The sequence below is a fragment of the Colletes gigas genome, unplaced genomic scaffold (genome assembly GCF_013123115.1).
Source record: "Colletes gigas isolate AHSC1104 unplaced genomic scaffold, ASM1312311v1 Colletes_gigas_Sc00074, whole genome shotgun sequence".
NCBI lineage: Eukaryota > Metazoa > Arthropoda > Insecta > Hymenoptera > Colletidae > Colletes > Colletes gigas.
Window position 1 is genome coordinate 8,685 of NW_025106703.1, and position 72,089 is coordinate 80,773.

At 39.5% G+C, this 72,089-nt stretch overlaps 3 protein-coding genes across 3 annotated transcripts in view; all 3 read left to right on the forward strand.

The window, feature by feature from the left end:
- The window catches only part of LOC122403782, a 1,654-nt gene extending 162 nt beyond the window's left edge, over positions 1-1,492 (forward strand). The window contains exons 1-2 of the mRNA XM_043407512.1: positions 1-36; positions 971-1,492. The exon at positions 1-36 is cut by the window's left edge and continues 162 nt beyond it. Coding sequence (XP_043263447.1) covers positions 1-36; positions 971-1,492 — 558 coding nt within the window. The remainder of the gene's footprint in view (positions 37-970) is intronic.
- A 422-nt stretch (positions 1,493-1,914) lies between these two features.
- LOC122403783 lies at positions 1,915-10,051 on the forward strand. The gene is made up of 2 exons (XM_043407513.1): positions 1,915-2,575; positions 6,651-10,051. Exons 1-2 carry the CDS (start codon positions 1,915-1,917, stop codon positions 10,049-10,051), a joined length of 4,062 nt encoding a protein of 1,353 aa, XP_043263448.1.
- Positions 10,052-12,562: 2,511 nt separating this feature from the next.
- LOC122403784 lies at positions 12,563-40,780 on the forward strand. The gene is made up of 4 exons (XM_043407514.1): positions 12,563-14,399; positions 14,512-17,746; positions 40,204-40,377; positions 40,570-40,780. The coding sequence occupies exons 1-4, from the start codon at positions 13,199-13,201 to the stop codon at positions 40,778-40,780; spliced, it is 4,821 nt and encodes a 1,606-aa protein (XP_043263449.1). The 5' UTR covers positions 12,563-13,198.
- The last annotated feature ends 31,309 nt before the right edge of the window (positions 40,781-72,089 follow it).

Consider the following 72,089-nt stretch of genomic DNA (forward strand, 5'->3'; position numbering starts at 1 on the left):
AATAAAGCAAGAAGGACAGTTGATACGGAGAATAAGGTACGTAATAAAAATACATTCTTTATATTGACATTCCATTATCATTTTATTGTTATCGCACAAATATCGAGAAATTATGACTTTTCGTACTGCCACGGTACAGCTCCTTCTGCCGATGAGAAGTATTCTTTAAACTCCTCTCTCACTTCCTGCGCTTCCGCTGAACTTTTGCGTCCTATTTGTGTGAAATTTGTCAATGTTGATCCTTGTGATTCTGCCCTCCAAGCAGCGGCAATGACATTTCCAGTCTCGGAACATTCGCTGTCAAATGTTCCTGGAGGATTATAAATATTTTTTGATCCACTTTTTCTAAGAAAATTATGTAAATAAACTGATGCTAATGTAACTTTAGTTGCTGTATTTGGTTGCAACATCATCGGCTTTCGAAAAACTCTGAATACGGATGACAGTATGCCGAAAACGTTTTCCGAAATTCTCCGTGCCCTACTCAAACGATAATTAAAAATCCGGGTTTTTGAATATTTTGCTTGAACTCCTGGACATGGTTTCATTATACTTTGGTTCAGCGGAAAAGCATCATCTCCTACGAATACAAACGGTGTTTTTCGTGTTCTTCCTGGGAGAACACAGTCGGCAGGCAGTTTCATTTTTAAAGCGGTCAGTAATGAATTAAATGATGTATTTTTTAATACTCCGCCGTCAGAAATTCGTCCCTGACATCCCACATCGCAATAAATAAAATTGTAATTGGCGTCAACCACTGCGAAAAGCACTATACTAAAGAATCCTTTGTAGTTAAAAAATTCTGTGCCGCTATTTAGTGGTGCCTGTATGGATATATGTTTTCCGTCCATTGCTCCTACACAATTAGGGAAATTCCATTTGGTGTTGAAATCTTTTGCTACAAGATTCCACTCTTGCTCATTCTGAGGCATCTAAAAAAATTAATTGCCAAACATTAACTTATTTGCAGGTTAACAGCGCATTGGAATGTTCGGAGGAAGACTCCGATGAAAATGAAATTGAAGTTGAGGAAGACTCTTCGGATTTCATTAATACAGAGAGTCAAAAATTTGTGTCGCCGAAAAATATACCATCGAGGAAGAGGAAAAATGATGGTGATGCCAAAGAAGCGTACAAAATATTAAAACATATGTATTCTAATAAGAAGATAAAAGACGAATACGACCTTTATGGCGAACAAGTTGCCATAAAAATTAGGAAACTACAGACTCCACAATCCAGAGCAATAGTTCAACATTTAATCAATACCACATTATTTGAAGCGGAAATGGGAAAATATAATAATTTTCCATCCTTTAATAACCCTAACCCTAACCCATACACACATAATTACACATCCCCTATTTCTAGTAGTACATTTCCTTTTACAACACAATCATCAAATAGCCCTCAATCCACAATAAACATACAAGTGCCGTCTCCATCACTTACTCCTACATTGTACACCTCCACTCTGTGGTGGATCGGCTAGTCACGGTCCTGGTGTGGTGGATCGGCTAGTTACGATCCTGGGTAGTCGCGGCGCCACGCGGCGGCGAGTAGGAGAGGGAGAGTGCGAAAAGAAGATCGGCACGAGAGTATCGCCACAAGGCGAACCAGTTGTAATGTTCCTAAATATCTGTATATACTGAATAAACTATTAACCTCACCATGCCTTGGTTACTCGGACACTACAGCTTTCAGAAGTGGGATAGTGAATTCGCATGGACTGGTGAATTTGGATAAAAGTTAGTGGAAAAAGATTTTTATGGTTCGAGTAGCATGGGCAGTTTTATTACGCAGTATTCGAGAAAGTTCGTTTTATGGTGTGTGTCTGGTTGAGGGCGATGGTGTTATGCGCGTGAGTTGATTGTGATTCGTATTTGGTATTTATTGGAATATTGACGCGGCACAATGCGTAGTTTACGACAAATTCCGGGAATGCACGAAAATATTTCCGCGGCGTCGACAAAGGCGATCAGAGCTTTCCATAACCTCGTCTTCGGGAGCGAAGGTGACCGGAAAAACAGGAGTCGTCTCAGAGAATTTACAGGATTTGAGTTTACGGAGAATTCGAATGAATTTCAAGATAAGGTTACGTGGGTGGAAAATATATTTACGGCCGGGGATTTGACGGCAATTTGCAGTATCTTAAGATTGGACTATAACGGTGATGTGCAAACTGTGGCACACAGAATTTGTAAACATTTAACGGATCTGGGACTATTGGAGGAAGCGGTACACGGAAATGAAACAGAGGATGAGGGGGATGAGACGGATCAAGACGAAGGCGGAGAGCCGGAACAAGTCGCGTGCCGAGCGGAAGTGCAAGTGCTGCCAAGATTTACGCTAAGTTTTCGTGATATAGAAGATACCATACGACCGTTCAGGGGTCACGATGAGTACCCAGTGGAAACATGGTTGTCGGATTTTGAGGACAATGCTACATTGTTTGGTTGGACAGAAATACAAAAGTTATTATTTGCCAAGAAATCTTTAACGGGACTAGCGAAGTTATTTATACGGGGTGAACGGGATCTCACCACGTGGAAGAAATTTAAATCGCGTTTGTTGGGTGAGTTTTCGAAGAGAATAACCAGTGCCGAGTTGCATCAGAAACTTTATAGACGGAAAATTAAACGCGACGAATCCGTACAAGAATATTTTTTAGCAATGAAAGAGCTAGCTTCTCGTGGTAGAATTGAAACAGCAGCTCTCATACAGTATGTGATTGACGGTATTACGGATGACCCAAACAGAAAGACTTTTTTGTACGAAGCACAAAACATCTCAAGCTGAATCACGTTATCACAGTTTCGAGCTTGAAGCCTTAGCCATTGTGTATTCTCTTGAAAGATTTAGAATTTATTTGCAAGGCGTCAAATTCAAGATAGTTACGGATTGTAACAGTTTAAAATTGACATTAGAACGTAAGGAAGTCAATCCTCGGATATTGAGATGGTCGTTAATATTGCGGAACTACGACTATACATTAGAACACCGGTCAAGTGAGCGTATGCACCACGCCGATGCCTTAAGTCGGAATTATTCGGTACTGATTGTTACGGAAAATAGTTTCGAAAGGAATTTATCGCTTTTACAAAACTTAGATCCGGAAATCGTTAGAATTAGAACTAAGTTACAGAAGGCTGAGGATAAGTTCTTTGAGCTTAGCAATGGATTGATTTATAGGAAAATGCAAGGCAAATTATTATTTTACGTTCCATTTTCTATGGAAAATAATGTTATTCGGGCTAGTCACGAGCACATTGGCCATCAAGGGATAAGTAAGACTTGCGAATATTTGAGTCGCGTGTATTGGTTTCCTCGTATGAAACAAAAGGTGCAAAATTTTATTGAGAATTGCATTAAATGTATAACTTACTCTACTTCTACTCGAATCGAAGGTAACTTACATTGTCCAGATAAAGGCAATCTTCCATTTGATTGTATTCATCTTGATCATTACGGTCCTTTAGAACGAACGAGACATCGTCAAAAATATATCTTCGAGGTAATTGATGCATTTACTAAGTTCGTCAAGTTTTATCCTGTAACCTCTACGTGTGCCGACGAAGTAATTAAACACTTAAAGAACTACTTTACTGTATATAGCGTGCCAAAGAAAATTGTAAGTGATAGGGGCATCGCATTTACCTCATTAAAGTTTAAAGAGTTTTTATCGCAATATGGAGTTCGACATATCTTAATAGCAACGGCTACGCCTCATGCGAATGGGCAAATCGAGTGGGTAAATGGAACGTTAACACCTATGTTAGCGAAACTGGCCCAAACTCAAAGTAATTGGAATGTCGTTTTAGCCGATACTGAATTTGCTTTGAATAACACGGTAAATCGTTCAACCGGAGATACTCCCGCGCGATTACTTTTTGGCACTAATCAAACAGGCCGTATTAATGATGAGTTAAGAGTAATTTTAGAAGAACAAAATAAGATAGATAGAGATGTTACATATCATTCATGCATGGGGCTGAAACGTTTGGTGACTTGGGCGTTGGCTCGAGCATCTAGCGAGCAACCCTTTGAACGGGGTTGACTCATGCCGTATGCGCACACCCGGCCCAATTTTCATTGCCTTTTATGGTAATGCCCCGCCTTAGTACTGGGCATTTTCAACTATATAAGGGCCGCGGTTTCTTACTCAGGGAGCTCAGTTTTACCTAAACTCTTGGCACGACGTTACTGTGACACTCAGGGCAAGATCGGGCTATAATCCCCTTCAAGCAACTATCTACGACTATCTACCTTAGCGGTTTATCAGTGAGTGTCCATTAATCGAGTAGAGCTCCCGCGAACGCGCCGCGTTAAAAGCCGATAACGAATCTTTCGCCTTCGAGGCAATTTAGCAATTGTACAACTTCTTGTAAACCCATAGCTGTACTTGAGCATCGTCAAAAATATATATTCAAGTTATTGTTCCTTACGTGTGTTATTCACTCAAGGCAACCCTGAACCATATTAACCGTAAGGCTAGGGGTATCTCACGAACCCGGTACACCTTTACCGCTCGAGGTGTACCATCACGACAGAGAGCAAGATCCTAAAACATCCTAAAACCCTACGTGGCTCCCAGGGTATAAAGCCCCTGGTTCGTCCACTCCTACTAGCGGCTCCCAGGGTATAGAGCCCCTGGTTCGTCCGTGAAACCATTCATTTTCCCTATAAATCTAACCCCGTGGCTCCCAGGGTATAGAGCCCCTGGTTCGTCCACGTAACCTCCACCTACGGCTCCCAGGGTATAGAGCCCCTGGTTCGTCCGGACCTCCTTTCTTTTCCTAACCATACCCAAAACCACCGGTCGAGTACTGCCCCTCGACCGAATCCAGGATCTCGCGCTCCCGCTCGTAACAAACTGGTGACAGCGGTGGGATACACCTTACGATCTTTCTGTTAATATATCAATTCAGGGTTTTGGTTATATACTAGCGGAAGCTGAAATATCAGCCTAGTTAACCATACTTTTTAGAGAGAGCTCCCGCGTTAGCAACAGACTAATATTAAAATCGACATAGGTATCGACTTTAGTTTTGCTACGCGTTATTAGGACTCGATCAATTTAAGCGACGTCAGTCACAAGCAACACGCTTACATCTGACGATATCGCATAGACATTTTAGTGAGAGCTTTCGCGCTAGTAAGAAACTAACTTAAAAATCGACATAAGTATCGACATTAGTTTTTCTACGCGTTATTTACCGGTTGTATACTAGTTACTTAGTCAACCGCTAAAATGGCTCAAGCAAACGCTGCAACATCAGGCATAAGCAGAACGCTTACAGCTGATGAAATCGCGAATTTAACATATTCTATGGCTGTATTAACGCAACGAAATTGCTTACAGTCAGCCGTGATTTCGATTCCCACATTCGACGGCGAAAGCGCTTCTTTATCGGCCTTTGCGCAAAAAGTCGGGGACGGTCTCGCGTTTATTCCGCCGAATACGGAAAAAGAGTATCTCGCGTTAGTGCTCACGAAGTTAATCGGTCCGGCTAGAACCTGCACTCAAGGATACGCATTCCAAAATATTAGGGAATTGCTTAAATTCCTGAAAAAGAGATTTGCACCGGGTCGGAACTTAAAATATTTCCAAGGAGAAATAAGCCGTCTGAAGATACGCTCAGACGAATCTCTAAGAAATTACGTGAATCGCGTCTGTGACTTAGTTCACAATACGCGCATAGCGATTCGTGATCGCTACGAAGAAAATAACGAGCATCACATCCGCGACATGGAAAGGGACGTTCTGGAAGGATTCATCGAGGGATTACCGGAACGAATCTTCCTGCGTGTCCATGCTCTAAATAAAAAAATAGATACACTGGACGATGCCTATGACGCCGTCTTGGAAGTAGACAGACGGTTGAAAAATAAACATAGCTTCGTACCAGACGAAAGTCATCACTGGGAAAATACACCCAGATCCCGGGCCACCTACCCTCGGTCACCGTCACCCTCTTATCACCGACGCAGGGAACGGAGCGCATCTGGATCCGAGGACGACCACGAGGACCGGCCAAGGAGGACATCTGCGTTTACACTACGCAGGAGCCCCTCTTACAACTCTGACGCATCTCAAGAGGACACCTGCACCACAGGAAGGGTGGCTAGACGCAAGGAAAACCGAAACCACCACCTGTTTTGTTGGAATTGCGGAAAAAAGGGTCACGACGGCGAAGCCTGCAAGAGGGAAGAAAGGACAACCCGCCGACTTATGGACAACCGTTCCCGCAATTCGTCAACGGATTCTTTAAACTCCAATCGCGTTCGTCACGACGGCGATGTGACGAACGGGACAGATCAAAATCGCCAAAGAGTAGTCCGATTCAGCGACGAGACTCCGAGCAACTCTACAAGGAAGCTCCTGCAGCGCGAATCAGGGCAAAGGTACCGGAACTGAAGAACGGATCAGGGGAATTCTTGATTGACGGAGGCTCCTCTGTCAATCTTATCCACGTAGACGCATTGAAATACCCAAAATCATTTACGTCCAGGGAACGCGTGGAAATCACTGGTCTAGCGCCGGCCGCCATATACACGATAGGCACAGTAACCCTACACATTAATTCTGCCCCAGCACATTTTCATGTGTTAAACAATTTTCCCATTATCTTCCGCAATTGGGCTTATAGGAAGTCCATTTTTGGCCCAAGAAGGAGCCGAAATTTCGTACTATCACAAAACCTTGGTAACACGAAATCAACCAGTCAAACCGATACCTTTTTCTAACGAAGACGAGTTCAGCACTAAATACCGTCTACCTGCTAGAACGAGGCAACAAATCACAATAAAGGTAGCCAATCGAGGCATCAAGGAAGGCTATTTACCTCGAGTAAAGACACCGAAAGAAGTTTTCGTTGGAGAAGCCGCAGTTTACACCCATGACGACATATGTTACGCGATGGCAACCAACACCAGCGAGGAAGACATCGAACTTGAACTGGAACCACAATACCTTCAACCGTACGAAATTTGGAGTTCATCTGATGAAGATCCTGTAATGTCGTACGAAACTCCACCAAGAAAGATTTTAAACCGGGAAAAGAAAATTTGGGAAAATCTAAAAACAAACCATCTCAATAGGGAGGAACAGGAACATGTGCATAACCTCATACAGGAATTTTCGGATAGATTCTACCTGCCAGGAGACAGACTGGATAAGGTACCCAATTTTCACCATTCCATTCACACCATAGACGAAATACCCATCAACACCAGACAATACCGTTACCCGCCAATTCATCAAGAGGAAATTCAACGTCAAGTAACAGCCCTTCTATCACAAGGAATTATCCAACCGTCTACTTCACCTTACAACTCACCATTATGGATTGTACCAAAGAAATCTGATGCTGACGGTAAGAAACGTTGGCGCATGGTCATCGACTTCAGGTCGCTGAACGAGAAGACTGTTAGTGACAAATACCCGCTACCACAAATAACTGAAATTCTGGATAAACTGGGAGGAGCAAAATATTTCTCAATTTTCGACCTTGCGAATGGATTCCACCAGATCGAGATGAACAAATTGGACAGACAAAAAACAGCTTTCACCACTCCACGGGGGCATTACGAATTCGGTCGAATGCCTTTTGGATTAAAAAACGCCCCACCAACATTCCAAAGGCTCATGGATCAAGTTTTGACTGGACTGCATGGAACAGAATTATTCGTCTATCTGGATGATATCGTGGTATATTCATCCTCGTTACGTGAACATGAAATCAAGATAAAAAAATTATTCAATCGACTCAGAGAACACGGTCTCACCCTGCAGACGAGTAAGTGCCAATTTTTAAGAAGAGAGGTAACTTACTTAGGACACATCGTTACAGCCAAGGGTGTAAAACCCGACCCGAGGAATCTGCAAGCAGTAAAGGAATTTCCAATACCCAAGACACAGAAGAATATACAACAGTTTTTGGGATTGACGGGATATTACCGTCGGTTCATTCAAAATTATTCGGGAAAAGCTCAACCCTTAGTACAATTACTTGGAAAAGGAGTGCGTTTCAACTGGACATCGGAACAACAAAAGAGTTTTGAACAACTACGGGACGAACTCTGTGAACAACCGATCTTGCAATATCCGGATTTTAATCAACCATTCATCATCACCACGGACGCATCGGACTTCGCAGTTGGCGCGGTTCTCAGCCAAGGGCAGATAGGACAAGACCTTCCGATCGCTTACGCATCTCGGAGCTTGGGCAAGGCCGAAAGGAATTACTCAGCGACCGAAAAGGAATGTTTGGCTATGGTTTATGCAGCGCAATATTTCCGACCATACGTTTTTGGACGAAAGTTTACTCTGGTGACAGATCACAGACCGCTTGTTTGGTTACATTCCGTGAAGGACCCTACATCTCGTTTGGCCAAATGGAAACTAAAACTTCTGGAGTATGAGTACGATGTTGTACACAAATCTGGGAAAACAAATAAGAACGCAGATGCGCTATCACGCAACCCAGCACACATCTGTTTGCCACTCGCTTCAAAAGAAGATAAAACATACAGGCCAACAGGACTCTTGAAAATACCAGGTGGAACAGGTATAGGACAGCGCGTGAAGTCCTTACGCAGAAAACAAGCACATCCGCTATACGTTGATTCGAACACTAGCTCTGACGAAGCCCCGTATCAAGAATCCATAATAAAGAAGAGAGGACCACCAAAAAGCATCAGGAAAAATATAACTGGGAATTCGCCGATCTCGTTACTACCTACCCTCACCCGCGAAAAGGACCCGGCAGATGAACCATTAGAAGTTTTCGACACTCCAATTGCACAATCTACTCCATTCAATTCACCGGAACAGAATAAGTCCATTTTATCATATTCCATTAATAATGAAGCAAGTCCAATAGCAGGAAATTTGATCTCTTTCGAAGACGACACCGACACAACGATCATTCAAACGAGTCACCAACCAGAAGATAAAAATCAAAACACAGTAATAGAAACAGCTGCAACTCATTTACCCGCCTCGCCATCACCACATGTAGCAAATCAAGGATTGTTTAGTTCGGAAAGAACAGACTCAAGTCTGAACCTGTGGGACATCGTACCGTCTACTTCCGAGCCTATCGGTGCCGCACAACCGTCAACAAACACTTCAACGGACCCCTTGCTCATCACTCCACCCGTAGAAGACCGCATACCCCTAATTTCGGAAGCTCACGACAGCCTTATCGGAGGACACAAGGGAATTGCCAAAACATACAGACGATTATTTCCAAAGTACACCTGGCCAGGATTAAGGAATGATATACAGGAATATATTAGGAAATGCAAAAGCTGTCAGGAGCAGAAGCTGGTTCGAATGAAAACTCGACAGCCGATGCTTATCACCGATACACCAACAGAACCCTTTGATAAAATTGCTTTGGACACTGTAGGACCATTACCTGAAACACCCAGCGGAAACCGATACATCTTAACAATGCAGGACAATTTAACGAAATATTGTTTGGCCGTCGCAATACCAAATATTCGAGCAACAACCATAGCAGATGCCTTTGCCCGGCATTTCATCGCCATTTACGGAACTCCGCGTGCCATACTGACTGACCGAGGAACCAGCTTCTTAGGGGAAATTATGACACACATGGCAGAAATTTTCAAAATTAAACAACTCACTACATCAGGCTATCGACCACAAACTAATGGATCTTTGGAAAGGAGTCATCACGTTCTCACCGAATACCTGAAACATTATATGAATTCATACGAAGATTGGGACTTGTTAATTCCATTCGCCATGTTTTCATATAATACTTCGGTACATGAAGCTACTGATTTTACACCATTCGAGTTAATATTTGGAAAACCTGCACGGATACCAACATCATTCCCTACCGGAGAGAAGCTACAGACCTATGGATCATACATTTCAGAATTAACCACCAAATTGACCGAAATTCGTAACATAGCTGCAAATAATTTGAATAGGGCAAAGGAGCGCTCAAAACGCTATTACGACAAACGCTCAAAACCAGTGGAATTCAAATTGGACAATATGTTTATGTCTTGAACGAACCACGTACCAGCAAATTCGACCCGCACTACATCGGACCGTTCAAAATAATAGATAAAACGAAAACGCACAATGCCGTTTTGGAAATCAACGACCGCAAAACAATAGTGAAGCATGAGGATAAACTTAAGCATGCCCACCTGTCAGAAGATAGTAGTGAATCAGACTAAAGGACCACCAGCCCACCACACACCACCCAACAGCAGCCGGAGGACTACCTGTCCTTTCCACCTTCAACATCAACAGAAACCGGAACAGTTCAGTGCTAGTGTCGCGGTGCATGGGCCATATGAGTCAGTGAACAGTGTGGACGGATGTACTCGTGTGCACGTATGTAGTATGATGTACCAAACGTTTTAGTCCCAATTATGAAAGCGCCATTATTAAATGACGTTTCATTTAAGGGGGGGGAGTGTTGTTACATATCATTCATGCATGGGGCTGAAACGTTTGGTGACTTGGGCGTTGGCTCGAGCATCTAGCGAGCAACCCTTTGAACGGGGTTGACTCATGCCGTATGCGCACACCCGGCCCAATTTTCATTGCCTTTTATGGTAATGCCCCGCCTTAGTACTGGGCATTTTCAACTATATAAGGGCCGCGGTTTCTTACTCGGGGAGCTCAGTTTTACCTAAACTCTTGGCACGACGTTACTGTGACACTCAGGGCAAGATCGGGCTATAATCCCCTTCAAGCAACTATCTACGACTATCTACCTTAGCGGTTTATCAGTGAGTGTCCATTAATCGAGTAGAGCTCCCGCGAACGCGCCGCGTTAAAAGCCGATAACGAAATCTTTCGCCTTCGAGGCAATTTAGCAATTGTACAACTTCTTGTAAACCCATAGCTGTACTTGAGCATCGTCAAAAATATATATTCAAGTTATTGTTCCTTACGTGTGTTATTCACTCAAAGGCAACCCTGAACCATATTAACCGTAAGGCTAGGGGTATCTCACGAACCCGGTACACCTTTACCGCTCGAGGTGTACCATCACGACAGAGAGCAAGATCCTAAAACATCCTAAAAACCTACGTGGCTCCCAGGGTATAAAGCCCCTGGTTCGTCCACTCCTACTAGCGGCTCCCAGGGTATAGAGCCCCTGGTTCGTCCGTGAAACCATTCATTTTCCCTATAAATCTAACCCCGTGGCTCCCAGGGTATAGAGCCCCTGGTTCGTCCACGTAACCTCCACCTACGGCTCCCAGGGTATAGAGCCCCTGGTTCGTCCGGACCTCCTTTCTTTTCCTAACCATACCCAAAACCACCGGTCGAGTACTGCCCCTCGACCGAATCCAGGATCTCGCGCTCCCGCTCGTAACAGAGATTTAAACGAAATTAGAGCAAAGGCTGTTAGGCAAACTGGAACGAGTAGTGCATATAATAAACAATATTATGATAAAAAACATAAAGTTCCTACTAAGTATAAGTTAGGTGATTATGTAGTAATTAAAAATCTAGACGTTACGCCCGGCGTAAATAAGAAGCTTTTGCCTAAATTTCGAGGACCTTATACGGTGAAGCGAGTGTTACAGAACGACAGATATGTTGTTTGTGATCCGGAAGGTGAACAATTAACGCAAATACCTTTCGAAGGAATTTGTGCACCGGAGAATATGAAACATTGGGTTCGGGGAGAATGTAATTAATTCATATTATTTACTTTAAAAGATATCGTTATTTTAAAATGTTATTACTGTTAGGTTAAGAATACTATTTTCTAATTTCCTTATGATTACTTATGTTACCTTATGTTCAATTATTCATTCCTTATGATTACTTATGTTACCTTATGTTCAATTATTCATTCCTTATGATTACTTATGTTAACTTATGTTCAATTATTCATTCCTTATGATTACTTATGTTAACTTATGTTCAATTATTCATTCCTTATGATTACTTATGTTACCTTATGTTCAAATTATTCATTTATTTGTTGTTATGTATGATATGTTATGCACAATTGTTATGATTGAGGGCAATCATCCGTCAGGATGGCCGAACTGTGGTGGATCGACTAGTCACGGTCCTGGTGTGGTGGATCGGCTAGTTACGATCCTGGGTAGTCGCGGCGCCACGCGGCGGCGAGTAGGAGAGGGAGAGTGCGAAAAGAAGATCGGCACGAGAGTATCGCCACGAGGCGAACCAGTTGTAATGTTCCTAAATATCTGTATATCTATATATATAAAAGAAAGTGTCCGAAGCGATGTAATCCCATAACTCGAGAGTGGCCGAACCGATTTTGATGATTTGTACTTTGATGGAAAGGTATTTTCTCAGTACGGGTTTAAAAAAAAAAAAAAGAAAAAAAAATCGGAAAAAAGGTCAAAAAATCATAATTTCAAAATGTCTTATTTTGACAACCAAGAGTGTTACGACAGGTTTTTTTACGTGTGTATTCTACTTATCTGTCAAACGCACGCATACGCATACGCATGCTATGGAGTTCCACTCTTATTTATACCTCTACTGTGGCATTTGATTCAGTTGCGCAGTTTCTTCATTCGTTGCTGTTTCACCGTCCATATTGCACTTTGCGAATTCGTGTTTTGTTCGATCGAATAACGTTTGCCGGCCATTGCGCATTACAGATTCGGATTTTTTCATTGCGATTTGGTGAGTTTTTGTGAATTAAAATTGATAACGAGAATATATAGAAGAATAGAAATGAATGCCTAATTTGCTAAAAGCTCTAAATAATTCTTTGATATACCTAATCTTATATATATAAAAGAAAGTGTCCGAAGCGATGTAATCCCATAACTCGAGAGTGGCCGAACCGATTTTGATGATTTGTACTTTGATGGAAAGGTATTTTCTCTATTTGAGGAAAATTTTAGGAATTAATTCCTCAATTTTTCAAATGTTTTCTTCAACACTGTAGGTTGAAAATCAACAAATCATGATTTGCTAAATCAGTCTGGTTTTTTTCAGTCTATTTCTATGACTGAAAATCATACAAAACATTCATTGAAATCGGATACAACATTGGTGATATCAGCAAATGTTTTTTTTGTGTATGTGTTGCATTGTTGGTTGACTATTGGGATTTGTCTGTAAGAAGTGGTACGTTTCTATTGTTGTTTCATTGTTTTCAAATTTTCTATTCGTGATTTCATTGTATTGCAGTTGTTCTTCATAATGCCACCAACGAGAAGATCTCATTTAGGCCGACGTTCAGCTGGTGCACGAGCAGTGTCGACTCATCGTGCGAATATGAGTCAAGAAGATAGAAACATTGCGCAACAACGAAGAAATGCAAACCACGTCCAAATTCGTGCGCAACAAACAGAAGAACAACAGCAGGCTGTAATCGATTCGCGTAGATTGGCACAACAAAGTCGTCGAGTAAATCAATGTGAAAATTTTTTGGTGCAAAGTCGACGAATAAATACTGAAAATAGACAGCAAAGAAGAAGTGCTGGCAATGCCAATTTGCTTCGAGTAGCATTCCGATATGATTGTGCATTCAATTATCGATCTCTTCCTGTCGTTCAAATTGGATCAATGGTTGTAGTATGTCCACATTGCAACGCATTGAAATTTCCAGGAGAAACACCTGGATTGTGTTGCCTTAGTGGAAAAGTTAAATTGCCAACATTGCCATCGCCACAGGAACCATTGCGATCGTATCTAGAAGGCGTAACAGCAGAATCAAAGCAATTTCTTGCAAATGTTCAAAACTATAATGGGTGCTTTCAAATGACTTCTTTCGCTGCATCAATTATCAATGAAAGCGGATATAATCCGTCGTTCAAGGTAATTCCTGCTCGAAAGAGTACTCTTCCGTTTCCTTTGAATGATCGCATTTTATTAATTTTGAATTCGTCTCTTGGTAACCAGATTCAAGGGCAGGTGCATCATCGTGCTGGGTCGTTATTGCCGCTTCCTAATGGCGAATATAATTTCTTGCAAATCTATTTCATTGGGAACGAGAGCGATCAAATAAACCGTCGTAGTGCATTGTACAATAGAACGAAAGAAGACATCATCAGAGAATTGCAACGAATGCTTCATGACCATAATGAATTGATTGGATTATTTAAGAATGCGTTAGACAGAATGCTAACAGATGATCATCAAATCGTGATTAAAGCGGATAAAAGGCCTAACTTAGCGCACGAACGTCAATACAATGCACCGACAATTGATGAGGTTGCCATTATTGTAGTCGGTGAGCAAGTGGTATCACGGGATATTGTACTGACGCGCCGAAACAATGGACAATTACAACGTATTAGTGAGACACATCGGTCGTATGATGCACTTCAGTATCCGCTCATGTTTTGGACAGGTGATGACGGCTACCACTTTAACATCAAAATGTTAAATCCAGTTACTGGTTAGTAGACTTCTTCCTTCAATCATGTCACCAAATCAATCAATTAAATGGAATCTTAATTTTATTTTCAAACTTTGCATTTATTTGTTACTTCGGATTCATTTGTTATTAGGTGAAGAAACAACGAAGAAAGTAAGTTCGATGAACTACTATGCATACCGTTTAATGATTCGTCAAAATGAGGATAACTATCTGTTGCGATTTCGGCGATTGCTTCAACAATTCTGCGTGGATATGTATGTCAAAATCGAGACTGAACGGCTCAGTTACATTCGTTTAAATCAAGCGAAATTGCGTTCAGAAGAGTACATTCATTTGCGGGATGCAATAAGAACTGAAGGTGATGCGAGGAATCTCGGTCGACTAACAATCTTACCGGCAACGTATGTTGGCAGTCCACGCCACATGCACGAGTATGCTCAAGATGCGATGGCGTTTGTTCGACAGTACGGTCGTCCTGATTTATTTGTCACCTTCACTTGTAACTCAAGATGGATTGATATTCAGTGCAATTTAATTCCCGGCCAAACATCGAGTGATCGACATGATATCACTGCACGTGTGTTCAGACAGAAGCTGAAGGTTTTAATGGGTTTCATTACTAAACAACGTGTATTTGGTGATGTTCGATGCTGGATGTATTCTGTTGAATGGCAGAAGAGAGGTCTGCCGCACGCGCATATTCTACTTTGGTTCGTTGAAAAGATTCGACCAGACGAAATCGATGCTGTCATTTGCGCAGAGATACCGGATCCAGAAATTGATCAAGAATTGTATGATATAGTCATCAAGAATATGATTCACGGACCGTGTGGCAACAATAACATGGATTCACCGTGCATGGCTAACGGCAAGTGTTCTAAACGCTACCCACGTCCTCTCACTGCGGAAACTATTACCGGCGACGACGGATATCCACTTTATCGACGTCGTTCACCTGATGATAATGGCAGAACAGTTACATTGAAAGTGAAACAAAATGATGTTGTGGTTGATAACAGTTGGATTGTTCCATATTCACCACTACTTTGCAAAACATTTGATGCGCATATCAATGTGGAGGACTGTAATTCGATTAAAGCAATCAAATACGTTTGCAAGTATATTACAAAAGGTAGTGATATGGCTGCGTTTGGTGTTCCGGATCCAAATGCCGATGATGAAGTAACGCGGTATCAAATTGGAAGATATGTTAGTTGCAATGAGGCTCTTTGGCGAATTTTTTCATTTCCAATTCACGACCGTCATCCAACTGTAGTTCATTTGGCGGTGCATCTGGAGAATGGTCAACGTGTTTATTTCACTGAACACACTGCCATTCAACGTGCTGAAAGACCACCAGCTACAACATTGACCAGTTTCTTTTCAACATGTGAGAGTGATCCATTCGCACGAACATTGCTCTACTCTCAGATGCCGCGTTATTACACTTGGAATGCTTCATCGAAAAAGTTTCAACGGCGAAAGCAAGGCGAGCGAGTTCCGGATAATCCAGATGTATTCTCAACAGATGCCATCGGTCGTATTTACACAGTGCATCCATCTAGAAATGCAGAATGTTTCTATTTGCGATTACTGTTGGTAAATGTTCGTGGGCCAACTTCATTCGAGTCACTTCGAACCGTCGATGGAGTACTCTGTCCTACATATCGTGATGCCTGTCAACGTTTGCAATTGTTGGAGAATGATACACATTGGGATATGACTCTTGCTGATGCAATTATGTGCGCACCTGCAAATCAAATACGTTCATTGTTTGCAATCATAATTTCGACGTGTAATCCATCAAATCCGAAAGATTTGTGGGATAAATACAAGGACAACATGTCAGAGGATTTTTTGCATCGAGTTCGTGCTGCAACCGGAGATTTCAATTTGGGAATGACTGATGAGATTCATAATGAATCGTTGATTGCGATTGAGGATATATGTTTGCTTATTAGCGGCAATTTGTTGTGTACTTTAGGAATACCAGCGCCTAATCGTTCAATCCACGATGCTTTTAATCAAGAAATAGAACGAGAACGTGAATATGATCGAGACGCATTGAGCCGAATGGTTTGTGATAATGTTCCATTGTTAAATCCTGAGCAGAAAATCGTGTATGAAACATTGATGAAGGCGATTGATAACGGAAATGGGGGAATATTTTTTATCGATGCTCCCGGTGGTACTGGGAAAACATTTCTTATTTCTTTGCTTTTGGCTACTATTCGTTCGAGATCTCAAATTGCTTTGGCAGTCGCTTCTTCAGGAATAGCTGCTACGTTGTTGGAAGGAGGCCGGACAGCACATTCAGCGCTGAAATTGCCGTTGAATCTCCAAGTGGTTGAAGAACCCACATGCAACATTAGTAGAAATTCCGCTATGGGAAAAGTGTTGCAATGTTGTAAAATCATCATTTGGGATGAATGCACAATGGTGCATAAACGTGCATTGGAAGCAGTTAATCGGACCATGAAGGATTTACGCAATAATTCAAGACGTTTTGGAGGCGCTATGATTCTATTGTCTGGTGATTTCCGTCAAACGTTACCTGTCATTCCAAAATCAACTGCTGCTGATGCAGTTAACGCTTCCTTGAAGTCATCGTCTTTGTGGCGCTTTGTGAAGAAACTTAAATTGAATACGAATATGCGAGTTTCATTACAAAACGATCCTACAGCTGATGTGTTCTCCAAACAACTGATAGCCATCGGTAATGGTGAAGTTCCCGTCGATGTCACAACCGGTTTGATTTCATTTCCGTCGAATTTTTGTAATTTCGTTACATCGAAAGATGAACTAATTCGTAAAGTGTTTCCGGATATTGTTGTTAATTATTTGAATCACGATTGGTTAAGTGAACGCGCAATTTTGGCAGCGAAGAACAAGGATGTGAATGAGATTAATTTTAAAATTCAAAATCAAATTGGTGGTCCAATGCATTCATTCAAATCTGTTGATTGTGTGGTAAATGAAGATGAAGCTACGAATTACCCCACTGAATTTTTGAATTCTTTGGATTTGCCTGGTGTTCCGCAACACATTTTACACCTTAAAGTTGGTTCGGTAGTGATTATGCTTCGAAATTTGCAACCTCCTAAATTGTGTAACGGAACGCGTTTGATTGTAAAGCAAATCATGAATAATATCATTTACGCAACAATTCTCAAAGGCAAGTTTAAAGGAGAACAAGTTCTCATTCCGCGTATTCCTTTGATACCGACAGACATGCCTTTCGAATTCAAACGCATTCAATTCCCGGTTCGTCTTGCGTTCGCCATGACAATCAACAAGGCTCAAGGCCAATCATTGGATGTTTGTGGTCTAAATTTGGAAAATGAATGTTTTTCACATGGCCAACTGTATGTAGCCTGTTCACATGTTGGTAAGCCATCTGCTTTGTTTGTGTTGGCACCGGAACAAAAAACCAAAAATATTGTGTATCACAAAGTACTAGAATAAAGATGATTTTTTGGTAAGAAAATTTTTTATTTAAAAAATGCAACAGTTTCGTTGTATTTTTGGGTGGGACGAAGTCCGCCGGGGCTGCTAGTACTGAATAAACTATTAACCTCACCACGCCTTGGTTACTCGGACACTACAACTCATACACCCCCATACACCTCCATTCATACACCCACATACACCTCCACTCATACACCCACATACACTTCCATTCATACACCCACATACACCTCCACTCATACATCCCCATACACCTCCATTCATACACCCACGTACACCTCCACTCATACACCCACATACACCTCCACTCATACACCCACATACACCTCCACTCATACACCCACATACACCTCCATTCATATACCCACATACACCTCCACTCATACACCCCCATACACCTCCACTCATACACCCACATACACCTCCACTCATACACCCACATACACCTCCATTCTTACACCCACATACCCCTCCACTCATACACCCACATACACCTCCATTCATACACCCGCATACACCTCCACTCATACACCTGCACAAAATATAGAACATAATTTTGACATTTCATAAATATAGGATAGAATCTAGTAAAATAAATTATGTATTGTATTGTAAATAATAGTAATAAATCTAATATAAAAAATAGGATTAATTATTTAATAATATAACTAACGTGATCCAGCAATACTTACTTTTATATAATCTTGAAGTACATCAATGAGAGCTTCACATACTTTTGGAATGATTTTTGAAATTGTTTGTTTTGAAATTTTAAATAAGTACATAAGGGAGTGATATGAATCCCCTGTTGCCAAAAATCGTAATGTCACACCAAGACGCACTTTTGCAGGGATTGCTTCCCTAAAATTTGTGTCCTTCGCAGCAATTTTTGGCCCGATTAAATTTAGCAATTGTTCAAATTCAGTAGAGGACATGCGGAAAAAATTTTTAAAGCCACCGTTACACCTGTATTCCAGATTGATTGCGTTTACGTCGTCCAAAATTAAATCTTTAATCATATCACTGGCACTATATATTCTTCTGCTACGTAAACTCGGACGCATCCAAAATCTTCGTTTTTTAGGCATTTTTTTTGCATTTGCTATTACTATAACTGCAGCAGCACCAGTTATTACTTCGTCGTCACTGTACATTTTTTGGTTCGTTGCGTTTGGCGTTTCACTACTGACTGAATGAGAAAGAAATGGCTTTGCCGCGGTGCATAGCAGTGGCACGGCCGTGCCGCCTTGTGCCGCCTTTTGCCGAACGCTGTGCTGATCTGCAGTGCCGATCGGCAAATGCCGAGCCGTGCCGACCCAGTGGGGACGCAGCTTAACATATTCGAGAAGGTTCGGCTCTCATGTCCGCTACGCGTAAACAAGACCGGATACAAAAACGGTCACATACGTATTTCTTCGAAACATCACGCGATCGACCAAACTACGCAGAATTTCAAGCTAACGTTTCGAAACGCGTAAGATAGAAAAGGAAAGACAATCGAAAGATAGACAAAGACAAACTCAAATTCGGCTACAGCGCCGCCAGTCGGAAATCGCTCTCCGAATTTGAGTCTCCTTGTTCAGCGAATCACTCTTGATTTGGAAACGGCCGAGAGCAGATGGGCATACGATCCCGCTCCTCCGTATATACCAAATAGAACGAATAGTGTAGAGCTTGTCGTTCTTTCGAGCCAGTTAAGAACGTGGTGGAGAAGGTGCAGGGCGTGAACGGATTGGGGTCCGATCCGGTAACGCCAATACTTCCGCTACACGTTTTAACTGGAGTGAAAAAGAGTCGGAAACGCCAGAAGTGCAGTACATAAACGGATTGGGATACCATCCGGTACCAACGACACTTCCGTTTATAACGAGGAATCTCGTGGGTTATTTCCGAAAGTTTCTAGTTCAGCAGTGGTAAAAACCACCTAAGACTGAGGAAAAAGATACGTATCGTTGGACCGATCGGTCGTATCCGAAGTTTCGAGTTTGACCTTCGAACCTCCCTTGACTGTCGAACGGTTAAAACCCCACCTAGACGGGCCTTCGTGGTGTATTCCGTGGGTGGGCTTGCCGCCCTCCAGTCGGTGCTAGGAATTTTAATTACGTGTCCAGCATCAGGCGACCTGCTGAAGCGGTATTTCGAAAATACGCCAACGTGTGCGTGGAATACCGCTCAAGAGCAACAGTGGGAAACGTACGCTAATCGTAAGTCGTTGCGAACGCAGACAAGGTACAGTCCCACACCGTACACGGACGGATTACGAGGACGGTAAGAAACCGAGGATTCGACAACATTTGGAGCCTTACAACCTCCATCTGTTGCCCTTTCCTACGACGGTCGAGATCACGCAGTATAGGAAGAATCGAGGTATAATCTCGTCTTCCTTAGAACTGCAATCAAACGTTTCCTGATTTAAAGGGAACATAAATAAATACAGTCCACCTGTTTCGCCGCGTAACGCAGCGGCAGAGAATCCCCGCTCCTGAGTGCGACAAGCACAGCTAGGAGCGCGAGAACTTCAGAACGAGACGGAAAACGTGACTAACGTTACCGTGTATTTACACCAAGTTCCGTCCTTTTTGTTACAGAGAAGAGTGACGCCAGCCGACGACTCGTCGAAAGAGAGGCGGATTACCGCGCCAGGCGACGAGTCGATTGATTTTAATTTATTTTTCAATTGTTGAAAAGCGGCAAACGGCCAAAAATTCTGGTTCTTTTTCTTTCTGTAAATTTTGTTCTGTTTTATTTTTTTTTGATTATTACAAGTTTTTTACGTTTCGTTTGTTTTGTTTTATTCTTTTTTTCAAATAAACGGCGTCGTCGAAGATCGACGACGCGAAAATACAATTAAAACAAACGATTTACTTTTCCTACGTCCTACTCCTTCGTAATCCGGACACCCGTTAGACGAGGTTCTCAAATAAATATTTGAGCCCTCCATATTCTAACAATATGTTATTTTCAATGTACAAAGTACATGAATCTGGATGGTACTTTTCGTAAAAACAGTGAAAACAACAATTTCAAGCACCACCTACATCTAATAAAAGTTCTGTTTTCACAGAAATTACAAAATTTTGTATTTAACTCTGATGGAAAGGCCGCTTCATTTACATTGATAAAATGTGAACGATTTTCGGATAGTCGTACCTTGTAGCTCGTACTTTTTACCTTATACTTCAGGTAAAAAGGGATATAACTGGGAAAAACAGTTTTATGACATTACCTGCTAACTCATGTTACTGTTCTAAAATGAAACGCTATGTTTTGTACCTTTAAAAATATTCGACTATGTCCTTTTAAAATTTAAGATCCAACCCATACTTTGTATTAAACTGGCAAACGGGATCACCTTTCCTTTGTTTCTAGTTAATTCTATTTAGTTCGTCATAACAAATTGATACTTGGTTATCTCAAAACAATCGAGGAAAATCATTATTAATTAATTTCTACTATTAATAATTCTACAGTTTTGTTTATGTTATAAAAGTAAGAACTCTTCTTATTGAAAAATGCCACAGCGTGCACAATACTGGTAAAAAGGGGAATCTCATTTTAATTTATTAATTTTCAATCTGAAAGTATTTTGATTTTCAAAAATCGTATTAATAATATACATATGTGCGCTCATACATGGGACTAATAAAAAAAATTTCTTTTTTTTCAATAATTAAAATATGATCAGGGGGTCTTAAAACGTGTATTTCCGTAAAATAAATTTTACAAAATTTTGTTTTCATTATGGGTACTTTGCTTATGTGCGCCTACATACATAGGTCGGAAAGTAAAAATGCCTGGGCAGTCGAGAATCTCGGCTCGAGAATCCAAATCGTATGCCGTTGACGGGAGGTCGGATTTCAGTTGTTAAGAGCGAGAAGGCAAATGTGAGCCTTTCTCGCTCGACTCCCACGAGGCGATCCGAAATTACTTCGGGCAGCTTCGGAGAATCGAGAAAGAGGACATGCGTCAGTTTGCCTTTGTCGTCTTTCCGAAACTCCACGAGCTCACGTACGCGTATCTAGCATGTTAAAGTGTGCATCCGGCGCACAGTGGGCGACATGAGGACAAAAATCGAATTTTAACTTTTGTTTAGATGACCGAAATTAATTATTTCACGTCTTTAACAATACTTTAAAGTTTATGAAAATCAAGTAAAATCAGTTGAAAGTTATTAAATATAAGTTGATATGTATATTTAAGTATTGTCGTTAACGCTCATCCGTTTAGTTTCGTAATATTTTTATATTTGTTCAAACTCATCGTATACAGCTAGAGCTACGTGAAAAATTATGAAAAAATTTGCTTGTATAGCTTTTTATATATTGCATCGATAAAAAAATGTTTAATATTGTTTTGAAATATGTTTAACAATTATTTTCAAGTTTAAAAATTGCCCCAGCGTATTAGCTCGATTTTGAATAAGAAAGTAAACTTCCGATGCGAAATTTAATAAGTTTGCCTCATTATGCCTGAACGAAACTAGGATAAATCTTTTCTTTAAAGTATCCTTAAAATTAAGAAACAAATCCCGTTTGCATATTTTTGCCTATTGAAAAGATATTAATAATATAGTATTATATGTATTTTCACGTAGATATTTAAGGGGAAATTCCCAGGATCAAGAAAGGCTATTTATGTGAATCTCTCGTAAAAAATATCTTGAATTAAGTTCATTGCAAGTGTTAATGACATTTTAAAATTAATAACACATTGTTATTAACAAATGAATATATTTAAAATGGAATTTATACTACTTGATGAACGAAATACAGGGTATTCGGCCACCCCTGGGAAAAATTTTAATGGGAGATTCTAGAGGTCAAAATAAGACGAAAATCAAGAATACCAATTTGTTGATAGAGGCTTTGTTAAAAAGTTATTAACGTTTAAATTTCCGCCCGTACTGAATTTTTTTCTCGAAAATGCGCAGGATTTCAGGGGTATGTCTATTCACCAGAAGTGATTGTAATTGACCCCCGCAACCGAAAATAATTTTTCTAGAAGGATTCGAAATTTTTGAATATAATTGTTAATAACTTTTTAACGATGCCTTCATCAACAAATTGGTATTCTTGATTTTCGTCTTATTTTGGCCTCTAGAATCCCCCATGAAAATTTTCCCCAGGAGTAGCCGAACACCCTGTATATTGGACTATCTCGCATTACTGGACTATGCTCGTTTCTACATTCGAACTTTACCTTTTATCCACTAGATGAAATACGGAAAACCTTAAATCTCACAATTTGAAGTGTATCATGTTGACTATAAATGTAACCGGTTTGACAGGCTCAATTTACTTCGATTTGCGGTTTATACGTATTTCATCCGTATAATTTCGTGTTTACTCCATATTTTCATAGTTTTGTACTATTACGCCATATTACTTGTTACTTTTATAATATTCACTTATATTTTATTAAAAACTGTTTTCCTTAAAAATTATTTTCTTTGCACCTTTATAATTTTTTTTTCTTCCCGATTTATTCTGTTTGCTAATTCAAGTTGCGTTATATACTTCATAAGATGGCTGATATTATACTTAAAAATAAAATTTTATGTGAATGTATTTCTAATAGTAATGATAAAAGAAAGTCACATCTAGAACTAATAATAGAATATATAAAAAAAGATAAGAACTACAATAAAACGCAACTATTACAAATAAAAAAACATGTAGCTAATAGTTTTATTTCCAAATATTCAAAATATTGGGCAAATGTTAATCGAGCACGAGCAATCTTTGTAAAAAAGTACACGCAGTTTATGGAAAACGAAGTTAAAATATCATTTGAAATGATGCGCCCCAAACCTGCTATTATTAATCCCAATGATAGTTCATCGTGTGGCAATGTAGGGAATCGTGGTCGTGGCCGTCCACGCAAATGGTACGAAGATTGTAGCAGTAAGACCCAAAAAAGACGGTCACATGAGCTTCGTAGCAAGTATAGCCAAGAAGAGTTGGGGGCAGCTGTTGCACCCAACAATAAAAAATACTGCAAATATTTGCTACCAGAGAATGAACAAAAAGAATCATTTATAAATGAAGTTCTGGCAATGTATATAGACTTGGGTCTATCAAAGAGAAAATACGAATTGCTTCGAACTTATAGTGAACGCTTATTCGGAGATAAACTTTATCCTCCTTATGCGAAGATTCAGGCTGCTAAAAAAAAATGTTACCCTGAAAATATAACTGTCACTGAAAATGGTGCTGAAATCAAATTACAATCCCTTCTGGATCACACAACATCTCAAATCATGAAATCACTACCAAATCAAGTTTTCCCCGATATAGACACTGAAAAGTTAACTTGACATGGAAAGTGGGGAATGGATGGTGCTTCTGGCCAACAAAATTTTAAACAAAAGTTAAAAGTTAATATTGACAGACAGTCGCGATAGTAGTTGTGTTTTATGGAAAAATGATAGGCCATCCTCTGTAAGATTTTGCAGACCAATTAAATTTAAATTTGCCAAAGAAACAGCATCCAACACTTTGGAGAATTACAATTTCTATATGAATGAATTTAAAAATCTGCAGCCTACAGCTACAGTGGAAAATGCGTCCAATAAATGTTTTAAAATCGCTCACGCTTTATATTGTACCATGATTGATGGTAAAGTGTGTAATGTGTTAACAGGCCAGAAATCGACGACATCCTGTAATATATGTAGAGTAAGCCCATCACACATAAATAATTTACATTATGTAAAAGAACTAAAAATTAACGAAGAGAATTATAAATTTGGTTTATCCACCCTTCATTGCTGGATACGATTTATGGAGTGCTTATTACACGTTTCGTATAACCTAGATTTTAAAGAGAGTTGTGCCACAGGAAATAATAAGATGTTACAACAAATCAGAAAGAAACAAATTCAGGATGATTTAAAATCCCAATTGTCTATAACAGTTGATGTTGTGAATCAAGGACACGGTACAACTAATGATGGCAATACAGCTAGGCGGTTTTTTTCGAATCCTGCGATTGTTTCTAGAGTACTTGGAATCGACCAAAGACTAGTAGAAAGGTTTGGTAACATCTTACATGTAACCGCAAGTAATCACACACTAGATATGGAAAAATTTGAAATATATGCCAGAGAAACTGCAGAAATATTTATTAATTTGTACGGATGGTACAAAATGCCCCCTTCTGTACATAAAGTGCTACTACATGGTAGTAATATTATGCGAAAATTAGTTCTACCTATAGGCTACTTTTCAGAAGAGGCTCAGGAATCTGGAAATAAAATATTTAAAGCTGACAGACGTTATAATAGTAGAACTTGTTCTCGTAAAAGCAGTAATGAAGATATAATGAACCATCTTCTTATTTCGTCGGATCCTAGTATTAGTGCTAACAGATTACAAAAAGATAAGATGACGAAAGAATTATCAACTGAAGCGAAAACATTAATCAAGTGGACCGATAATGAAAATGATGATGACGTTGTTTCGGAAGAATCAGCTAATTATGACACTATTTCTGACGAATCTTTAGATATTGAGGATTGCTTTGGAAATCTTGAGGAAGATTAGATAGAGGCAGAATAAAATTGTGTTTACTACATAACAATAAATATTCCCATAGTAATATAAATAAAAAAACAGATTAAAATTAAAAAAAAACAAAAAAAAACCTTTTTTTAGTCTGGTACCTTGTCGTGGAGAAAACTCTTATAATTCCATATATTTTAAAATATAATTAAAACAGCAATTAAACCAAATCCAGTCACTGTTTAATTTGAAGATAATGTTCAATATTAACAATCCAGAAATCATCACTAATATATATATATATGTGAAATCTTTTCCATATAAAATTCACCGTGGTTAATTTTATAATTTTAATTTGATGTTCGAAATAAGCGACCTCAAAAACACACATTAGACCACCAATATTAAAATAATTTCATCCAATATTCAATGAGTTATCGATTTTTGCCCATATTTTTCGGAATCCGCCAGGTTGGATCAGCCATTTTGAATTCTACAATTTCGAATACAAATTCAAAACCAGCATGCCCACTTACTCAGGTATATTAATTTTCAAAAAAATTTATTAAGTTTTGATTTTTCCGTCCGCCATATTGAATCGACCATTTTGAATTCGATCATTTTTATTCAAAATTTGAAATCTATGTCCAAAACAACCTAGAGATACCAATTTTCTAAAAATTTACGGCAAAATTCACTGAGTTACCGAATTTTGTCCATTTTAGCTCGATTTTGCCCACTGTGCGGCGGTGCTTTTCTGGCATCACTGCTCTGGTACAAGGAACACGTGTCGTTACTGGTAATCCCGTTTATCCCTACGCATCCCTATAAGACTTTTTAGACAACATTAGAATTACAGGTCCGGATGACCAAACGCATCTGAAACGTCTTAAGGAAGTTCTCACGTGATTAGCTACGTACAATATTCAAATTAACATGGAAAAAAGCGAATTCCTAAAAGAAGGTATACACTACTGCGGTCACTATATCGATAAGTACGGAATATATAAAGAAAAAAATAAATTAGAAGCTATTGAGAAAATACCACGACCCAGCAATATCACTCAATTACGTGCAGTTCTAGGATTATTACATTATTACGGGCGTTTCATTAGAAAAGGTGTACTGAATAAGCATGGTAAAAGTGCCTCCAAACCAATTGAACGGGGCTAATCCACTCGATAGATGGTTCGAAAAAACGCTTTTTCACAGAGTTTCAACCCGGTGTGTCTACTACAGGGGTAATTACGGGGTGAAAATCATATTTTAGTTTATCCTTAATATCTTTCATTCTGCTCAATTAAAAATTATGAAAAAAATCATGGTTATTTTATCGATTGATGTACATATTCGAGAATTTTTTCAAAATTTTTGGATGTAAATTCGATTTTTAAAAAATTCGAAAATATTTTAACCGGCGATTTTGTATCGAAGTTATCAAGTGACCACGATTGTTTTTATACAGTATAAAGCTCTCAAAATAATTAGTAATCTCTAATTTTTTCAGATTTTTCGAAGGGGTGGGACGTAGACAAAAAAATAAAAAACGATTAAAAAATGGTGAAAAAGCTTTATATTGCCTTAATTACTTATGTGACCATGTTCATATTTTCACAGCTTTAGCGTAACATTATGACTATTAATGCGTAATTTTTCAGATTTTTTGGAAAAGTGTTTTTGGAAGAATTGTTAAAGAATTATTAATTCATATTTCCTAATTTTTCATACGGAACAAGGCCGCACATGCTGTTAAAATAGATATAATTAAAATATATTTGTTTACATACTTTGTTAACTAGTTGCTATATGTAGTTTCAAATACGTGTGGTACCGGACTCCTGTTAATTAGAACTGCCTATAGATATGCTATAAATCAAGTCAACAGATATGTAGTTAGTAGTATAAAATAATTGTAATTTAGAAATACGATATCAAGTTGGACCGTTATTGTGATTCAAATTTTGCCAGAAACTTGCAAATTCAAAAAAGTACCATAGGTTACGTTATTTTTCTTGGTGATAGACCCATGAGTTGGTGCAGTAGGAAATAACCAATTATTAATTTATCAAGCGTCGAGGCGGAATTTGTTGCTGCCATGGAATGTATGAAAGATATTTTATATGCAAAAACGTTGATAGAGGAACTAATGAATAAAAGTGACAGCTAAATTAAAGATAGATAGTCAAAGCACATTGCAGATATTGAAAACGTATAGACGATAGGTATCATTTTCTGACAAAGAAATTTAAAGAAGGATTGTTAAAGTAAGAATATTGCCCATCAGCGGAACAATTAGCTGATGTTTTTACAAAACCATTGGCTGGATTAAAGTTTAACTTGTTTAAAGAAAAATTATAACTGAATAAGTTTGATTTAATATGTGAATTGGAAAAATACTATAATTAGGGGAGCATGTTCGGAAAAACACATTTATTGTTTCCAGTTTGTAATTATAAACATTTTAGATTAAGTTCGCAAGACTGTTGAATATATAATGTGCAGGTGTGTAAGGAGCTATACATGATTGTATGAATGTAGAGGGAGCGTTAGAAATTAGAAGAAGTCAGATAGCGAATCGAACACATGACAGCAACACAATTTAAAGCAATACACAACATTGAACTAGCCAATAATACAGTTGAGCAAGACAATATAATCCAATGTGTACACAATTACATAAATGATATCTGAAGTCCAGTAGATCAGGAAAACCAAATACTGGCTCCTGCAAAAGACTTGATGAAAATAAGAAAGAAAGTAAATTTCAATAAAGACATGATGAAATGTAAAATGCAGTACTTAAAAATTTCATAAAAAAAGCAATAGTTCAATTAACATACATTATAAATGGAATATTCAAATACATGTACTTTCCAAAGCATTGGAAAGAAACTAATATAATACCCATCTTTAAACGTTGAAAAAATAAAGCAAACCCAGGAAGTTACAGACCAATAAACTGGCTAATAACATTAAGAAAGATAACAGAGAAAATTATATTAGATAAACTTAAAGACCATGGAGAATAAAATAGGTTAACCAAAGATATACAATTTGGTTTTAGGAAAAAGCACCACACCATAAAACAAGTAGTTAGAATTATTAACGATATAAGCCTAAGTCTTAATAAAAATAAAATAAAAATATTATTATTATCAGACATACAGAATGTTTTTGATGAGGTTTAGATATGTAGTCTTATATAAAAGATGATAATGGAAAAATACCCACTCAACTAACTAAAACTAATTCATTCCTATATGCTCAAAAGGAAATTGAAAATAATATATAACAATGCTAGCTCCAACAAAAAGGGATTTGTTTAAGGAACCACAGCTAATTAAAATATATCTTAATGGTATACTAAAATTTTTTGATGATACCACCATATATGCAGAATCTTTTAATGCAATAATTGTAATTATTTTTGCAATACAGCATTAATGCAATAATGTAGCAAAAAAAATACAAATACACATAAATAATCTAGAGAAATGTTACGATAAATGGAAAATAAATATAAACCCAGACAAAACAGAAGTCATAATCTTTAGTAAAAAGAAAAAAACAGTAAAATATTTATGCCAATAATAATATACATATAACACAAATACATCACCAATAAAGAGTGTGAAATACCTTGGGATTCGCCTGGACTGTAAACTAATCTACCAAAACCACATTACAGAAACTCTGAGAAAAACATAACCTGTTTAAAGAACTCTAGAGAAGTCTAAAGACTCTTCCCTCAACTGATTGTGTCAAAATATCCCACCTTGTTCTAAATTTACGATCGCACTGTAGTTCTGCAGGGCTCACACCTGTAGTGCAGAGTAGTGACGATCTTCAGTGAAACATAAATTTAATGAACACATTAAGCTTATCGTACTAATAATTTAAATTTTTCATGAAACGTTCTCACCGCATTTACAACAGCAACGTTTAGCGCCGGGCGATACGCAGCAGTACTGTGGTTTATTAAATCATTATCATATTTATATAATTTTGTGTTTTGATGTTACTTATCCCATGTTTGATCATGAATACATTAAATAGTTTTGAATAAACAGTTGGACCATTATCCGTCACTAGCTTCAAAGATAAATCTTACGTGGAAAAATATTCTTTAAAAGATCAAATCGATGTTTCCGCAGTCATATTTTTAATTTCTTTAATGTTAATCCTTTTAGAGAATACATCAATAATTATTAAATACATTACCCATTCTATTGAATCTGAAAAAATCCGCATGAAGCCGATGATTTGGCCCGTCTGGTCAATTCCACGTGTGCGATGATGATTTCGGTGGATTATTTGCATTTTCTAGACACACCTCACATGTTTCACGCACATTCTCCATCACTCTGTCAATTTCGAGCCACTACATGTATGATTGTACAATGCCCTACATACGCGCGATTCCTATGTGCGAACTATGCATTTGTGTAATAATTCTTTGCTCAGCGAGTCCGAAATTACTATTCTGTGTCCCCACATGACAAAACAGACTTCCCAGATGGCGCGCCGGATGCACACTATGCCAAATCAGAAATCACGCCTACGTGAACTCGTAGTTTCGGAGAGTCGACAAAGCGAAACTATTACTCGCCCTCTTACTCAATTCTCCGAAACTGCCCGAAGTGAGCACGGATTTACTTCGAAACAGTGTAGCCAGATTTGACATAAATGAGTGCATCGACGTCGACACTAGAAACGGCGCACTTCCTTAACGTCTAATGGATTGGTGGGGACAGCAGGCATGCAGGGTGTCCACGCTAAAGTGTGACTTACCTGCTGCGCTGACAATAGGGCCCCGTTAGTGCACCGCTATCGATCACGGCAAGGTCGAACACCCCGACGAAAATAAACTGATGGGACCACAGACGAGGTATATGAATAGACCCAGTGATGCCAGAAAAGCACCGTCGGGTGCACACTCACACATGCTAGATACGCGTACGTGAGCTCGTGGAGTTTCGGAAAGACGACAAAGGCAAACTGACGCATGCCCTCTTTCTCGATTCTCCGAAGCTGCCCGAAGTAATTTCGGACCGCTTCGTGGGAGTCGAGAGAGAAAGGCTCACATTTGCCTTCTCGCTCTTAACAACTGAAATCCGACCTCCAGTCAACGGCATACGATTTGGATTCTCGAGGCGAGATTCTCGACTGCCCAGGCATTTTTACTTTCCGACCTACATATGTAGGCGCACATAAGCAAAGTACCCATAATGAAAAAAAAATGTTGTAAAATTTATTTTACGGAAATACACGTTTTAAGACCTCCTGATCATATTTTAATTATTGAAAAAAAAGAAATTTTTTTTATTCCCATGTATGAGCACACATATGTATATTATTAATACGATTGAGTATAAATAGCTAAATGAATTTAAATGAAACTTTACATTTAAGTTTTATGTTCTCATTTCAAAGTCCGGTTAGACTTTGACTATAATCAGTCCATGGATAATAATGATTATATCTCTTGTTTCATAGTTGTTCCGATCTATGTATAGGCATAATGTATACAAAATCTTTTAAATGTTTCATATAAATCTTAGGACGAATTAAATTTTATATAAAAAAATTATATAAACTTTTTCTCTATCTTCTCTAGAAAAGAAAAAATTAAATGAAATCTTATACATTACATGCTTACTTAAATCGCATTGAAAACGAATACCACAAATGTTTTAGAATAATGTGCAAAATGTGATTACGATTTTCGCTAAGACAAATTGAAAACTCGGTTCTAACAAGGAAAAGTTGGAATGGTACCCGATTTTGGATTAGGTTTTACTTTGAGATATTATTAAAGTTATTCCAGATACTTATCTTCAGAAATAGAAATACATTCAGCAACCAGCGTAGCGTGAATGACAAGGTATTTGCTTGCAAGTTCCGAGCTTCTTCTGCTCTGCAGGTTCAAACCCTGCCAAAACAAATCCTTTTTTTTTATTTTTTTCTATCATATTTTAATCGTACACTAAATGTGACATTATATTTTTGTCTGACCTTCGAATATTTTTTTTTAAGTTGAATTTAACCAATTACATTTAACATATGTTATTTTCAATGTACGAAGTACATGAATCTGGATGGTACTTTTCGTAAAAACAGTGAAAACATAACAATTTCAAGCACCACCTATGTTGGGAATTCCAACACTTAGTAGCGGACCCCTTATTTAGTTAACATTAGTTAAATTACTTGATTAGCAATTTGGCAAGTACCTTAGGGTACAAAGCAAATTGCCGTACTATTAAGCCGTTAAGCACCGTACTTTGGGACCACACCTGCCCCTTGGGACCGCGGACATCCACCCCTGTACCACCCTTAGTGGGCGGGATTTCGAATATCTGAGGACTGGCCCACGAGGGATGGACAGGGGCTTGATTGGATACACAATGTCTCCACCTATTTGGGAATCCGTATATATTCGCGGGGCATAGGACTCTTCAATTAGAACATTTCAGAACAGTTAGAATACCTCAAGAACCGTTGCAAATTAGAATCGAACTAAGGATTAAAATTGAACCAAGAACATTGAAAAACTGTTAACACATATGTACATATTGTAAATAAATTCAAGTATTGATAAATAGTATTGAACTTTCTATTTACTAAATAAAACGGCTCCACGAACCTTGTGGGAGCCTACAACCTACATTTAATGAAAGTTCTGTTTTCACAGAAATTACAAAATTTTGTATTTAACTCTGATGGAAAGGCCGCTTCATTTACATTGATAAAATGTGAACGATTTTCGGATAGTCGTACCTTGTAGCTCGTACTGTTTACCTTATACTTCAGGTAAAAAGGGATATAACTGGGAAAAACAGTTTTATGACATTACCTGCTAACTCATGTTACTGTTCTAAAATGAAACGCTATGTTTTGTACCTTTAAAAATATTCGACTATGTCCTTTTAAAATTTAAGATCCAACCCATACTTTGTATTAAACTGGCAAACGGGATCACCTTTCCTTTGTTTCTAGTTAATTCTATTTAGTTCGTCATAACAAATTGATACGGTTATCTCAAAACAATCGAGGAAAATCATTATTAATTAATTTCTACTATTATTAATTCTACTGTTTTGTTTATGTTATAAAAGTAAGAACTCTTCTTATTGAAAAATGCCACAGCGTGCACAATACTGGTAAAAAGGGGAATCTCATTTTAATTTATTAATTTTCAATCTGAAAGTATTTTGATTTTCAAAAATCGTATTAATAATATACATATGTGCGCTCATACATGGGACTAATAAAAAAAATTTCTTTTTTTTCAATAATTAAAATATGATCAGGGGGTCTTAAAACGTGTATTTCCGTAAAATAAATTTTACAAAATTTTGTTTTCATTATGGGTACTTTGCTTATGTGCGCCTACATACATAGGTCGGAAAGTAAAAATGCCTGGGCAGTCGAGAATCTCGGCTCGAGAATCCAAATCGTATGCCGTTGACGGGAGGTCGGATTTCAGTTGTTAAGAGCGAGAAGGCAAATGTGAGCCTTTCTCTCTCGACTCCCACGAAGCGGTCCGAAATTACTTCGGGCAGCTTCGGAGAATCGAGAAAGAGGGCATGCGTTAGTTTGCCTTTGTCGTCTTTCCGAAACTCCACGAGCTCACGTACGCGTATCTGGCATGTGTGAGTGTGCAACCGACGGTGCTTTTCTGGCATCACTGGGCCACATGCACCCCAAAACTCTGTCATAAATGTATCGTAGACTGAGCGTCCTTCAGTGGCCCTTACCTTTGACTCTCTTAGAAAATACATTGTCGCTAGCGTTTCTGGAAAACAAAAGCCGATCCCCTATTTCGGGGGAATGTCCACGCGTCGCGTCCAACCATTGTTGCCGTGGCGAAATCGACTGTTTTGCCTTCGCCTTCGAAAAAGATTAAGCAAAAGAGTTTCCTTTATTGAAAGAAGAAAAATTTTCCAGTCTTTCATTTTCAGTAGTGGCGGTCTCAACTTCCATTCATTTTCGTATGATTGATTTTTATGAGTTAGCGTCTTTTTAAATTGCTAAACAAAGAGGACAAATAGGGCAGTATTTTAAAATTTTTTCAGATTTAAAATTTAAAATAATATTGAAATTCATTTGGTTGTTCAGACCCAATTGTATTAATAGAATAAATATATGAATGCACGTCCATTAGCATAGTAAAAAAATGTCTTTTTTTTAATAGTTAAAATATGATCAGGGGGTCCTAAAACGTCTATTTCCGTAAAAAAATTTTTGAAATTTTTGTTTCATTATGGTTTTTGCTTATATACGCCTACATAGCTCGGAAAGTCAAAAATGCCTGGGCAGCCGAAAATCTCGGCTCGAGATTATGCGAGAACGAATTTCAGCTATGTTGAGAGCAAGAAGGATTTACTCACATTCGCCGCATTTCTCGAATCCACGAAGCTATACGAAACGCCAGAACTCATATACAAGGTGGCTGGCATTAGTGTGTGTAAGTGGAGGGGCAGTTCCCTTTGGGCACGGGTCTGCCGTCTGATAATACTGCACTGTCTTTTTCAATTCCTCCCATAGTCAACTCACATGTATTTACGCACACACTACAGCTGGCTGCCCATCAATACTAATTCAGTGCCTAGTTTTTCAACTGACCGCCATCCATGAGAAGAGGCCGCTAAAATCACCTCCGAATTTTCAGGTCGGTGTGGTACCGCCTTGTCCCCACGTTTGATCCTCGCGTAGCCCACACCATTCGACTTCAGCGGCACACTCTTACATAGCCGTAGCAATTCCGTATTTTCGAGGGAGATAGTACTATTATTCGTGCATAACTTTTCATGAATGAAAACGTAAATACGGAAACTGTACTGTATTGTTAATAAAAGTCAATTATTTTTCCTTACATATACGGGGTGTTCGGCTACTCCTGGGAAAAATTTTAATACGGGATTTTAGAGGCCAAAATAAGATGAAAATCAAGAATACCAATTTGTTGATGGAGGCTTCGTTAAAAAGTTATTAACATTTAAAATTCTGCCCGCACTGAATTTTTTTCTCGAAAATGCGCAAGATTTCGGGGGTATGTCTATTCACCAAAAATGATTGTAATTGATGCCCGCAATCGAAAATAATTTTTCCAGAACGATTTGAAACTTTTGAATTTAATTGTTAATAACTTTTTAACGAAGCTACAATCGAGAAATTAATATTCTTGATTTTCGTGTTATTTTGGCCTCTAGAATCCCCCATTAAAATTTTTCCCAGGGGTGGTCGTACACCCTGTATATAACGAAATTAAATGTTCTTAATAGACTAAACTTAGAGTCTTATTACAACGATTTCAAATTATCCGCAAATTGTTTTCCAATGTATTGCAAAGATGTAGAATTTAAAATTTGAAAAGGGAAGAGAGTCTTGAAGTGGAAACATGTGGGCTGTCTTGAGAGGATGATAGGCAACAAGGAGTGCTTAAGTCTTAAAGGTCGTGTCTCTATTGAATTTCGAAAAAGTGACCGTAGGCTTGGAAAGTTTATGGTGACAAGGAACCCTTGAAGGCACAGGAAGTTTTCTAATGTTGGAAAGTGCTGCAAGCGGCAGAAGTTTTGCCTGCTTGTACACCCCAAATAACCCTATGAGCAGGTCAACTATTCTGCATTTCTCATTTTACCACATGGCAATAATTTCTCTACACTGGATTCGAGCAAAGAGTGGGAAAAACGTTGCTTTTCCAACGCTTTTTCCAACGACCAACAGTTTCTCCAGAGTAATCTGCCAGTGCGTATCGAGTCTATCCAAAGCGTTTTTTAATTATTTAATTTAAATTCTTTTTTTCTATTATAGTTGTTTAAATATCGCGTTAATTCGTTGCGTATAAGAATAGTAAAATATTATCCGTCACCCGGTATTGTTTTTCTGCGTATGTAACCGACTCGAGACGGTTCGACTCTCGTGTCCGCTACGCAAAAACAAGACAGGTTATAAAAACTGTCACATACGGATTTCTTCGAAACATCACGCGATCCACGAAATTACGCGTGATTTCGAGCTAACGTTTCGGCGCGTGTATAAAGAGAAGGTACGACAATAATAAGTTGGACAAAGACGAATTCAAATTCGTCTACAGCGCCGCTAGTCGGAGATTCGCCCCTCCGAATTCGACTAACCGTGCTGGATCGTCACTCTAAATTTGGAATCGGTAGAGAGCACATGGGCATACGAACCCGCTCCCCCTTAACCACTTGCGCTAAAAAGACGTGCCACGCACGTCGAGATGCTTTTGTCTCAAACCCGCGAGCGACGTGCACACCACGTCGATAGGCATTTATCGCAAAAATGAAAATAACGTGGTGCACACGTCGCCTAGCAACGAGATTGTTTATTTCTCGAGCTACAGCTCTAGAGTGCACGGCGTCGCACAGTAATAGATTTATATTATTTTTTATCATATCAACTCATATTGTAAAATGGAGAATAATAGTGAAATCAGTGATATTGATAATAATAGTGAACTCAGTGATATAGTTTTGACAAGTACAAGGAGAAAACGATTAATTATTACATCCGATACTGATACAGATAGCGACTGCGAGGAAATTGTTTGTCCTGTTGGGAAGCGGCGTAGAATTATAGTATCTGATAGTGAAGAAGAAAGTAGCAGTGAAGAGCGTGAACTTAATTTTACATCTGAAGAATGGATATGGGGAAACAAGGAAAACAATAGCAAAATTTGGCAGTACTCACGGATTCCTGGAATAAATATAGAAATGGCAGAAGAAACCATAGCTTTGCAAATGCTAAACCAAATTTTACCAAAAGACTTTTGGAATATCATTGTTACAGAAACCAATCGTTACGCGAGTCAAACAATAGGAAATACAGCCCGAAAAATAAGACAATCTGAGGAAAATTGGAGGGATACGAATATTGATGAAATTCATGCTTATTTTGCGTTATGCATCTTGATGGCACAAGTGAAAAAGTCGAATGTCCAATCTTATTGGTCAGGAAGAAGTATTATTGAAACTCCCATTTTTCGAAAAACAATGCCATTACGAAAATTTATGCAACTCTCCCATTTTTTACATTTTTCTAATAATGAAGTTGTGGATAAAGATGATCGTTTGTGCAAATTACGAGATATAATCGATTATCTCAATGAGAAATTTACGAGTATGTACACTCCCGAAGAATATGTGTCATTAGACGAATCTCTAATGAAATATACCGGTCGAATGTCATATAAACAGTTCAATCCATCAAAGAGGGCACGTTTTGGAGTCAAATTTTATAAATTGTGCGAGTCTAAATCAGGATATTGTATCAAATTTAAAATATATACAGGTCAAGATACAGTAAAAAATTCAATCACCAGTGCTTCCGAAAATGTTACCATGTTTATGTGCACACCAATATCCAATTTCGGACACACCTTGTTCTTGGATAATTGGTATTCTTCGCCAAATCTGTTTAAAAAATTACAATCCATAAAAACTAATGCCATTGGTACAGTTAGATGTAATAGAAAGAATATGCCGAAAGATCTCGCAACGACAAAGCTGAAACGATCAGAAGCTATTTCAAGATCATGCAAGGGTATTTTAGCTGCAAAGTGGAAAGACAAAAAAGATATATATTTATTATCTACAAAACATAAAAAAATTGAGATGATGGAAGTAGAAAAGAAGAGATGGAAAACTAATAACATCGTTGTAAAGCCCAATATCGTTTTAGAATATAATGATGGCATGGGTGGGGTAGATCTCCAAGATAGCTACTTATCTTCTTTTTCACTTATGAGAAAATACGTGAAAAGTTATAAAAAAATCTTTTTTTACTTAATGGATATTGCACTTTTTAATGCTTATGTTTTATTTTCAAAGAAATTAAATATATCAAAAAGTAAAAAATACACATTTTCCAAATTCCGATTAGATGTGGCGCAACAGATTTTAGAAAGTGTATGTATGCCTGAATACAAAAAACGTGGAAGACTGTCTGCTGGTGACGTACCACTGCGTTTACAATCAAAACATTGGGGCCATTTTCCAAGGAATATTCCACCCACAGAAGCTAAAAAAAATCCCCAAAGAAGATGTAAAGTGTGTAGCAAACATAAAAAACGCAGCGAGACTACTTGGGAGTGCAAGAAATGCCTTGTGGCATTACATATTCCAAAATGTTTCGAAATTTATCATACAAAAGTAGATTATTAATTAATAAAATGTTATTGTTGTCGTGAGTATTCATTTATATCCGTGTAAAGTTCTTTATGTAAGAGCCTACCAATGCGCTGAGTCGCTGCTTAAAGAATTGCACTCGCATACGCGGAGCGGCGTAGATGTGACACTTTATCGCTTGTTATATTGTAGCGCACGGCATCGCAACCGTGAAGTTTATTCGTAGCGCAAGTGGTTAAATTCCAAAACGGCCGACTAGTTCCGAGCTCCTCGAACTATCGGAGAAATTACCAACGTGGTACGGAAGTTAACACGAAAAAACGGATAGGCAATCCATCCGGTAACGTCTTAACTTCCACACACGTTAATTTATTTCAATTAAAATTAGAGTCGGAAGCGCAAGGAAGGTCTCGACGAAAACGGATAGGGAACCCATCCGGTGCCGTCGATACTTCCATAATCGCTTACCTGTTAAAAAGATCAGATCGGAACACGACCTGATTAATTAATTTATTGACTGTAGAATCTCGCAGGTTAAAATCCGAGATTTCGTATTCAGCAGTGGCTACGACCCACCTTAGTCTGAAAAAATCCAAAAGTAAAAGAGAACACGGATCGCTGCAATCAGAGGTCGTGTTTAAGGTATCGAGGTTGACTCTCGTACCTCTCTAGTATATCAAACGGTTCGTAACCCACAATCCAGGGGTGTATAAAATACCCTGGGTGGATTTACCACCTTCTAGTCGAAGTGTGGGACAACTTTCACTCCCAGCTTACGACGAATCGCAGAATACCTCCAAAGATCGCCAGTCTAGTACGGTCACTGTGCGTAGGACGTTAATTCATCAAGCTACGTGGTGTCAGGCCCAATCGTAAGTCGACCCAAGGGCGCCGTTGGCACACCTGCATCACACCGTGCCCGTACGCACGCCATAAGGTGGTAAAAAAGGGCCGAGGAGCGGGTACGGTTGCAGCCTTACAACCTCCACCCGTTACCCTCTCCTACGACAGTCAAAACCTGCAGTCGAGGAAGAAACGAGGTTGAATCTCGTCTTCCCAAAACTGCAATAAGAAGTTTCCCGGTTTAAAGGGAACGCACAACATATACAGTCCACTAGCTTAGCCGCGTAACGCGGCAGCTGAGTTTCCCGCTCCTGAGCGCGACGAGCATAATCAGGAGCGCGTGTACATTAAAACGAGACGGAAAGCGTGACTCACGTTGCCGAATATTTACACATAGTTCCGTCTCTTTTGGTTTCAGAACAGCGTGACACGAGCAGCCGCCAGACGACGGCCAGACGGATCACGCGTCGCCGAACACGGCTGTATCAAATTTAAAGGGCCGATAAAAATAAAAGACGTCGTCGAACTTTCGACGACGTGAAAATCTATATAACGCATGAGAATTACTTTTCCATCCTCCTATTCCCTCGTGATCCGGACCCCCGTTAGACGAGGTTCTCAAATCAGTGTTTGAGCCCTCCACATTCTAACAATAGTAGTGTAGTGTTTTTTACAATTTAGTTTAGTTTAGTTTAGTTTATTATCGTGTTTTTAATTTTAGTTAATTTTTTATATATTTCGTTTTTTACATTTATACGTATTTATTTTTTCTACTTTTTGCATTTATATATATTTATCCATTTTTACTTTTTGCATTTTTTACATATTTATCGTTTTTACTTTTTGTCTTTATACATATTTATCCTTTTTTACTTTTTGCATTTTTTACATTTTTATTTATTCAATATTAGTTTTATAGTTTTACTTTTTATTAAATTAAATATTTAATAAACGAAATGAAATCTCGAAAGAGGGGCCAAACCGTCCATAGTGAGGCCCGAAACATTATTCGGCATGTAATCCGAAAGTGTGACGAAGAAGCAAATAAAGGGCAATATCTGCATGCCGTGAAGCAAGCCAATGCGCGTATTGCGGACTATACCGGTGTTTCCGTATCAACGGTGACGAGGATCCGGAAGGAAGATTCCAAGTCCACAGAAGATAAACATCTTTCATATCCTAGGAAAAAACGTCCGAGAAGTATTGAGAAGAAGTTTCATTGTTCGGAAGAAGATAGGAGTGTCATAAGAAACATAATTTACGATTTTTACGTCGAGAAGAAAATTGTGCCCAGTGGCCCAAAACTATTAGCCGCAATTAGACAACAAATTGAGTTTCCTTGGAAATTAGATACACTTCGGCAATTGTTAAAAAGTATGGGCTTTAAATGGAAGAAAAGCATCAGTATTAGGAAAGTCCTAATAGAACGGCCCCAAATTGTTGCCTGGAGAGGCAAATATTTAAAAGCTCTTCAATATTACCGCAATCAGAAGAAAAACATAATTTATATTGATGAAACTTGGGTGGACAATACCCTATCTTTCGGAAAGTGTTGGCAAAGTGAGGACATAATTGGCATTGCGAAAAACACCAGTACATCACATCGTCTTATAATTGTACATGCTGGAGGGAAGGCAGGCTTTGTTAATGGTGCGAAATTAGTATTTAAAGTCCGGTGTGAAACGGGAGATTTTCACGGACAAATGAATGGGGAAAATTTTCAAAGGTATGTATAAATTAACATGAAATTGAATTACATGTGTCTTTAATTAACTTTAATTTCTTAGTTAATTAGATATTTGATAAGTTATCCTACTCACGTTTCACACTTGTTCTTAATACAAAAATTGTTAACAGATGGATTCAAGAAAAATTAATACCGAACATTCCCGAAGAAACCATTATTGTAATGGATAATGCACCTTATCACTCGGTGCAAATAAACAAGCCTCCTTCCAAATATGCAACAAAGCCGAAAATGATCGAATGGCTAACTAAAAATAATATTCCGTTCGCTGAAAGCATGCGACGGTATGAATTACATGAATTAATCGAACAAAATAAATCGAAAGAAAAAACATACAAAATTGATGAAATTTTGAAAGCAAATGGGCATATAATATTAAGATTGCCGCCCTATATGTGTGAGCTCAACCCTATTGAGCTGATTTGGGCACAAGTAAAACGTAAAATAAGGTAAAATAATCCCTCTACATTATCCAGTGCCGAATTATCTGAACTAACAGATGATGCTCTAACTTCTATAACAGCCGAAAATTGGAAAAATTGCTGCGAACACGTCGAGAAGCTGGAGAAACAGTATTGGGAGAAGGATAACTTAATAGATGACATGATGGCAGATTTGACAATCGCAGATAGCAATTCTGAAGCAGAAAGCACAAGTGGAAGCAGTCTTTCAGAAGATACGGAATAAGTAAGTAACACCCTGATATTTATGTATAAGTAATTGTAAATAAGTGTATTAAGAAACATAATGATATTTTTATTTGCTTTGTAGATAGAACGCTATAATCCGAGCCTACGCCCATGGTTTAAAATCCACCGCAACGCAGACGTCGTCTCATCTCACTTTGTCTCCAAGCGTCTTTGTCAGGCGACACGATTAGTGTGTGTGACCGCGTCGACTAATAGCGCGCGACGATCTAGAATGCGTGTGCATGAGGTGTGGCTTAGCGACAGTGACCAATCGTACCCGCATACTTTTGCCTCGTCTTCATCTCATCGGCCTACGGTACACGTTCCGCAATTAGGCAGACATAAACTTAACTCGAGAGCGAGAGAATGTGTGTTCGTAGGATACTCAACCCAAACAAGAGGTTATCGACTGTGGGATCCTACCAAGAACGATGTAATACATTCAAAACACGTAGAATTTATAGAAGGAGTAAATGGGTATGAATATATTAATAATAAAAGGACGTATGAAATTCCATATATTGAGGAGAGTATGACGATAAATGCTACAAAAACCATTGATGTAAAATCGAACATAGATGAAACCGAGGACGAGGAGGTAGATAGCTTAGGTATTTCTGATACACCAGTGGTAAGAGTAGACGATATGAGAGCCGATATAAACAGGGAAAAGAATAATTCCAAAGGTGGGGAGAATAAAATAATTAAAGGTAAGAAAGTGATAAGAAATCCATGGGGTTGCAAGGGTAAACCTAAGAATATAGAGATTAACTTGACAGAAATAGAAGAACCAACGACGTTTGAAGAAGCAATAAATTCGCCTCAATCAGAGAAATGGAAATCCGCTATGGACGAGGAATTGCGTAGCTTAAAGAGTAGAAATGCATGGAAAATAGTAGACAGGCTCGAACACATGAAATGTATCGGTAGTAAATGGATATATAAAGCTAAAACTGATCCATCCAGTAAAGTAGTTAGGTATAGAGCAAGGTTAGTTGCGCAAGGCTTCAGTCAAAAGAAAAATATGGATTACTTCGAATCGTATGCTCCTGTTGCCAACTTGAGCACTATTAGGCGATGTCGGTATGTTATGGTTGGGTTGTGCATCATTTAGATATTAAGTGCGCATACCTATATGGGGATCTATCTGAAGAGATTTATATGAAATTACCGCCAGGAAGCATTGAATCCAAAGATAAAGTCGCTAAGTTAAACAAGTCAATCTACGGATTAAAACAATCCGGACCCGATTGGAATTATGCCATTGATACATTTTTGATCAAGAACGGGTTTAAAAGATTAAAGACTAATAACTGTACGTATGTATATGAAAACGATACTATTCTAACGATTTACGTAGATGATGTGATATTGTTTAGTAAGAGCGAAGACAAGTTACAACATGTAAAAATGATATTGATGTCTCATTATGAAATAAGAGATTTAGGAATAGCATCCTACTTATTAGGGATAAATATTAGATTCGTAGAAAACAAAATAGAATTGTCTCAAAATCTACATATAGAGAAACTGTTAAATAAGTATAATATGGTAAATTGTAAAGGTGCAAAAACGCCTATGGAACCGGGTGTAAAATTGTCAAGTTATGATTGTAATAGTGAATGCAAGAAATATGAGATGGAAGAAATACCGTATAGACAACTAATAGGATCGCTGTCGTACCTAGCACATGCGACGCGACCGGATATAATGTATGCGGTATCGAAATTAGCACAGTTTGTTTCCAATCCAGCCAGAACGCACTGGATACAAGCGAAAAGAATACTAAGATATTTGTCTGTTACAAAACAAAATGTTCTAACGTATAGTCCAGGTAACGCTGAGATTGAAATATTTAGCGACGCAGCCTGGGCGAATGATATGGACGATAGACACTCATGCAGCGGATTGATAGTATTTTTGGGAAATAATCCAATAAATTGGAGATCGAGCAAACAAAGATGTATAACTACTTCCACTATGGAAGCGGAATATGTTGCTTTAGAGATCGCGGTAAAGGAATCTATGTGGATGAACATGTTGTTCATCGAATTAGATTAAGATTACGTTAAGATATTTGTAAGCTGAAGATCTGTGTCAAAAGTGGGGGAATGATGGAGTTTGCCATAGATGGCACTAGCGTCATTAGAGCGTGCACGCGACACGCTGGGGCTACGGGCCCACGCGCTCTCGAATGTGTCATAGTAGGGAGAACTTATTGCCAATAGGGAAACTTTTAGAGGAGGCCCAGGAAACGCGTCACAAGGATTTCAAACGCATCAAATATAGTAACACACGAAAAATTTAAGATTATGCACAAATGAAAATATTTTACATCGACTACTTTTGACATTCGATCCATGCATATCCAGTATTAGAATAAAATCATACCGTAAAAAAGTTAGGCCATTAGAAGCAAAAGCTGTAGAATTAATAAATATTTACCAGAAAAAATGATAAAGTAATAACAATAATAGTACCAATAACAACAACAATTGTGATACAATTCTTCTTTAAACTATCCATAGCTTAGTATTTCAACCTTATCTGGTTCAAGTTGCAAGCTAATATCACATACGGTTTAAAAGTTATACAAAAATGGCACACGATTCTCTAATCTGAACCACTGTGCGCCAAGGTGACGACGTTGAGGATTGGCTTGACCAATCCTCCCCCCGGTGAGCAATGTTCGTCGTTGCCACCTTGGTAGGGGGAACTAAGGTTTCCTTATTGGCAAAATAGGAACTTAGGGTCGAATTAGTTTTCGAGAGAGTTAGGTTTGGTAGTTAGTTTCCAGATGAATTTATTCCTATGTATCAGAAGCAGCAAGCAGCCCTGTGTTTTACTGCAGTCCTGAATATGTCCGCACGGTCAGTGAGACAGTTATTGGAAAGAATTCGAAACATAAATGAAGCGAGTTTAGACGGGGAAAATTGATTTTATGCATACTGCTACTAATAGACTCTCTCAGTGGCAACACTTGCAAAGGTTGAAACAGCATTTTTGGTCACGATGGCACAAGGAGTATTTGCAGGAACTCCACACAAGAAAGAAATGGCATCTGGGAGATACCAAAGACATTAAAGAGGGCAAATTAGTGCTCATGCGAGAGGACAACACACCGCCACTACATTAGAAGCTTGGCCGAATCATCGCCCTACACCCAGGGGAGGACAATATACCCAGGGTCGTGACAGTACGGACAGCGCACAGCAGACAACGACTAGCGCAGACCCGCTACATTCTTCGATATCTTAATTCAGTCATTAATTTAAGTTTAAGGATCATTCCTACATGGTACATTAAGTGTAGGTTAGCATCAACACATATTAATTAATTTAACTTAGATGAAACGGAATCGAACAAAACACGCCAAATCGATTTATGTATTAACGCGCCATATCGCTCGCAACAATCAATTCTACCAATTCACTTATTGCGATTCTTTGAACACGACCGTTCAAGGCGGGCGGCATGTTGCGTTGCGAAACATGTCGTTCCATTTATAACGGCAATTCAGCGTTTACATTGACGCTACAAGCATTAGCTAAGTGGTTTTAGTGTCAATGTAAACTCAATCACATAATAACCGCCATAAAGGGCCCGCTCCAGCGACCTCGCGACCTGGTCCTGACCGTTGGGCCAGGGTTTTTCCCGATACCTGGGACGTGCGGTCCACCCTCAAGAACACGAAATGCAAGAAGTACCAGCGCACCAATCCTGAACGAAAAGGGTTCTGATTGGTTGCGGCTGGCTTCTTACATTAGGATATAAGGCGCGACATTTAACATACAAGATATAAAACTACAAAACGTCCAAACATCACACACCGCCGTACGAACGAGAGAGGGTCCATGCCCAACAGAAACACAGTCCACTAGAACAAACCAACGCCTTGCATATCAACAGACGTGCAAGAAGAGCTCTCGACGTCCAACACATTGCACGAGCTCTCAACAGAAGCAGAAGCCTTGCAAGTTTTAGGGACTGAATATGATCTGCCGACACCAAAATTATATGAGTTTATCGGAGTTTTATACGTACGTGACGCTTATCAAGCACAAAATTTACTCACTTCACATATGTGGAATTCGAAATGGGGATCTCTCTTCTCTTCGAAAGCTATGAGCAGGTACACTTTTACAGAAATTTTGAGATTTCTCCGATTCGATAAAAAAAAACACAACGAATCCAATGCTTGAGTATGAACAAATTTGCTCTAATTTCAAACGTGTGGAGCAAGTTCATCGAAAATAGTTAAAGTTGTTACAAGCCGGCGCTTTGCTGCCATTGTGACGCTGAGCAGGACACGGCTAAACATACCCTCGAGGTATGCGCTGCGTAGAGCGCGCCACGCTAGGCAGCGAGAGGAAGTGGAGGACCGTGGCCTCCTTCTGCGAGAGCGTAATGCTGCAGAAGGAGACCGCGGGAAGGGAGCGCGAGCTTCAGCGGCGTGCTGAGGCTCGCGATCGTATGGTGGCGAGAGAGGGTCGCCCGGGCGCCAGGCGACGCGGGCGGTCCTCACGGCGTGGCTCATGACCCAGGCTAGGAGGGGGGTCCTGATAGGAGCCCCCTCCCGCCAGGAGGCGCAGGGTCGGACCAGATAGGGATGGCAGGGCCTCCTCTTTGGGTCCGGCGCTCAGAGAGGCAGCCTGGGTGGCCTGGTGCGGCCAAATAAACCCGACAAATTTGGAATCAAATTTTGGCTAGCGTCTGACGTCAACACCAAATATTTTGTAAACGGATTACCATATTTAGGACGCGATGAAATAAGACCGACATCAATACCAGTGAGTAAATTTGTTGTCCTGAAATTGGCCGAACCTTTCACTAACTCTGGGAAGAATGTTACAACTGTAGCGGCCGCGACAAGTAAGAAAGAGACTTCCGCTCGCCGCCGAGCCGAGCAACAAGGATGAGTGAAAACGTGAGTGATTGTGAAAAACAATTGAATGCGCGAATGTATGTATGTGAGTGAATGTGTGGTCGCATCGTGCCAGCCTAGAGCGAACCATCGCAGCGCATAGTAAGACTAAAATATTTCCTAAACCTAAACGGCATTTTACTTTCCCAATCCCATACAACAGACAATTTTTTCACCATTGCATCCCTGGTTACAAAATTGTTAACAAAACGGACGACACTAGTTGGAACGATACGCACGAACAGAAGAGAATTGCCCACGCTTGCAAAAACGCTTGCAAAACAATATATCCAGTTTATGAAGGAGTACGAGGCTTTGGGACATATGTCTCGCATTTCCGTCCCACATGACGAAAATGAACCCTCGTACTACCTTCCACATCGTGCCGTTACCAAAGAATCTAGTAAGACAACGAAGGTCCGGGTCGTATTCGATGGGTCGGCGAAATCGTCATCAGGGTTATCACTAAACGAGACGCAATGGGTCGGGCCAACGGTGCAACGCGATTTGTTTTCGATACTGGTCCGGTTTAGGCAGCATCGCTACGTTCTATCGGCCGATATAGAAAAAATGTACCGGCAGATTGTAATCGATGCGAAAGATAGGAAATTTCAAAGAATTCTATGGCGTTCCGATCAAGAGTCGCCAATAGAAACGTTCGAACTAAATACAGTGACATATGGTACAGCATCGGCACCATTTTTAGCGACACGGGTATTAAAACAAATAGGGTTAGAATGCACACAGACATTTCCGGTAGTAAGCAACGCCATTATAGATGATTTTTATGTAGATGACCTGTTGACTGGAGCCCAAACTATTTCGGAAATCAAACGTATAAGAGAGGAAATTTCAACGGTTCTAGCGCAGGCCGGGCTTCATTTACGGAAATGGACAACGAATTGTCCAGCGATCGTTGCTAATCTAGATGCGTCATCGAGCAAAGATCTTAGCGCGGATAAAGATTCGAAAACTCTCGGTGTGCAATGGTCATCCGCAAGGGACGTACTTAGGTTTACGGTTAGGTCAACGCAGGAGAAACGCGTGACAAAGCGACTCATATTGTCAGAGATTGCGCAAATATTTGATCCCTTAGGATTGATTGGGCCAATAATTACGAGAGCAAAATTAATCATGCAGAAATTATGACAAATCCAGGCAGGCTGGGATGAAGCAGTTCCACAAGGACTGCACACCCAATGGTTAGAATATCGATGCGAATTACATGAATTAACCGAATTAAGCATTCCGCGCTGGGTAGCAATTGAGAATCTTACAAGGGCAGAGTTACACGGGTTTTCAGACGCCTCGGAAAAGGCGTACGGGGCCTGCATATACTTACGGTCAAGGGGCGCTTCAGGTCAATGGGAAGTAAAGCTCATTTGTGCCAAATCAAGGGTCGCGCCTCTACGGGCTACCAGCCTTCCACGGTTGGAATTATGTGGGGCACTTTTATTGGCCCAATTAATGCATAAGGTGAAACAAGCACTGACTATTTCGATTTCATGGATTCAAAGTCCTTCGAGTAGGTGGAAAACGTTCGTGGCGAATAGAGTCGCAGAGATCCAGGAATTAACGAACGGTTCTACCTGGAGCCACGTAAAGTCCCACGATAATCCCGCAGACCTGATCTCGCGTGGGGTAGATGCCGCAACATTAGCCAGTAATAATCAGTGGTGGTCAGGTCCTTCTTGGCTTTCAAGGGATCGAGAACATTGGTCTCCGTCAATAATCGAGTCGTTTGATATACCGGAGGAAAGGGGGGTAAAGCAGGTTTGCACTGCTTCAGTAAGGAATACCTTTGATATATTTAGTAAATTTTCTAGCTATTCGCGATTGCTTCGAGTAACAGCTTACTGCCTGAGGTTTGTAACAAGGTTGCGTAAAAATACAAAGGATAATAATGCAGATTATAAGGACATTACATTAACAATAGTAGAAATACGTCGAGCTAAGGAAACTCTAATTAAAATGGCACAACTGGAGATATTTTCAAGGGAACTATCCGCGTTACGAAGCAGCCAACCAGTGTCCAGGTCAAGCTGTTTGTTGTCGCTCACTCCATTTCTGGATAGTATAGGTCTAATTAGGGTGGGCGGAAGATTAAACAAGGCACCTATAGATTATTCAAAAAAACATCCCATTGTATTGCCATCGAAACATCCAATAGTCGACCTCATTATTAGGGCGGAACACATTAGGCTCTTACATGCAGGTTGTGAATCCGTAACAGCATCGCTACGTGAAAGATACTGGCCATTGTCGTGTAGGCGAAATGTACGGCGTATTATTAGAAACTGCGTCAGGTGTTTTAGGTTTAAGTCTCAGAGCACGCAATATTTAATGGGTGATTTACCTGCGGCTCGAGTGACACCCGCTCGACCGTTCTCTACCTGCGCCATTGATTACGCGGGCCCCTTCTTAACAAAGGACAGAATTCGAAGTAAGGTAACCAAGAAAGCGTATTTATGTATCTTCGTATGCTTTGCAACCAAGGCCGCACATTTAGAGTTAGCCACTGATTTGACCACTCAGGCATTCCTCAATTGTCTAAGACGATTCATTGCGCGTAGGGGACGATGTCAATACATCGTTAGCGATAACGGTACAAACTTCATAGGGGCAAGAAATGAATTGAAGAATTTAGGGGTATTGGCAAAGAGCAATGATCATAATCGTCAGATTTCAAATTTTTTAAGCTCGGAGCGAATAGAATGGCGATTAATTCCGCCGCATGCACCACATTTTGGAGGGCTATGGGAAAGTGGAGTCAAATCCGCGAAATATCATCTAAGGCGAATAATCGGCGAACAACGTCTAACATTCGAGGAGTTATACACGCTGTTAACGCAAGTCGAATCGTGTTTGAATTCCCGACCTCTCAGTCCCATATCCTCCGATCCCTCTGATTTGAATCCCTTAACCCCAGGCCACTTCCTAATCGGCGATGCACTAATTGCCCTGGCGGAGCAGGGCATTACGGATGTCAACAGTCACCGATTAGGAAGATACCAATTAATTCAGCAGATGTTTCAGAACTTCTGGAAACGCTGGCAAAGAGAATACCTGCACCAACTGCAGCAGCGTACGAAGTGGCGTACGCCTGCATCGAAGAATTTATCACTAGGTACGATGGTTCTCATCAAAGAAGACCATCTACCCCCACTTCGCTGGAGTCTGGGAAGAGTCACACAGCTCCATCAGGGCACGGATGGCGGTTTACGGGTGGTGTCGGTTAAAACTGCCGATGGAATTTTCAAGAGGCCAGTAAGCAAACTATGCATCCTACCAATGGATGAGCCAGAGATTGAAGGGTCCATGGGCAAGGGTGCAGTCAAGGGACAACAACTAAATCACGGATCTAGTTCATAAGTACGCTGATAACATCAGTAGCTTAAGATGTATTATATTGTTGTAAATAATTTCGACACATAGTCATAGGTTTAAATGTACAACGGGTAATGACGTTACGACTAGCATTAAGTTATAAGCGAACTAGTCTCCATTAGCGTCCACCTTTGTATATATGTTGAACGTTGCACGTTCAAGGTGGGCGGCATGTTCAGGGTCGGTACAGCGAGCGGGTTTATGATACGTACGTGACTTTACGCTATTTTTGAGGACTAGGCCTTCAAGACATTTTTTCTTGATAAATTAGGATATGGTCGTTAAGGAATCTCCAAACTCTACACGGGACTTGGAATCCTTGGAGCTCTTCCTTGCCTCAATAGCGATTGACGTATCGTAAACCCGCGTTGGCGCACAGCTGCAGACCACCGGGGTCTCGCGGTCGTTGGGTATTTCCCAAAAAATTAATAACAACGCAGCGTTCTCGCTCACTCCTGCATGGTCTACCTGGACACTGGACGGCAGGGTGGGCGGGAATGTTGCTAATTGTTAGGAACCGCCCTGCCAAGGTGACGACGATGAGGATTGGTTTGACCAATCCTCCCTCCGGTAGGCAATGTTCGTCGTTGTCACCTTGGCAGGGGAAACCGAGGCTTCCTTATGGGAAAATTCAGGACTTTTCGTCAGATTACTCTTGGACAAGTAACTTGATCACTAGTTAGTCTCCGCACGAAGACATTCTGCGTATCAGAAGCACCAGCTTCTGAGGGTTCAACTAAGGGTTAGGAGCACAGAGTGGCTGTGCGATAAGCACGACCACGATCAACGATTGTTCTATCAAGAAGAATTGTTCGTGGCCGAAACAGGTGGGGTGCTTTTTAAGGTAGTAGATGATGACATTCGTGTGGTCCTCCCTAGAAGTTTGCAGTCACAATTCATACGGCGAATGCACGAGAAAGGACATTTCTCGGTGGCTAAGACGGAAACAGCGTTGAAGAGAGACTATTGGTTCCAAGACATGAGACCCAGGATCGAAAAAACAGTAAGGAATTGTGTCGATTGTATATTGGCAGAAAGGAAGACAGGAAAACAGGACGGCTTTCTTACACCAATAGATAAGGGAGAGGCTCCACTCGACACATTCCACGTCGATCACCTAAGACCCCTGGCATCAACGAAAAAAAGCTATCATCACATCCTGATCGTCGTTGATGCGTTCACCAAATTCATCTGGCTCTATACGACGAAAACGACAAACACCAGCGAGATCGTGCGACACCTCGAAAAACAAGCAATCACGTTTGGAAATCCACGGCGTATTATCTCTGACAGAGGTACTGCATTTACATCCGGAGAGTTTAAGGAGTATTGTGCGAGGGAAAAGATTGAACATCTGCTTATCGCGACCGGAGTCCCACGAGGCAACGGACAAGTAGAGCGGGTCAATAAAACACTCATCTCAATACTGACAAAATTAGCCGCACCTAAACCGGAGGAGTGGTACAGGTATCTAGAGGCGGTGCAGAAATATATCAACGCAACACACCACCGAAGTATAAATACAACACCGTTTCAATTGTTCTTTGGAACACGGATGCGAACAAGAGACGGTGCACCAATCAGAGAAATGTTGGAACAGAAGTGGGCGGCGATGTTTGAGGAGAAACGGGATGAAGAAAGAATGGAAGCCAGGAAAAATATCGCGAAAGTTCAAAGGGAAAATTAGAAGACATACAACAAAAAGAGGAAGGAAGCACGGACTTATCATGACAACGAATTAGTAGCGATCAAGCGAACGCAAACGGGACCTGGTATGAAGTTAGCGGCGAAATATCTAGGTCCCTATCGAATCATAAAAACGTTGCGAAATAACCGATATGTGGTCGAGAAGATTGGGGATCAAGAAGGGCCGAAACAGACAACTACTGTAGCAGACTACATGAAACCGTGGGCCCAAGCGGACCACGACATGAGCAGCGAAGAAAGTGATCCTGAAGACGCAGCATCTAAGGACAGATGCTAGAGCAGGATGGCCGAGTGTGGAAAGGGGAGAAGCAGGGTGCATCGGCGAGTACCTGTGTACGCGGCATGACCGGGCCGAAGCTCGTCGCGGAGCAATGGTGCGTTGACGGCATGTTTATCATCGCAACGGGCCAAGCGCGGCCACCTAAGAAAGGCGCCGATAACGATCGACAGTCAGTCGAATGGCGAAAGTCGAAACGGGAAAACGGATATTAGAAAATACAGGCGTACAATATTAATTGCGGTTTAATTTGAAGCATTTAAGTTTGATGTAGTTGCGTTCAGTTTAATTTGTTTATGTTAAGTTGCAAAATAGTGTACATTTAAACAATAATCATATCTTTTGTTACTTTCCTGATCCTACAAAATTGGGGGCTCGTCCGGGATACAGAGAAACGCGGATTGGGAAGTAAAGTGACTGTTGAGTATTAAGGTACATTTACATTCAACACGTTTCATGAGAACAAGATTATGAGTGAGACAACGCCATCTAGTGTATGTATGTGTGCAGTAGCAAAGAGAAGAATTGACGTGAGCCTAGAGCGAGAACCCAAGTACAAATGTTAAAACAATTTATAATAAACCAGTTCGTAGATCAGAAGAACCTTTTCACCACGCATCTTTATTTAACATGGTAGCAGAGCGTGGTTGATAAAAGTGCAAAAGTTGAAAAGAATTTGAGAAGTTTAGTAAAGTGAAAAGAAAACGAAAGTTCGAAAAACAGCGACCACGTGTTGAAACAATGGCGAACATGAAAGTTGACGACGTAGTAATTCCGATATTCGATGGGTCGGACTACAACAACTGGAAGATACGAATACTGAAATTCCTGCAATATAAAAAGTGCGAGGAAGTTGTCGTCAGAGAGAGAATAGAAGCAGACAAGCAACCAGATTGGGACGACAAAGACATAAAGGCAACAAATTATATCTACAGTGCCATTACTAATAAGCAACTACAGTACGTGAGCGAACTTGGAACTGCGTACGAAATAATGAAAAAGTTCGATGAAATGTATCTAAAAAAATCAACAGCCTTACAAATAGTGCGACGAAGCAATTTAGAAAATATTAAATTGAAAGATTTCTCTGAGGTTACTAAATTTTTTGATGAATTTGAGAAGGCTGTAAACGAACTAAAAGGAGCAGGGGCTCAAGTGAGTGAACAAGAAAAACTGAATTACATGCTTAAAGCGCTACCGAAAGCATACAGTCATATTGGGGATATTATAGATGTGGTACCCGAAGCAGAGAGGACTGTGGATTATGTGAAAAGCAAAATAAGGTTGAAAGAAGCAGAGGAAAGAAAACCTCAAACAGAAAATATAGAAGAAACGACTACCAAGTCAAACGTATTTAATGCAGTTTCGATACCGACGTTCGGAAATAAGCAAACTTGCTTCAACTGTGGCAAACATGGCCATTTTCAAAAGGAATGTCGTTCGTTCAAACCTGGATCGTTCCGTGGAAATTATCGACCGTTTCGTCGTGGACGTGGAAGATACCAACACAGATGAAATTATTACAGTGTTCGAAATGAATATAAAAGACCTCAAGAGAAGGATGCACAAGGAAGTTGTTTTGTAACAGAGGTAAACATGTCAAATATAACCTACAAAAGCGTAGAAAATGAAATGCAGCTGGAGTGGTTGCTGGACAGTGGGTGCACTGACCACATAGTAAATGAAGATATGTATTTCGATAAATGCGTTGCACTTAAAACTCCAGTAAACGTGAAGGTCGGCGATGGTCGCATACTGCAAGCAACCAAGCTAGGAAAAGTAACAACATTCTTCCCAGTATACAATAAAAGGGTGAAAGTAGTGCTACCAAATGTGTACCTTGTAAAAAATATGAAAGCAAATCTGTTAAGCTATACAAAAGTGACAGACAAGAGTACGATAATATCCAAAGGAGACATTACCAAAATTTACCAATTAGAATAGGAAATTGGTTGCAATGGCAAAAAAGGAAAATGGACTATATAAAGTTACAAGCTTTTGTAATGCAGAACAGATTGAAAAAAGGGCAAATATAATAAACAAGGTAAGCGAAACACGTTTAACCTTAAAAGAAAAATGGCATCGCATATTGGGACATGTAAATTTCAATTATTTGAGTATTTTATGTAAAAATGAGTTACTAGAAGGGGCACGAATGGAGCTGGAGTCTGAATATATGAGATGCGCTATATGCATACAAAATAAAATGCACAACTTGCCCTTTGAAAATCGTAGAAACAGGGCAACAGAGATATTGGAAATAGTACACACGGATCTGAATAGGCCACACACAACTACAGGAAATGGCGGAGAAAAGTATTTTTTGTCATTCATTGACGATTTCAGCAAATTGGCAATGGTGCACTGTATTAAATCCAAGGAACAAGTGTTTGATTGCTTCATAGAGTATGTAAATGAAGTCCACAATATAACTGGCAAGTTTATTAAAACATTAAGGTGCGACAATGGAAAGAAATATTTAAATTCTAACGTTTATCGTTTTGCACGAGAAAAAGGGATTCGTATAAACCCGTGCCCTCCATATGTCCATGAACTGAATGGCACAGCAGAAAGGTACAACAGATCAATAATGGATATGGCGCGATGTTTGCTAGATGAATCAAAGGTAAATAGATGTTATTGGCCAGAAATTGTAAGAGCAGCGGCTTATCTGAAAAACAGAACACTGGCTAACACAATTGAAAGAAAGACACCATTCGAAATATTCTTTGGTAAAAGGCCATGCGTTAATAACCTACGATTACATGGGAGTACAGTATTTGTTCGAGTACCAGAAGCCAAAAGAAAATCAAAGTGGGACCAGAAAGCAGAATCCGGGATTCTCCTAGGATACACGGATGTTGGATACAGGATTCTCATAAAAAATAAAATAGTAACAGCCCGACACGTAGATGTAATTGAAGAAGACATAAAATGTATTGGATTTAAGGATATCAATGAAACTGATGATGAACGTCAATGGAACAACAAGAAAATAAAAATATAGACTTGAAAGAAGAACAGTGCGACACTGAAGAAGAAGAAAAGGATGAGGAGTTGACACTAAGTAGATCCGTAAGAGAAAGAAGACCACCTACTCGATATGGAAGCGAAGGATCATGTAAATTCGTATACGTACATTATTGCAATGCAATACCTGTTACCTTTAAGGAGGCAGTCACAAGCAATGAAGCCAAATATTGGATGGAAGCTATGGATCGTGAGATGGACAGTATCTATAGCAACAAAACCTGGACATTGGTGAATAAATCAAAGGATAAAACTGCCTTGGACGTAAAATGGATTTATAAAAGGAAGCCAGAGAATATCTACAAAGCGAGGCTGGTCGTCAGAGGATTCCAGCAGAAAGAAGAAGTCAAAGACACATACTCACCAGTAGCGAAGATGCAAACATTAAGAATCGTACTATCATTTTGCTGTCAATATGGTTTGGAAATCTAGCAGATGGATGTAGAAACGGCATTTCTGAATGGTAATGTGTATTCAGAGGTCTATGTGAAACAACCGCTTGGCTATGAAGATGATAGCAACAAAGTCTACAAACTGGCTAAATCGTTATATGGACTGAAGGAAAGCCCTCGTTTATGGTATGAATGCTTTAACAAATGTGTTTCTAGATTGGGTTTTCATAGGAATGAGTATGATTATTGTCTCTATACAAAATTTGATAACAATGAACCAATATATATTTTAGTTTTTGTTGATGACCTATTAATCTGTGGTAAAAATAAGCAGGAAATAACTAATGTAAAAAATAAATTGTCAAGCGAGTTTAAAATGAAAGATATGGGTAGAATCAAGAATTATATTGGAATAGATGTTGAATATAAGTTGTCGTGTACGAATTTTCCACCGACGTTGTTCGGAAAGTTAAACCCGTACTTCGCACGCCGACTTAACTTTGTGCGAATATTTTATGTTTGAAAGTGGACTGTATTTAAAGTTATGATGGATATGCAATGCGGTGACTCGAAAAAATGAATACTTGTCGGTTTGTTGATGCTCCGAAAAATTCTTGTTGAATCCTTTATTTCTGAGCGAGCGTCGCTCTTTATACAGTTTTATTTGGGCGGTTACTAATATGCGAAAAACACTGATAGGTTACAAGATTTTGTAAGGCGTGAACGGCCAGCCCCTGCAAGAAGGGGTGGTGTGGGTGTCACCAAAATTTTCTGTTTTTGGCTGTGTCGGTGGTCGCGTGAAAGTGCTATTGTATCCTTGAAGGTTGACCGTGGCGTGCAATAAAACTAGACTCCTAATTGCTGGAAAAAACGTTTGTAACGGGCTTGACGCACAACTGCTAGACATCTGGTGCGCAGGTATGGAAAGAACAAATTTTGTTATATGACGGTATTTACAAGGCTCTTTCTGAGTTGGGCTCGTTTGTAATTTGACGGTCATACGGAGGGCTCGCGACGTGACATAAGTATAGCAAAAATGAAAATGTAATGACCTTAAGTCAAAAAACATATATAGAGTCATTAGCACGCAAATATGCTATAGAAAATGCGAAACTATATAACACACCAATGGAGATGAACCTAAAACTAGAACCTGCAAAAACATTAAATGAAAAAGTGAAGTATAGAAAGAACCCCGCACTAATTACATGGTAAATTTAATCCCGGTTAATCTCGTTCATTTTCACATATGTTGTAGCTTATGACCTGGTGAACAAAAAATGTAATAGGCAAAAACGTCTGTGATGGATAATTATTGAGATACAGCTAATCAAACGGCAAATAGAAAAGTTACGGTAGGCTTGCGCTACGCCTCACTTTGACTTTGACCAGCGGTCTCTCTCCGCTTTACCACCTCGCTAGTAGTTCCCCCTCCACCGCACCGTCGATCTGTCAGAAGTGGTGAGGGACTACGCTGCATGAGGGATCTCGCGGTTAGCTAGCCAGCCGAAAGCTATGAAATCGTTGCCAATGCTGGAGGACGAAATCGACGCTAACACTGTAGTAATACATTCCGCTGTCCGATTGCTTAGCGCAGCACGCGCGCTCTATTTTTAAACTGTTACATTATGGCATATAGAAATCGAACTTGCTGCTATGTTTGCAATCGTAGTTTTCGTAATCGACAAATGTCGCGAATAAATGGCGAAGAAAATGTTATCAAAAAGGAAATTGCAATTCTTAGACGCCACCGATTAGGTTCTGAACCCATTGATATAGGGGCTGAAAGTCGGCTATGTTTTAATTGTAATTTATCTATTGAGGATGAAATAAAGCAAATAAATCGCGATCCAGCTTCTTTAAGACTGAACATTGTTACTCAAACCCGAAATAGTTCATGTATATTTTGCAATTCCTCTGCAAATGTCCATCGGCTTTCTCTAGAATGCAGGGTAAATGTTTTCGTTATGAAAAATATTTATATCCCTGAATATGTTAATTGCTGTAATCGACATTTAGATAACAATGGTCATATTTTACAACCATTACTTTCCGCCTTGCGTTACATAAATAGACCATTTGTAATAAAAGGGCAGCAGTTGCAAGCTTTTCTACAGGCACTTCGAGATGTAGCGAACAGTAAAAGTTGCTACGACAATGAAAACTGTTTTACAGATGATGATTTTAAGACTGTAACACCTATTACAAAAGAACAGTTTCAGGATCTGTATACATACTGCGATCGAGTGCCTCAAGAACACGGTTTCCGAAACATTAGTAAAAAAGACCTTTTGACTTTTTTATATAAGTTACGGCAAGGATTATCTGACGAATTTCTTAAAGTCATTTTTCGATATTCCTCTAGACAGTCGGTAAGTTTAGCTATTACCAAAGTTCGACAGTCTTTATTACAAAGATTTGTCCCGATGAATATTGGTTTTCAAGCAATAACTCGAGATGAATATATAACGAATCATGTTACGTCTTTTGCAAATGAGTTATACAATTCTGAACCGAGTATTTCAAAAGTAATTGCTTATATTGATGGGACTTATTCGTATATTAACAAAAGTAGTAACTTTCATGTTTTACGACAAACGTATTCCGTACATAAAGGTCGACATTTGGTAAAACCAGCGTTAATAGTTGCTCCAGATGGATATATACTGGCTATTCAAGGACCATACTTTTCTGACTCGCGAAATAATGATGCTCGAATGTTAAATAGCGAATTTGAACGCGACGTGAATGATATGAGACAATGGTTCCAAGATGGCGATATTTTCGTATTAGATCGTGGGTATCAAGATGCCCAACCGTTACTACGTGAATTAGGCATTCATTACAGGATGCCAGCCTTACTTGAATGCCATCAGAAACAACTATCTACTGAAGAGGCAAATGAGTCTCGATTGGTGACGAAAACAAGATGGATAGTTGAAACTAGAAATGGGCATATTAAGTCTATTTTTAAGTTTTTTAACCACATAATTAATATGCACCATATTCATCATCTTGGTGAATTTTATAATATTGCAGGGGCTATAATTAACAAATATCACCCGCTAATTTCAATGGAAGGCGTTAATACAAAATTGGCACAAGAACTTCTTCATAAGTCCAAAGAAGTTAATGTTGTGCACGCACGAGTTGAAATTGAAAGGCTGTGCTATAGAAATGCAATGTGGATACATTTAAATGACGAGCATTTACATAATTTTCCGCACCTGACCTTAGAATATTTACGAGATTTGACGATTGGAACATTCCAGGTTCGTCTGGCACGATCTTACGTTCAGGATAAAATGCAGCGTGACGACACAGAAGAGTTTCAATTAGATTCGCTCCTTGACGAACCTGGTCTCATAAGGGTACGAGTGTTTTCACGGTTTAGAAATGCTACAAAACATCAAATATTTATAGCATACAACATTCTTGAATCAGATGGTGTAGACGATGATACCGAGCCAATTTTAGGTTATTATTGTACCTGTAAATCTGGTGCAAGGACCCTTGGTACATGTTCACATGTGGCAAGTGTGCTGTGGTACCTAGGGTATGCAAGGTATCAAGACAATGTTCGTTATCCGTCTTCGTTATTGTTAGAAATACTATTAGATGCTGCTCACAGACCACCGCAACAACATCCAAACGAGAACTTCAATATTGCTAATTCTGACTGAGTTGTCCTTAGTAAAGTTCGAGGAAAGCAGCTTTCTGAACGATTCGGATGATTTTTAAATATGTTGAAGTCATCAACATATGGAATAACCTTTTACTATACATATACGTATGTTTCGGTTGGCCACAGTTTTCGAATTATGCGAAAATATGTTTTAATGTTAGGTGAACCTGTAGAAGGACCACTCCCTGATAGTTTTTGATACAATGTTTTTTAATACCTCTGTATATATAAAAAAACTATATATAATATCAATATAAATATAAAATATAATATAAAACTGTAGATATATAAAAACAGGAACAATGGCAAAAAAGCAGTTGCTTGCGAAAATACTGTATAACGTTATGTCAACGTTCTGTACGATTCGTAACGATTGTACTGCACTAGTATGTAATTTTACCCAGGAGAGAATCCTTTTCAATGTATGTATACAGATGAGGCGGTAGCTTTTCTAGAATTGCACCCTATCTTTGCTTACCCGCTTCTAGAAAAAACAAGGAATAAGGAGAGTTGCGTCCTGCCGATGCGAGACAGCGCGAGCCTACCGTAACTTTTCTTTTTGCCGTTTGATTAGCTGTATCTCAGTAACTATCCATCACAGACGTTTTTGCCTATTACATTTTTTGTTCACCAGGGCATAAGCTACAACATATGTGAAAATGAACGAGATTAACCGGGATTAAATTTCCCATGTAATTAGTGCGGGGTTCTTTGATAGGTGCACTGTTGTATGTAAGCTCTGGTACGAGACCAGGCATAGCGTTCAGCGTAAATTACCTTAGTAGATTTCAGAATAATTATGGAGAAGAACATTTCAAATATGCGCTGAGAATTTTAAAATATCTATTTCTGACTAGAAATCTAAAACTAACTTACAAAAATAATTACAATGTAGATACAATGGATTGTTTTGTGGATGCCGATTGGGCAGGAGATGTCACCGACAGAAAGTCAATATCGGGTTTTGTAATAAGATTATTCGGAAATGCAGTTTTTTGGAAAACGCGAAAACAAAGTACAGTAACCAAGTCGTCTACATTTGCGGAATACGTAGTGTTGTTAGAAGCTGTAACGGAAATAAACTTTATGCGCGGAATATTAAAATCATTTAAAATAATAATAAATAAACCAATTAAAGTGTACGAAGATAATTCGGATGCAATGTGTATAGCTAAATATGGAAACTATACTAAAAATTCCAAGCATATCGAAGTGCAATATCACTGTGTAAATGAAAACTATTTGGATGGTATCGTTGATATAGTGAAAATAGAATCGGAAAATAATGTCGCTGATGTATTCACGAAACCGTTAGGTAAAACAAGACTAACGAATGGAATCAGTTGATATCAGAGGACGTTTTCCTTGTGGATCGCGGCTTTCGGGGTTCATTAGATTGCATTTCACAAAAAGGTTTTATAGCCAAAATGCCATCATTTCCGACTGAAAATAGAAAAACATTGACGACACAGGAAGCAAATCAATCGCGATTAGTCACAAAAAGTAGATACATTGTTGAAGTTATTAATGGTCGGATAAAAAAACGATTAAAGTTCTTTGACAGTACAATTCACAATATTACACTGCCCACGTTATTTGATGATTTCAGAATTGCGTGTGCTTTGTTAAATGCTACCTTCAAACCAATAGTTACAACTCAATTAGACCAGCTCATGATTGATAAAATGCTGCAGCAATCAAACGAGCCTAATCGCCTACCTGAATTAGTACGTCGAGAAAACTTAAATGCACGCAGATCACAATTTACATATACGTATCGAAGCTATAACATTAGATTTTTTCCCCGAATTAAGTGATCGCGATCTCCGTGTATACACGTGTGGAACGTATCAGTTAAAACAAGCTCCTCACTATTATGCGGATCATATTAATGAGAATGGTGACTTTGAATTCACAAGAGCTAACACAACTTCGGTAATCGATTATCAAAAATATCAAATAGCAATAGATATTCGTAACAGCCTTTTATTAAAAACTCAGTTACGCTCGCGACATTCAAACAGTGTAAAATATTTCGTTTACGTATTACTGGACAAAACCAAAACCGGGCTTGATGCAATTATTGGACATACATGCGGATGCAAAATCGGTGAACGAGTTGTAGGCTGCTGCTCACATGTAGCGATGATTTTATGGTATTTCGGTTTCGCTCGACACAAATCTTCAATCCGCTTGTCTGCGAGCTTTCTGAATGATTATTTCATAAATGCATCGTCATCCGAAGAAAGTGACACAGACGTATGAAGACGAAACATGTACGTAATGATCACAAGAGTAGATTAATTATTGTACATTCAACTTAGTTTAACACTTATTACTTATCCTTATTTACGTTCTATTACTAGAAGAATTTCTTGTTTTCGATGTTTATAATACGAATAAAGCATTATTTATCACCACTTTGATGTTTATACAGAATACTAATTCATTATAATTGATATAAATAATCCTTGTTATGATTTTTTAAATGATTATTCTGCCAGTAGATCATGCTCCGAAGAGAATCAAACCGAAAAATTCGCGCTCTGGTCTCAGTCATATTCTTGCACGTTGGCCTCATTTTTCGCAACTTTCCCGTCACTTCTTGGAAAAATGGCCAATGCATTTTTTGTTCCTTGGAAGGTATAGAATCGATATGTGAAAGAATTATTCTTTGGTCGTCAATGCCAAAATTGACCTATTTTTAACATTGTCCTTTTATTAACAAAAAGTAAAAAACAAAAAACTTTCTTCTGTGCAGTAGTGTGGTCACACTGACACGGATATTTAAACTGGGGCGATAAATCCGAGTGTCAGTCCCTCTTTCTTCTTTAGCTACTGACTCTTTCTACGTTCGAGGCGTCGGCAAACTACAATCAAATTCGAAAGACGATTCTCCTATTCCATAAGTGTTCCTGATCGGACCCGGAGTAGTGACATTTATCGAGTTTTTACTGTATGTCTTATCCTGCTAAAGGAAGTTGTTGAGCCCCAACACAGGTAGCTCCAGAAGGTCGTAGCAGCCGAGCATTTTTAGGCTCGGCAATTACCACTCTTCGCGACCAGTATTGTCCCATAAAAACTTGACCTTTCCAACAGCTGCACATCACGTACCCATCACCGCAATAAACCCATTACCTGCTAGACCTAACCGAACAACATTTCCCAAAATATTTAAACATTCAAGCTCCGCCTCAAGACCATTTTCAGATCCACCCTCACCACACAACCGACCAATCCTAATTCTTACAATCCACCTTTCCCCAAAATATCAGCAGCCAATCCCAACCTTAACCTCCTCGACAACGACGCTAACACACATCCATCAGATCAGAACTCAGACAGAACTCAGACAGAACTCACCGAGAAACAGCAAATACCACTCACTACACTCTACGATTGTATATATATTGTTTTATAGTAAACATTAAAACATTGTTACAAAAGGTGTGTTAACCTCATTCTAAAATCTCTTATCACATCACGACTCTTCGTGCATTAAGTTGAACGAGGAATAGCGAACGCAAACGATCCGTTGAACCACGGACAGATCGTCATCCTGCGTCGCAACATAAAATTGGTCCTTCGAGCCGGATCCAGTGCTTTGGAAGAACAACAGCACCAAAGTCAGTCCGGAGAACTCATCACGAGAAGCAACAGCACCAAACTCAGTGGCATCAGGAGTGTCACCTTTGGAGAGAAAATCACGAGCCGTCGTCTAGCGCATCCAGTCATCGACGCCGAAGTCTGTGGCATCAGGAGTGTCACCTTCGGGAGAAGACACCAGCGCATTTTGGGTCCAGCACGGTCAGCCACACTAACGGAGTCGGTCACTCAGACAAAGTGACATCCAGCATCTAGCAGCATCTTGAGCGAGCTCATCAAACGCCAGGTTGCAGACGTCGCGTCGCATCGAAACGTAAGTCCACACCCTTGTTTTTTGAGTCATCGGTAGAACATATTTTTTAATCCTATTCCGAATCCAATCAAATTCACATAAAATGGCTCCTAGTCATGAAGAACGAATTAAAAATTTGAAATTGAGACGCGAGGCGTTCAAGATAGAACTCGAAACTTTTAAAGTATTGATTGACAACTTCGTTGAAGGAACCTCAGCAACGACTATCCGTGTTCAGTTAGAGGAGTTAGAGTCGGAATTCGCAGCTTTCAACAAATCGCAAACCGAATTAGATAGTTTAGAGGAGGGTCAGCTAATGCGTGAACGCATCAGTATCAAATCAGCATTTATGCAATGTAGAGCACAAGCCTTAGATATAATCGAAGCAGCAACGACGTCACGGTCAGGGAATAATTCGCGAGACGCGCAACATACGCCCCACTCGCAGGTAGAATCAACCGAAAGTGAAATTACATTGCCTAAAATCAATCTGCCAACATTTTCGGGCGCGTACGCAGATTGGCCAGGGTTTGCTGACCAATTTCGCTCGACGGTGCATGACAACGTACGCATAGACAATTGCAAAAAGCTAATGTACCTTCGGTCGTGTCTAAAATATGAAGCTGCTAAAGCAATCGAATCACTCGGTAACTCAGCAATCAATTATACGGTTGCTTGGGAAATTTTAGAACGACGGTATAATCAGCCTGCAATAATCGTAGCCAACCACTTAAAGATATTGTTTGAGATGCCACAAATTAATCGCCAAACACACCAAGATCTCCGATCATTCTTGAATAATATTGAAATGCACTATCGCGCCTTACAAGCGCTAAATCAACCAACCACAGATACTCTACTTTTACATTTATTCACAACAAAGACAGATCGCGAAACCACGTTAAAATGGAAGGAACATACGCAACACACAGATTTCCCAACTGTAGAAGAATTATTTAAATTCCTATACGACCGGTGTAAGATAATCGAACCCGCAGGCTCGAATTGTAATAATCATTCTAAAAACATAGCTCCACAAAGTAACAATCGCTTTCGAAATTATTCACCAATTAATAATAGAATGCCCATGCGCGAACTGCGTTCAAATACAACACAAGCATTTGTTACTCAGTCTCGTATGCTTTGCAATTTTTGCACGGGAACTCATTTCTCGCAAAATTGTGAGAAGTTCACTTCGCTGTCCGTACTAGAAAGAGCTAGGCTCGTAAACGAGAAAAAATTATGTTTCAATTGTTTACGGCGAAACCATGGCACGAGCGAGTGCCAAGCGTCTACCTGCAAGCGATGCCATAAACGACACCACACATTACTCCATACAGAGGCAGGCAACTCTTCACAGCCAATTCAAACTAATTTAAATTGTCTTTCGATCGATACTATACCAAACATCATGCTATCCACAACAATTATCCACGTACTTGACAACACCGGGAAATCGCATTCTTGCCGAGTACTATTAGACTCGTGTTCCCAAGCTCATCTTCTGAGCGAACGATTTTGCAAGCAGTTAGGGTTAAAAACGCAAACAGTCTCGATTCCCCTTTCCGGTACCAATCAAATGGATTCCAAAATTAATAAACTGACTACCGCGCACATCAAATCATGGTATAACAGGTATTCCACGACGCTTACATTTTTAATCGCGAAACGTATATCACATCCAATCCCATCTGAATCCATAGAAAACACTAAATTTAATATTCCAACCGGTATCCAACTAGCAGATCCATATTTCAACCAAACCCAGGAAATAGATGGACTCTTAGGGGCCCAAGTATTTTGGGATCTCCTATACGGGAATAAAATCGCAGTAGATGGCCAATTAATCACATTACGTGAAACCGGGTTAGGGTGGATCGTAACGGGGGAAATTAAAAATAACACTCAATCGCACAAGGTAGTTTGCAATCTAACGCTGAAATCATTACATGATGACATGCAACGGTTTTGGAATCTGGAAGAGTGCCCTGCCTCAAAAATTCTTTCGTCAGAAGAACAAGCTTGCGAAGATCACTACACAAAACACACCACTCGAGGTCCATCTGGACGATACATTGTCTCACTTCCCCTCAAACATACAGAGCTCAGATTAGGCGACACGTACAACGTAGCATATACCCGATTTTTAGCGCTAGAACGGTCCTTAGATAAACACGCGGATCGAAAAGCACAATACCGCGACTTTCTAAACGAGTACGAAAATCTCGGACATATGACTGAAATTCAAGACGAGCGCACTGTCGGTTGTTACCTTCCTCACCATCCAGTCGTCAAAACGGACAGTATCACGACTAAGATACGAGTCGTATTTGATGCGTCAGCGCGTTCATCGTCAGGCACCTCATTGAACGACATTCTCATGGTCGGGCCGACAATACAGGATGATCTGTTCGCTATCATCATGCGATTTAGACTTCATAAGTATGTGTTGACCGCGGATATCACTAAGATGTATCGTCAAGTAGAATTGAACATGAACGACCGGAAATATCACAAAATATTGTGGCGCGAAAGCATAAACGAACCAATTAAAGTCTATCAACTTAATACAGTCACGTACGGTACTGCGTCTGCACCGTATCTAGCAATTCGAACGTTACAACAACTAGCGCATGACGAGGGTCACAGATTTCCTGTAGCGGCACGCAGTTTCCTTAACGACTTTTATGTTGACGACGTGTTAACTGGCGCGGAGACAATAGAACAAGCTATAATACTTCGGGACGAACTCATCAAATTATCCGCGAAAGGAGGCTTCGAACTACGACAATGGATCTCCAACGAGCCTAAACTAATCGAGTCGTTAAGGAAACTAAATAACACCGATCACATAGCTCTAGACGCGGTAGAAGAAAAGAAAACCTTAGGTTTATATTGGAATGCCAATAAGGATACGTTAGGATACTCGTTAAAGCAGGCTCCAGCAAAGCAAAAAATTACAAAACGCACGATTCTAGCGAGGGTCGCACAGTTATTTGACCCGCTCGGTTTACTGGGTCCAATAATTGTGCAGGCAAAGTTAATTATGCAGGACCTATGGAAATGTCAGGTAGAATGGGACGAAGACGTACCGATCGGCATTCGCACCGCGTGGACGACCTTCCATTCGCAGTTACAAAATATACGCCAAATTCAAATCCCTCGACGCGTTATTGCAGACAATGCCAAAAACGTGCAATTACACGGCTTCTGTGATGCAAGTGAGCGAGCTTACGGAGCCTGTATATATATTAGAAGCACAGACGCATCACATCATTATACCTCTCAGTTGTTATGTTCAAAATCGCGTGTAGCTCCTTTAAAAACTCAATCATTGCCAAGATTAGAATTGTGTGCTGCGGCGTTGTTAACTAAATTATACAATGTAGTGGTAAAAACACTAAAAATCAAGTTCCAAACCATTACATTTTGGTCAGACTCAACTATAGTCCTTCATTGGATCAAGACCGCACCACACACACTTAAACCTTTCGTTGCCAACCGCGTAAGCGAAATTCAAAAGGATAGTAGGTACAACCAATGGCGCCACGTACCATCAGAATGCAATGCAGCAGACGTATTGTCACGTGGATTAAATACAACTGACATAATAAACCACCCCACTTGGTATCGCGGACCACAATGGTTATCTCAGTCAGAGGACACATGGCCGTATCTTGAGATACAGCCAATAGAAATTCCCGAAAAACGAACGGTGATAGTTCTAAAGATAACAACACAAACAGATTTTACGTTGCTCGAGAAATACTCGTCATTTACTACACTTAAACGCGTTATGGCATATTGTTTACGATTAATAAACAAAACAAAGCAACAGAAGAAACACACGGGTCATCTCACCACTAACGAATTGACACAAGCTACGGTAAAAATAATTGCACTTGTTCAGAAGATTGCATTCCCCCACGAGAGGCAGGAAATACTGAAATCATTAACTCACACTCAGAAAAACAAATTAGCAGCGCTTGATCCATTTATTGATGCCAATGGAATCATTTGAGTTGGTGGGAGATTAAAACATTCAACAATCCCACACGAATCAAAGCATCCAGCAATTTTACCACACTATCATCACATGACAAATTTAATTATACGCGAAGTACATATTAAACATGGGCATAGCGGAATGCAAAGCACGCTCAACGCGGTAAGACAAGCGTTTTGGCCGATTAACGGGAGGGTCATAGTAAAATCGATCATTAAGAAATGCGTAACGTGTCACAGAATGAAACCTGCAATTCCACGTTACCCTATGGGACAACTTCCAGGTAACAGAGTCAAGTTTATTCGACCATTCTTAGTGGCTGGTGTCGATTATTGCGGGCCACTATACATCAAAGAAAAGAAACACCGGAATACGAAAAAAATTAAAACGTACGTGGCAATTTTCGTTTGCTTTAGCACAAAGGCAGTTCATATAGAGCTCGTAAGCGACCTAACATCGGAAGCTTTTCTTGCAGCCTTAAAAAGATTCTTTGCACGACGGCGAAAATGTACAGATATATATAACGACAACGCAACTACATTCACCGGAGCGGATCGTGAATTAAAGGCAATTCACAAAACCTTGACCGTCGACACGAATAATAATGTACATAAATATTTAGTAAATAATGGCATTAACTGGCATTTTATTCCTCCTCGGGCTCCTCATTTCGGCGGGTTGTGGGAAGCTGCAGTAAAATCATGTAAACGCCATCTCTTTCGCATCATGGGCAACAACTTATTTACGTTTGAGGAACTATCAACCTGTCTAATCGAAATAGAAGCCATATTAAATTCAAGACCTTTAACTCCACTATCTTCCGACCCAAATGATTTAACTCCTTTAACACCTGGCCACTTCCTAATCGGTGACTCAATAACAAGCACCCCGGTGTGCGACCTTACTAGTTTGAAGGCAGGACGATTATCGTCCTGGCAACAGGTACAACAAATCCGACAACACTTTTGGAAACGATGGTACAAGGAGTACCTCAATGAACTCACCGTTCGGAAAAAATGGCATCATGCAACCACCCGCATCATCAAGAAAGGCATGTTGGTGATGCTAAAGGACGACAACACACCCCCCATCCATTGGCCCATGGGACGTATCATAGCCATCCATCCAGGAGAAGATGGGATCATTCGTGTAGTTACAGTAAAAACTACTCATGGAGAATATAAGCGTAGCATAAAAGGCATCGCGCCATTGCCGATAGATTATCCGGAGACATTAGAATCTTAGAAACTATGATATTAAATTTAGAGATAAGGCAACTAGTATAATAAGACACTTAAAACACACAACAACCACGACAAACACATACCACACATCGTTTTGTATCTCGTCAATCACATATCTGATTATTGAACTAAATAGTTCAAGGGGGGCGGCATGTTGAGCCCCAACACAGGTAGCTCCAGAAGGTCGTAGCAGCCGAGCATTTTTAGGCTCGGCAATTACCACTCTTCGCGACCAGTATTGTCCCATAAAAACTTGACCTTTCCAACAGCTAAACACATCACGTACCCATCACCGCAATAAACCCATTACCTGCTAGCCCTAACCGAACAACATTCCCAAAATATTTAAACATTCAAGCTCCGCCTCAAGACCATTTTCAGATCCACCCTCACCACACAACCGACCAATCCTAATTCTTACAATCCACCTTTCCCCCAAAATATCAGCAGCCAATCCCAACCTTAACCTCCTCGACAACGACGCTAACACACATCCATCAGATCAGAACTCAGACAGAACTCAGACAGAACTCACCGAGAAACAGCAAATACCACTCACTACACTCTACGATATTGTTTTATAGTAAACATTAAAACATTGTTACAAAAAGTTGTGTTAACCTCATTCTAAAATCTCTTATCACATCACGACTCTTCGTGCATTAAGTTGAATGAGGAATAGCGAACGCAAACGATCCGTTGAACCACGGACAGATCGTCATCCTGCGTCGCAACAGAAGTAGAGAAACTGTGTCTCAAGCATCCAGGCCCAGTAAACGTCGTTTTCATGGCAATCAGTTTATACAGAGGACAAATAAAGATGAAGGTGTAGAACAGAGTGCAATTGCGAAAAAAATTCAGAGTAAGAGCAGTGGGGGAGTATCTTATAATTCTCTTTTGTGTTATCGTTTGATTAAATTTTATACAGTTTTTACAGGTTTAGTTGAAATTCTCATTTGTCACAAATGTAAAAACTTTGTAACATTTTGAAGTAAATCGTTGACTAGTATTAGTCATGCGTCTGTTAGGTGTTGCCAAAGATGGAATAAACCTGTTTGTTAGCCTTGTGGATATTTTTGATGGGCTGAGCGCTGCATCATATAATAGCATCGTGAAGCATATGCATTCAGCTGCAAAAACAATATTTGAATTCTGTTGTATGAAAGCTGTGGAAGAAGAAAAGAAGGAAAATGAAAAACGCGAGAGACAGCTTCTAAATCTGAAGGTGTCGGGCGATGGATCGTGGAAAAAGCGAGGATTCAAATCGTTGTATGGTGTTACAACACTCATTGGTTATTATTCTAGCAAGGTGATTGATTTAGTAGTGAAAAGTAGCTATTGTCAAGCATGTAATATGTGGAAAAGAAGAGAAAATACCGAAGAATATCATGAATGGTATGAACATCATGAAGAAGAATGTGCGAAGAATCATGAGGGTTCCGCAGGCAAGAGGGAGGTATCTGCAATTACGAAAATGTTTGTGAAATCTGAAGAAAAATGGAGTGAAATATGGGATCTATATTGGAGATGGAGATTCAAAAACATTCAAAGCGATTTTAGATGTAAATCCATATGGTGATGAATTTGAAGTAAAAAAAGTGAGTGCATTGGCCACGTAGAGAAGAGAATGGGTACTCGGCTTCGAAATTTTAAAAAGACAAATAAACTTGGTGGTAAAGGAAAATTAACGGATACTCTTATCAAAAAACTTCAATCTTATTATGGATTAGCTATTAAAAGAAATATAAACAGTGTTATCGAAATGAAAATACTATAATGGCTACATATTACCATTTGTGTTCAACGAATGAAAATCCGAGGCATGAGCATTATCTGACGGGAGAAAAAAGTTGGCGCAAATGGAAAAAAGCCGAAGCACTCGGAACGAGCACTGATAGTTTGAATCATCCTCCATCTCTTCATTCTGATGTGCAGAAGCATATTCTTCCGATTTTCGAAGAATTGTCAAATGAAGATTTGCTGCAGAGTTGTTTAGGCGGTCATACGCAAAACGCTAATGAGAGCTTCAAATCAACCGTCTGACGTTTGGCTCCGAAGCACTTCCATTCTGGATTGAAAATAGAGGAAATTACTGCATTTATAGCTGGCAGCATTTTTAATGAAGAGTATTTATCAATCCTAAGAATAATGCAGGAACTACAACTGACAATTGGAAAACAAGCAATGGATTATGTCGAGAAAACTAATCAGCGCCGGATTCGGAGGCAAGGGAGGCGCAGCTCGTTGTCCACAAAAGAGGTCCACACAGCACGTAGAAAGCAATTGGCGGAGCAAAATGACTATTTTGAGGAAGCAGAAGGATTACTGTACGGCGTTGGAATAGCAGACATTTTTCTCTTGCCGAAACTTTAAACACGATTTTCTCGAAAATTGTTTTTTCGTTAAGTTCAAAATCGGTGTATACGATTACTCAAAAACTACTCAACTTATCCGACTGAAATTTAATACACATTTTAATGGTAGTAATGTTTTATGGATGAACCTAAAAGTAAGTTAAAATCACGGAAATAAACTTTTTTTTACTGCAATTTTTCTTTGAAATATTAAGCTTTTTATTCTGAGGTCTGCCACTTTCCAATTTTTATCTTTCTTTTGATATCTTAGGTTCATCCTTTTACTTTAGCTACATGTGGGAAGGGAACGATCGAAACGGATCGATATCGCGGTGTTCGGAAGCCATGACATGAACGAGATTCGGGAAACGGTCATGGCCTTCCGAGACAGGTGTGAATGGAGCAAGAGGAATGTATGCGAGTAAGAAGAAGAGAGTGAATGAGAGAAAGAGAAAACGAGTGTAAAGAGCAGGATGAAGGAATGTGAATGTCGAAAAGATGAATTGTGCGTGGACAAAAGAAAAAGCAGTGTCTTGGTGACCGAACTGGGGAAAACATTGTATTAAAAAGCTAATAAATTGATCATCATTTTACCGTCTTTCACTCTATTTCTACAATAATTATATTTCTTTGTTTAGCAGTTTCAGATAATAAGAACCGACACTAGAGTGTACACCGTTTTAGAAGACACTTCACGACACTTCTATCACATCATGCTGTATCTCCGCCATTTTGCATTTTATTTCAACAAAAAAAATTGCAAAATTTAAATTGAAATATTTTCTAAATAGTCCTCAAAACCTTATAAATATTTATTCATTCCTTATCCTTCGAAATGATTCTTAACAGTCAGCTTAATTTCGGATTTTTACATAAAGGTGCCCCCTCAAGCTCGGGGAGAAGTTTCGAATGGCATTTCTAAGCGGTCAGCAGGCTTCGAAGGATTACATCCACAATTTTGAAGTATTCCTTTTACCTCATATGGATGATGGAGATACTTTTTGGCAAGATAATGCCGCTGTTCACCGTTCAAAAGGGACACAAAAGTTTTTCGCGGACCGGAATATCGCGGTTTTGGAGTGACCGGCTATAAGTCCAGACCTGAATATTATTGAGAATGTTTGGAGAACTATTGCCAGGGATGTCTACAAGGATCATCGACAATTCGAAACCATTGCTGACCTCCAGGACGTAATAATCGACGCTTGGAACGCGATCACACCGGAAGTACTGGAAGGACTGATCCAAAGTGTTCCGAGGAGACTCCTTTTAGTAGTAGAAAATAAAGGAGGTCCCATTAATAATTAAAACACTATATGCACCAATAAAATGCGTTTCATGTATTTATTACTAAAGTAATTTTTTATTAAGTGCGTACAACTTTTCGTTCCAGCTGAAAAATGTTCCGAAAACTGTCATCTATAGAAAGGACATCATTTCCTCGCTTGAAATCGCGATTTTTGTGTGTAGTGCTAATTTTTAACAGTTTAATTATAGCCTTGGATTTCTATGAGTTAGAATGAGTGACAAAAAAGTGTTTACGGGCAAGAAAGATACGAAAACATCGTATCCAACGCGGCGTCGAAACAATGTGTCAGCGAGACGACCATTGAATAGATTTGAGGCTGACAGCGATTCGATAGGAACCAGTGCTTCTGCCAAAAAATTAAAAGTTGGCGATGAAGATTTCGATATAAAATGTGAATTTGGCTATATAATCATAAAGTTTTTTACCGTTTTCTCTGTCATTTCGCAACACGTGAAGTGTAAAATATGCGATTCAGACATAACGTTTCATGAAACAAATTCTCGGGGTTTAGGTTTCAAAATAGTCATCTCTTGTCTGAATTGCTCAAGAGTTGACAATCCAAATAGTACATTCATACGAAATGGATATGAAATTAACCGTCAAATCATGCTAGCAATGCGACTATTAGGAATGGAGTTACATGGAATAATTAAGTTTTATGCATTCATGGAATTGCCACGACCGATATTTCAATCATTTTACGACAAATTAGTGAATATAACTTCGACCGCAACGGCAACCGTAGTAGACGCTAGTATAAAGAGAGCAGCGGAAGAAGAGAAAAAGAAAAGTGAAGAAAATGGACTATTTGCGGGGATAACTGTCTCCGGTGATGGTTCGTAGAGGAAACGTGGATTTTCCTCGCTTTTCTCGAATCATGTCATTGATTGGATGGTTTACAGGTAAAATTGTCGACGTTGAAGTGAAGTCGAAGTACTGTAAGTCTTGCGACCACTGGAAGAGTAAATTAGGAACAGCTGAGTATGAAGAATGGCTCAAAACGTACACCGATCAATGTCAATCAAACCATGACGGCTCATCTGGTAAAATGGAGGTAGACGCTGTCGTCGAGATGTTTGAACGCTCCGAAACTT

Bases quoted from the DNA above. Each gene is read 5' to 3' on its own strand.
- LOC122403783 (XM_043407513.1), top strand. From the start codon at position 1,915: ATGCGTAGTTTACGACAAATTCCGGGAATGCACGAAAATATTTCCGCG. The intron at 2,576-6,650 runs GTGAGTTTTCGA...TTGGGCTTATAG, and splicing joins ATTTAAATCGCGTTTGTTGG to GAAGTCCATTTTTGGCCCAA.
- LOC122403784 (XM_043407514.1), top strand. From the start codon at position 13,199: ATGCCACCAACGAGAAGATCTCATTTAGGCCGACGTTCAGCTGGTGCA. The intron at 14,400-14,511 runs GTTAGTAGACTT...ATTTGTTATTAG, and splicing joins AATGTTAAATCCAGTTACTG to GTGAAGAAACAACGAAGAAA. The intron at 40,378-40,569 runs GTATGAATTACA...TACATTATCCAG, and splicing joins TTCGCTGAAAGCATGCGACG to TGCCGAATTATCTGAACTAA.